Here is a 72,089-nt window from a genome sequence, read left to right as displayed (position 1 = left end):
ACAACAACTTGTCCTTTCAACAAGTTCCCATATGCACCACTTCCATTCTGCCTTTATTACAAACATATCCCATCATATTCCATGGATGCAATATGCCTGAGATAGCCACAAATGTAAAAAATGTACACAGTATAGTAAGGACTGGCCTCATCAGGACAACATGGACTCCATAATGTACATGTTACTCACAACCTGCCAAAGAAGGGAAGCATGTTATAAGTGTTTATCCTATTTAGATATAGATTCATAACCCTCTCTTTCACAGATAGGTTTCTTATCACTAGAGTCGAGAAACCAAAATGGACTAGAGTCTTAGGGCCTCATGTACAAGAAACTGATGCATTGTCATCGATGCATCAGTTTCCTTGCGCCAGATGTCCTTGTGACACCATGGATGTGCTGTATTTACAATACAGGGTTCCATTGCACAAGGATTAACAGATGCAACAGAAATTCTGATACATCTGTTAGTTTAAAACTGATGCAACTCCAGCAATGCGTCAGCACACATAGGCGAGTCCCATTGTAAAAGTCCTGCATCATTCCTTACGTCTGGTCTGAGCAGGCGTAAGGATTTTGATGCAGTAAAGTCACAGAGTGACGCAGTGAAATGTTGCAAATCTCACTGCTAAGTTCTACTTGTCTTTTTTGCGTGGGAATGCCTACCCTGTATACATTATACCTGGCGCAGGTGTAATGTGACGCAGGGCACAACAAACTGATGTATTTGACCCAAATGCTTCAGTTAGTAGATATGGTGCAGTGTGGTGCACTGTTCGCGCTGCTGCTGCTTCAAAAAGAAGTGATGCAGCAGCGGCACAAAGAGCTGGTAAATGTGGCCTTTGATTTCCAAAAACCAGTTTTGGCAATATCGCCCACACTATGAAAAGAACGACCATAACTATGCCAGATCTAGCAAGGATGATGTGCATAATCCAAAGGATGATCTCATTATACCAAAGCATAACCACAATATAGCCTAAATTACAATTATTATCTCAAAGCCAACATTATTCTACAGGTGGCAGTCAACGGGCCATGGAAACTCTCAATATTCCCAAAACTGCTGACATTATTTTAAAACTAGCACTATTGTAGGAGTGGACACAATCATGCTATGGACATCTACAATAACTAGCAAATTATTTCTGGGTGAGCATTATGCTAGGGATGGGCACTAGAATACCAAGGTTTCCTCTAATATGTGAAGTACTGCCACCAGATGCCGTGGCTCATTATAATACGTATAACCACAACATATCCTGAATTACCACTATCATGGCAGAACCAACATTATGCTAGGAGTGGGGACCATCAGGTCAAGGACACCATCAAAACATGAAAACTACTGACATTGTTTCAAGGCCTACTGGTGACCCTAGATGTGGAGGCGTTGTTTATGAACATCCTGCAGCGCTCCACCTTGGAGGCCATTGAATTCAGCCTCCTGAACGAGAACTGGACGTCACCAACACCGATCCCGTTTATCATGAACTGTGACACTTTAGCACTCACTGAGAATTTCTTCGAATATAACACACTTCTATTCCATCAGACCCAGGGTACTTCCATGGGGAGTACCTTCACCCCAAGTGTGGCCTGTCTGTACATGGCGACCTTTGAGAAAGAGGTAATCATGAACCCCAACAATCCATACAGAGAAAACCTCACATTGTGGAGGCGATATATAACAATATCCTTGTATTGTGGAAAGGGGACACATTGACCTGTGAGGCCTTTTGCAATTCGATTATTGCACAGAACGTATTTTTTAAATTTACCAGCACCATATCCAGCAGTGACATTCCCTTTCTGGATTTAAGGGTTTGGCTTACAGACACAGGTCTCCACACTACCCTATACAAAAAGGCGACTGACAGGAATAGCCTCCTCCTTTACGACAGTCATCACCCCAAGTCACTCAGAAGAAACTGCTCCTCAATGGCTGATTATAGATCAGAGGCCCAGCACTTGCAACACAACCTACGAGACAGGGGGTACCCAGCCCTACAGATCAGGCAATCTTACAAAAGGGCTATGAACAAACCGAGAGGGGCGCTGCTACAAGGCAGAGTCAAAAAAGTCACTGACACGCTCACCTGTGTCATCTCTTTCACACGTAACTCGGCACTCATTAAGAAAACGATAAACAAACAATGGGTTATAGTGAACATGGGGGACCTTAACATCCCCAAAACCAGGTTTTCTTTCAAACGTACGTCCAACCTCAAGGACACACAAGTACATACCAGACCTAGGGCCAAGGAACCAAGTGTCCAGAGGACTTTCTTGGACTTACCGCTGGTCATCTGCCACTACTCGAGCGAGGGGTTGCTCAGTCTGTAACCAGACCAGTATCTGCAAGGAGGTCCAACTCTCTGACACTTTCACCTGGCACCTCAAGAGGCACACGAACTGCAACACAGCAAGATGCATCTACCTCCTTACTTGTCCTTGTGATAAAAAGTATATAGGGATGACAATGACACAGGTCAAACTACGGATCATTGAACATTAGAGTAATGTTAGATGCATGAAGACCACCACCAAATTATATATACACATTGCAAAGAGCTCCAACATAAAGCAGATAGCCTCAAGTGGATGGTGCTTGAGGCACACCTGAGCATCACACAGCGAGCACTGTTCAGAATTGAGCAGAGATGGCTGGTGGAAAATGCAAATGCAATACAAGTGACAAAAGATGGCAAGAAATGTCTCACTTGACTAGCTGGAAGCGCTTGCTTTAGCGGTCTCCCCGGAAAAGGACACCTCAATTCGGGTGTCCTGGAGTGGGGGAGAGAGGAAAAAGTGGGGGGAAAGAGGGGCAAAAGAAGTAATAGAGCCCACTATGTGTAAGGGGCTGTAGTGCCCATTGCCGCCGCGTCTGGGTCTGTGGAGGCCCTACTAAAGGAGGCAGCATGTGGGTGGGCGACGTCGCCCTGGTGCCCGCACTGTTCCTGCCGTATGGTGCTGTGGGTGTGAGAGCCCTAGGGAAAGGTGTGTGTAGATGTATGTGACATCTACACACGGCAGGAACAGAAGATCTCTGCTAAAGAGCCCCTTTATGGGTGTCCGTCAGGTATTGCACCGCCGGCCCGACGAGGATCGAGCCGATATGATGAAGCATGACACCTAGCTTGCTGGGTGTGTGAGGACTCTAGTTCCAACAAGGGGGATTTCCCTCCACTCTGCCTTCACTCACTTTGGTTCATCTGTCCTTTTTACTTTGGGGAACTGCGATCTCTCTTTTTGGTCTATTATTTCAAGGCCAACATTGTGATAAGCATGAACACAATCATGCTATGGACACCTACCATATGCCAATAGCTAGTGACATTATTTCAGGGTCCTCATTATGCAAGGAATGGCCACCAGCAGAACAAGGTTTTCATCAATATGCAAAGTAGTATGTTGTGGCTGACTGTCATTAAACCAGAGATATCCTACCTTCATGCGGTGACCAGATCGCGTGGGTGGAGCAATGTTTTAGATGCTAGTGATCAGGTTGCCCTTTTGAAGGGACACTACCATGCTTTAAGATACTATAAACACGTTTTGTGCTAACCCATTTTCTCCCTTCTGCTCTGGTTCCCATATTTGGCCTGTATTATGATTCTATTATTTGGCCCCTGATGGCTGTATGGCAGTATGCACCCCATGCATAGCGTAAATTACAGTAGTGGGCCTGCGACATAGCCAGTCACCAAAAAGCACCAGGACCAACTGCTTGATGCCGGGCCTTCCTTGCAGGGTCAGTGCTGTCAAACACGCTGTGTGTGCATTTCACAGTCATTGGTTGCTTGCTCCCTCAAGGGTTCAATGCAAAGGTCTAAGACCAGCTCTGCTGTAGTTAAGACCCAGTGGAGCCACTTGCAGCTACCACTAGCTTTGAGGGCTAAATGTGGCCAACAGGCCTCCCTACTAAAGGGGCTTCACTTGGCTTGCCAATGGGCAGACGGACTCGCACATGGTGATGCTGCCACCATCGCAGAGAAGGAGCATGGAACTGGGACTAAACAGTAGAGGTTCCAAGTGCAACATGAGAGAGCAGAACAGCAAGTAGAGACACAACAGGTAGATAACAGAGCCAGGAGAAAATATGGCCAAATGGAGAAAATACAGCTCTGAACCATGAATGCCATTTAGGGGTTGGCAAGCTGTGATCCCTGACTTGCCCCTGGCCTCAGAGGTGGCAAAATCAGTGTGTGGAACACAGGAGCAACTCACCTTAATGGACGTTGCTTGAGCTTCATTTTCAAAGTTTTCTGTCAAATTTATATTAAACAAATAGTGAATAATATTGTTCACGTTTAGTGCAAAAGAAATGGAATATAATTAGCTGGAATATGACGCTAACTGTCAGCTAAGGTAAGTAAAAAATGCTTTTAAATGTATGTTGTATGCATGCTTGTAGGTGAGTGTGTTTATCTGAGAGGAGGGCCGGACTGTCTTTAGTGGGCACCGGGCGTTTACCCGGTGGCCCGCCAGGGTGGGGGCTGCTTTTAGGCCCCTAGGGTCCATTTTTGTTGCTAGGGCTGGCAATACCGGCCCCCTGTAACAAAATTGGCCGATACCGGCCCTAGCAAACAGCTCAGCTGCAGCCCCCTTGCCCCACAAGGGAGGGGGTCAGCGGATGAGCAGTTTGCCAAGGCCAGTTTCGGTTCCCAGTCAGGCCCTGTATGAGAGTGTGTGAATGTGTGTGTATGTTTAAACATGTTTGTGTGTAACTCAAAGCAAAGGTCAAATGGTGTGAGATGTCACTTTTGAACTCCTGGAATTTTGGCGAATTGACGCCCATGCTGTGCACGGCCTAAAATCAACTCTTTCTTCTTGTTTCTTAATTAATAGTTGTCTTTGTAGTAGTGGAGAAAATGGACTTTAACCTAAAAGCTGTTTACTGGTTGCTGGTGAGGTATCTTTTATCCGATTTTCACTGGGTAGGACATTGGTGGAAATTTTGATTAAAAGAAGGATTACAAAATTAGAAATATTTGTTACCCATTCCTCAATTGTTTATTCAAGATTTACTTTATAATTACATTCATGCGAGAGAATCTTCATCTCAGATTTTTGGAATAGATACCAGAATACCAGAAATCTTTTGGTAGTTATACCAAATATCAAACATCACAGAAGCAGATCGTTGTCTGGGGTACTTCATTTAGAAGTAACAACAATTGCCTTTATTTTTATTTTCTATGAAATATTGGGGTGCAATATGGTTCCAAAATCAAGCTCTGTAACTTTTACTGCTCACAAATTAAAAAACCGACAGCAGCTTTAACCGCCAAAAAATTTAAAAATACAGTTGGTAAAAGTCCGTTTATCTGATACATCCGCTACTGTTGACACAAAACAGTTTTTGTTATACAGGTCGTATTTGTGTTGTGTAGTCCTGTTTATAGATTTTGGATGTTTGGTTGGAAAAGGGCTGGAAGGAGTAAGTCTATGGTGGGAGATGATAGTTCATTGTCGGGCGACCCATTGGGCCTCATTTACAAGGCCCTTAGCAGCACACTTGCGCTGCCAAAGCGGCACTTTTTGACGCTCCGGTAGCGCAGTGTGCCACAGCATATATACAATGCCATGCACAGCCACTTTGTGCAGCTTTTCATGGCCTTGTCAATATGTGCTCCTTTTACGCATAGCACTGCCTGAAAGGGGGGTTCCATGGGTATTGCTGTGGGTGTTGCCACACAACAACCATGTAACCTGAAGCATTCCTAGATTTATGGGGAATCGTAAACCTGGTAATGCATCATATTTTAACGCCACCCCAGGGTGTTAGGGTGGAGCAACAAGGAGAAATATCCTTATTTCTGCTCGTTCTTTCCTCTTCCTGTGTGTAGAAAGAGGAAAACACCTCTTGTGATTGTTTTTGTGCAGGAAGGTGTCCCTTCCTCAGTGGCGCAGCAAAGCGGGGGTGCGTCTGCACCGGGCAGCATGAGTTTTGGGGGCAATGGCTTCCTACCGCTCTTACCTGCCGGGTTGGGGCGACAATTGCCAGCAACCCCCTGCTCTACAAAGCTCCTGTAGCAGGGCGGCAATCGTCGGAATCTCGCCAGCTTCCCCCCACAGGTGGCTAGAGGGCTAGCTACGCCACTGCCCTTCCTGCACAAAAAGAATCACCCCTACAACACAAGCAACCTTGCACCATGGCGCAAGGGTCGTTTCCTGTGCACAGATATAGTATCCCAAAGATAAAGTGGTTCCTCAAGATTCACACCAGTACAAATTGCCTCTCCGGAATGAAATTAAATAAGTATGATAGCGGTCGTGGAAGTCTGCAGCTTCGTCGGTAGTGTTGCTTCCACACTACTGACAAAGCCGCCAGGACGCCTGAATTCTTTTCTCACAAATATACCCGATAGACACATACTCGTGTCTTTTGGACGCCGACTTTCACAATCGCTATCATACTTATTTAATTTCATTTCGGGGGGCAATTTGTACTGGTGTGAATCTTGAGGAACCACTTTATCCAAGAGGTCCCCAGCTCCTACAAATTCAGTGGGACCGAGCACAGTGGTGCTGTTTTGGTATTATCACCGGCCCCACGATTACCCCATATAATTCCTTCACCGGACAGTCCTCACTTACAGTCTCCGTACAGCACCACCACCATGAATCAACGTTGTTGAGTGCACCTTACCGGTTTGGAATTTTCACCGGTTAAGTGCCCTGAAGAGTCAGGAAACTACCTGTTTCCCTGATGAAACATGTGTCGGCTGGCTGCACTGTACAAACTGTATTAAAGAACAAAAGACACCATCCAAGAATTCTGTGCTATATTGCTTTAATTAATATTTTGTTACAACTCTTTGGGATACTATATGTGTGCACGGGAAACGAGAAAATGTATATGTTGTACTTTTGTGACTACACAAATTAAGGGGTTAAAAGGTTTCCCCTTCCCAGTTAGCATCATAGCCTAATCATACACTCATAGGCACCTACGATAACTAGCTGAGCGCCATACTTCCTATATACTAAAACCTTGTTCACACAGCATCAACCCATGGCGCAAGGGTGCCTGTGTTGTTTCAGGTCAGCCTATTGTGTGCCAGGGTAGGGGAAAAGGACAGGCATGCATCTTATCTCATAGATACAGGACATCCCTGGCCTTTTCTTTTGACGCAGGGCAGTGTAGCAAGATTCGTTGCATCACTGCCCTGCGCCAAAACTGCGTAAATGAGACCCACCGTGTGGCAAGCAGTTCAGTGTTTTAGCATGCAGGCCAGTAGCGGCTCCTTGAGGGAGTTCTGAGGGCCAGTGGGGCAGGGCGGGGGAGGGCAGGGTGGGGGTAGTAAACTGCGAAATGCCGCTGAACGGAGTTGAGTAAAGAAATAAATAAATAAAACAAATTACAATGCGCTCTGCATAGGCGATTTGGCGTTGCAGTTCTTTACTCAACTCTGATGGGCGGCATTCTGGAGTTTACTACCCCCCACCCTGCCCCTCCCCACCCCGCCTCACCAACCTGCAGCACTCCCTCAGGGAGCCGCTACTGATGCAGGATTAAATGTACTAAAGCATTACACCGGCACACATTAGTATTTACTATCCATTGCAAAAGGTATTTTGTGATGTGAAGGGCCCTTGTTCTCATCACTGAACATACTTTGAGCTCTTTGTGTCGTGTTGCTTCAAAGGGACATTGCTGGGGGGAATCAGTGCAAACACTCATAGGTTTTGACGATAGCCAGACTGCGCTTTGCATTACCAATATATGCTTATTTGAAGCAGCCATTAACAAGAGGAAATGCATTCATTTTTCCCAATTAAATCTAGATAGTTAATGCGTGCTGTAGTGGACAGCACACATCCAATATGTGGGATCATTCGGAGTATGTGTGCAAATATGTGCTTCCATTATAATTCCTAAGCTTGACAATGTACACTCACCTCCACACCATCCAACATGCTATGTTTGAGTGCCAGCGCAGGCAATGGCGCCAGCAGTCTTTGTAGATATGGCCCTGTGTTGTGCAGTGCAACAACTTTTTTTGCTATGCTTCCTTGGATTACAAATTAGTCAATATGGACAGTAGTCTTGTGGAGGGTGTGAAAACAGATGTAGAAGTGCAAACTACCTATATAAGTAGTAGGTGTGTGGTTATAGTGGACATAAAGCAAGACGTTATTTTTAAAACACAAAAATTAATATTGTTTTATTAAATATTTTTCAATGCCATTTTTTTTTCTCACAAATCCATCATCTTTTTGTGGCACCTCATGTTGTGGCTGCTGTGCCCAGTCCCTGTCTCGACTTGTTCTTATTAGGCCTGGGTGAAATTTGTGTTAATCTCATTCACTTTCAGTAATGTCATGTTACTGTTGTTAAGGAAAATGTCCAAAATTCAGCTATTATGCCACATCGCATAATTACAAGCCATTCACAGCAAAAAGAATGAGTGTAAGCGGCCACAACAGCACAACGACCAGAATATGAGCGGCTACTGTTTGAGGCACTTGTGTTCTTTAAGGTTTTTTTTTGCCACAAACTGTGTCATCGAGTCCAAAAAGGGACGCAAGGATGTATTTCATGCTAAAATATAGTGCCAAATGCCATTTCCCCATTTTGTTACTTGCGCGTAATTTTGCGTAATTTTTCTGTCATTTCATGTAATTATGCAAAAGAATATTACGCGAACTTTGCTCAACTCTATTTGTCACCCTACAAGAAGCAGGCCTGCAGGAAGCGAGCCTGGAAATGGTGCAAGGAGCCCGGCACATGCTCTGCTTCTGCCGCAATACGAGTTATATTATATAATACTCCCTCCACATGAACATTGCCAGCCTGCAGCAGTCTATGTCAATCACACAGCGAAATGCATCTTGATCAAAGGTTACTTTCCTCACCCCACCTCAGAATAAAATTCAATTATTTCAGAAAAGTTTTCGTCTTCACCCATGCAACACACGTCAGATCTTAAGTTGGGTTGATAAAAGAGAACAAAGGCTCCAGTATTCACAAGCACATGTGTACACAGTATGTCAGACACTACAGCGAGTATCCGAAAACGTGAATGAGCTTTTTCAGGAAAAGATTTCTTCCAAAAGCTGCCTGACTGCTGCCTCCTGCTATGCCCTTGCCTCAAACCCTGCTTGATTTAGTGCTATGGTCTCAGAGAGAATATTTATGTCTGTTTTCATTTCTAATGCCAACACAATCGTTGTAATAAAACACTCCCAAGACTGGGCGGTGTTGTTACACTCTTCCTGCCAGATTTTTGGAATGAGTTTTGTCAGACAATTCTTTTTATTTCATTGAAACTGAAACTGTTGTGATTCTGAAAATTGAACAGCTGGCCAAATTTTGAAGTTTCCAGCATCACCCTCACTCAGCCGTGAGCATGACGAGCTGAAAATGATATTATTTGTGTCTCAAGTTGGGGTCTCAAGTTGCTGAGATATGCACCATGTCCAAGTAGGGACCCTTCTTTCTAGTCACGGTAAGGGGATTACACACTTTGATAACCCTTCCTCACCCCCTTGAAAGCTTGGCACAAGCCGAAAGGCTTATCTCAGAGGCAATGTGTAAAGTAGTTGTACCCAACCACACAGCAACATAGTGAAAACAATTCAAATGGACACCACACCAGTTTAGAAAAATAAAGTATCTTTAGCTAAACCAAATAAGACCGAAACAACAAAAATCCACAATACATATGTCAAGATATCACTTTTAGAATGATTATTGCAAAAATAACACTCGTAGAAACAAATAGCTCCAACTGGGAATGTTACAACATCGTAACAGGCATAAATCAAATGTACAGTGCTGACTGCGAGGTGTGTGGGCTGGACCGGAGTCACACGAAATCCCAAGTAACAATACTTTAGAAACTATGCCAAAAGACGTGATGACGGCACAGAGGTGAGGCACCTATGGGCCAAGGAAAGGCAGGCTCCTTACTGCCACAGGGAAGGCTAAGCATTGAAATGGTGAGGCGTCGAGGTCTCGAGTCTAGGCTGGCAGGGGAGGTGAGGCGGCATTAGCAGTGAGGTATCAGTTCTGTCCAGCAGTGCGGTGTCAATAAGTACAGGAAGCCCCCACGTTGGTTATCTGCTCCACGATGAAGAGATGCAGGCACTATTGGCGACAGGCGTTGTGTGAGCGCTGGCATCAGAGAGGTTGATAATTTGCAGGTGTTGGCAAATGTTATGCACTTCACATGCTGTGCCCACGGCCTCAATGAAGGTCGCGGCGTCACTTTCGGCATCACTGGTGACATCGATGTTGCTTTTCTTAGGTTGCAACACCAACCACACAGTTCCAAGGGCCCAGGAACTGGAATTGGGCCCCTTTTGCAAACATGAGTCCAGCAGAGGCGTCCAGGTGCTGTTTAGCAAGTTGCAGGTGAAGTCTTTGTGTACCTGAGACTTCAGTTCAGGAGCCGAGCTCTACTTCAAGCCCTTGCAGAATCTTCTTAAGAGGATACCATAGCAAGGGAAAAGTCCTGTCCTTTCCACTGCCCACAGACAGAAGCATCAACTGCAGGCCAACCTAGCAAAGCAAGCAACACAGACTAAATGGGTAGTACTTATCATGATAGCTCTTCAGCTCTTCTTCTTAGTGGGGTCCTCTTAGTCCAGAAGTAATTTAAAGTTCTGGGGTTTAAGGTCTACTACTTATACCCCATTTTCTCTTTGTAGTCTTTGTTTCAAGAATCTTTGAGGTCAGAAGAAACTAGTTCGAGTGAAATCTCCTCCCATCACAATGCAGAAAGGTTTATTCAGCCTTGCTCTGAGTCATCCAGGAAAGGCAGGACACACCTCAACCACCCTTGTGACTGTCTAGAGTGAATGCATATCCCCATCTCTCATCACTCCAAAACCAGATGGCCAATACACAAACAGGCAGAGGCACACAGGATGGTTTAGTAAGGAAATGCCCACTTTCTAAAAGTGACATTTTCAAACACAAAATTAAAAAAACACTTTCACTAAAAGGTGTGTTATTAAATTCTGGGTTTTGAGAGCCTAAACTCCAAATCTCCAGCTGTTCTTAATTGAAAGTTACACATGTAAAATGTTACAGCGCAGCTTTAATGATAGCCAAAGGGAGAACTAGTCCTAGCAAAGGTGAAAAGTGAAATGCCCAGTATTTCAATATCAGGACATGTACCACACACCAGAACATATTCTACCTTTCACATACACTACACCCTGCCCTTGGAGGTACCTTGGGTGACTTAAATGTAAGAACTGGGAATGTTAGGGCCTGGTAAATGGGTGCACTCGCGAGGTCGACAAGTCAGTTATAACTGCACTCAGACATTGCAGTGGCACATCTGAGATACATTTGAAAGGCTACACGTGTGGGTGGCACAATCAGTTGTGCTGGTCCACTAGCAGCATTTGATTTACAGGCCCTGGGCACATACAGTACACTTTACGAGGGATTTACTAGTAAATCAAATATGCCAATCATGGATAACCAATCATAATCACAATTTACGCAGAGAGCCTATGCACTATAGCATTGATCAGCTGTGTCATTTGAGATGTCATCAGTAATGTCATCAATGATGTCACTGACCAAGTCAGGAGTGAAGTAATATGTGATGTCATCAGCAGTGCATTTCAGGGGCGCAAGTTATAGTTAGCCGAGCTAACTATAACAGCTATAACAGCTAAATTTCTCTGGTTTTGTACGAGTGAAATGTCAGCCTAACTATAACGTTCCTGTAACCTGTGGGTTTTTTCAGTGAATCAGTGAATATCTAAGGTTTTTTAAAAGCTAATTTCTACTATAATGTCCCTGAAACCTGTGTTTCTTTCAATGAACTTCTAAGGTTTTTTAAATGGTAATTGCTAACTATAACATCCCTGAAACCTGGGTTTTTTTCAGTGAATTTCTTCGTTTTTTTTAATGCTAACTGCTAACTATAACGTCCCTGAAACCTGTTTTTTTGTGAATATATATATATATATATATATATATATATATATATATATATATATATATATATATATAGAAAGACACCATTCCACCCAGGGCCAGCCGAACTCACGGCGGGTGCAACCGAAAAGCGGAGGTGGAACCGCTTTAAAGATCAACAAACACATGGCAACTTCGGTACACACACGGGGCATTAGCGGGCTTAGTCGTATCCGCAGACGCGTTTCTGGCTTCTGCCTTCATCAGTGCGGAAAAGCCATCGATGATTGGCCACAGTCTTTTAAACAGTCCTGCCATTTGATAGGTGTATCCTTGGCCAATGAACGGCCAGCAATGGGGCGTCTTCATTCCCGTTGTTTCTTGCCAATCGCAATGTTCATGGCGCACCCATCGTCGAAATCAAATGACAGCTGCATTTGCTGTGGTCCTGTGTCCCCTCGCCTGCCGCTCCACACCTGTGAGTGCCCCACGTATTAGAGAGACACTCCTGCTTTGTATAAGCAACGACCTCACTCGGTCGACAGTATCTGTTAGCGGCGTTTCTGGCAGCCCAAATTAATAGAAAGACACCATTCCACTCAGGGCCAGCCGAACTCACGGCGGGTGCAACCGAAAAGCGGAGGTGGAACCGCTTTAAAGATCAACAAACACATGGCAACTTCGGTACACACACGGGGCATTAGTGGGCTTAGTCGTATCCGCAGACGCGTTTCTGGCTTCTGCCTTCATCAGTGCGGAAAAGCCATCGATGATTGGCCACAGTCTTTTAAACAGTCCTGCCATTTGATAGGTGTATCCGTGGCCAATGAACGGCCAGCAATGGGGCGTCTTCATTCCCGTTGTTTCTTGCCAATCGCAATGTTCATGGCGCACCCATCGTCGAAATCAAATGATAGCTGCATTTGCTGTGGTCCTGTGTCCCCTCGCCTGCCGCTCCACACCTGTGAGTGCCCCACGTATTAGAGAGACACTCCTGCTTTGTATAAGCAACAACCTCACTCGGTCGACAGTATCTGTTAGCGGCGTTTCTGGCAGCCCAAATTAATAGAAAGACACCATTCCACCCATGGCCAGCCGAACTCACGGCGGGTGCAACCGAAAAGCGGAGGTGGAACCGCTTTAAAGATCAACAAACACATGGCAACTTCGGTACACACACGGGGCATTAGTGGGCTTAGTCGTATCCGCAGACGCGTTTCTGGCTTCTGCCTTCATCAGTGCGGAAAAGCCATCGATGATTGGCCACAGTCTTTTAAACAGTCCTGCCATTTGATAGGTGTATCCTTGGCCAATGAACGGCCAGCAATGGGGCGTCTTCATTCCCGTTGTTTCTTGCCAATCGCAATGTTCATGGCGCACCCATCGTCGAAATCAAATGACACCTGCATTTGCTGTGGTCCTGTGTCCCCTCGCCTGCCGCTCCACACCTGTGAGTGCCCCACGTATTAGAGAGACACTCCTGCTTTATATAAGCAACGACCTCACTCGGTCGACAGTATCTGTTAGCGGCGTTTCTGGCAGCCCAAATTAATAGAAAGACACCATTCCACCCAGGGCCAGCCGAACTCACGGCGGGTGCAACCGAAAAGCGGAGGTGGAACCGCTTTAAAGATCAACAAACACATGGCAACTTCGGTACACACACAGGGCATTAGTGGGCTTAGTCGTATCCGCAGACGCGTTTCTGGCTTCTGCCTTCATCAGTGCGGAAAAGCCATCGATGATTGGCCACAGTCTTTTAAACAGTCCTGCCATTTGATAGGTGTATCCTTGGCCAATGAACGGCCAGCAATGGGGCGTCTTCATTCCCGTTGTTTCTTGCCAATCGCAATGTTCATGGCGCACCCATCGTCGAAATCAAATGACAGCTGCATTTGCTGTGGTCCTGTGTCCCCTCGCCTGCCGCTCCACACCTGTGAGTGCCCCACGTATTAGAGAGACACTCCTGCTTTGTATAAGCAACGACCTCACTCGGTCGACAGTATCTGTTAGCGGCGTTTCTGGCAGCCCAAATTAATAGAAAGACACCATTCCACCCAGGGCCAGCCGAACTCACGGCGGGTGCAACCGAAAAGCGGAGGTGGAACCGCTTTAAAGATCAACAAACACATGGCAACTTCGGTACACACACGGGGCGTTAGTGGGCTTAGTCGTATCCGCAGACGCGTTTCTGGCTTCTGCCTTCATCAGTGCGGAAAAGCCATCGATGATTGGCCACAGTCTTTTAAACAGTCCTGCCATTTGATAGGTGTATCCTTGGCCAATGAACGGCCAGCAATGGGGCGTCTTCATTCCCGTTGTTTCTTGCCAATCGCAATGTTCATGGCGCACCCATCGTCGAAATCAAATGACAGCTGCATTTGCTGTGGTCCTGTGTCCCCTCGCCTGCCGCTCCACACCTGTGAGTGCCCCACGTATTAGAGAGACACTCCTGCTTTGTATAAGCAACGACCTCACTCGGTCGACAGTATCTGTTAGCGGCGTTTCTGGCAGCCCAAATTAATAGAAAGACACCATTCCACCCAGGGCCAGCCGAACTCACGGCGGGTGCAACCGAAAAGCGGAGGTGGAACCGCTTTAAAGATCAACAAACACATGGCAACTTCGGTACACACACGGGGCATTAGTGGGCTTAGTCGTATCCGCAGACGCGTTTCTGGCTTCTGCCTTCATCAGTGCGGAAAAGCCATCGATGATTGGCCACAGTCTTTTAAACAGTCCTGCCATTTGATAGGTGTATCCGTGGCCAATGAACGGCCAGCAATGGGGCGTCTTCATTCCCGTTGTTTCTTGCCAATCGCAATGTTCATGGCGCACCCATCGTCGAAATCAAATGACAGCTGCATTTGCTGTGGTCCTGTGTCCTCTCGCCTGCCGCTCCACACCTGTGAGTGCCCCACGTATTAGAGAGACACTCCTGCTTTGTATAAGCAACGACCTCACTCGGTCGACAGTATCTGTTAGCGGCGTTTCTGGCAGCCCAAATTAATAGAAAGACACCATTCCACCCAGGGCCAGCCGAACTCACGGCGGGTGCAACCGAAAAGCGGAGGTGGAACCGCTTTAAAGATCAACAAACACATGGCAACTTCGGTACACACACGGGGCATTAGTGGGCTTAGTCGTATCCGCAGACGCGTTTCTGGCTTCTGCCTTCATCAGTGCGGAAAAGCCATCGATGATTGGCCACAGTCTTTTAAACAGTCCTGCCATTTGATAGGTGTATCCTTGGCCAATGAACGGCCAGCAATGGGGCGTCTTCATTCCCGTTGTTTCTTGCCAATCGCAATGTTCATGGCGCACCCATCGTCGAAATCAAATGACAGCTGCATTTGCTGTGGTCCTGTGTCCCCTCGCCTGCCGCTCCACACCTGTGAGTGCCCCACGTATTAGAGAGACACTCCTGCTTTATATAAGCAACGACCTCACTCGGTCGACAGTATCTGTTAGCGGCGTTTCTGGCAGCCCAAATTAATAGAAAGACACCATTCCACCCAGGGCCAGCCGAACTCACGGCGGGTGCAACCGAAAAGCGGAGGTGGAACCGCTTTAAAGATCAACAAACACATGGCAACTTCGGTACACACACGGGGCATTAGTGGGCTTAGTCGTATCCGCAGACGCGTTTCTGGCTTCTGCCTTCATCAGTGCGGAAAAGCCATCGATGATTGGCCACAGTCTTTTAAACAGTCCTGCCATTTGATAGGTGTATCCTTGGCCAATGAACGGCCAGCAATGGGGCGTCTTCATTCCCGTTGTTTCTTGCCAATCGCAATGTTCATGGCGCACCCATCGTCGAAATCAAATGACAGCTGCATTTGCTGTGGTCCTGTGTCCCCTCGCCTGCCGCTCCACACCTGTGAGTGCCCCACGTATTAGAGAGACACTCCTGCTTTGTATAAGCAACGACCTCACTCGGTCGACAGTATCTGTTAGCGGCGTTTCTGGCAGCCCAAATTAATAGAAAGACACCATTCCACCCAGGGCCAGCCGAACTCACGGCGGGTGCAACCGAAAAGCGGAGGTGGAACCGCTTTAAAGATCAACAAACACATGGCAACTTCGGTACACACACGGGGCATTAGTGGGCTTAGTCGTATCCGCAGACGCGTTTCTGGCTTCTGCCTTCATCAGTGCGGAAAAGCCATCGATGATTGGCCACAGTCTTTTAAACAGTCCTGCCATTTGATAGGTGTATCCTTGGCCAATGAACGGCCAGCAATGGGGCGTCTTTATTCCCGTTGTTTCTTGCCAATCGCAATGTTCATGGCGCACCCATCGTCGAAATCAAATGACAGCTGCATTTGCTGTGGTCCTGTGTCCCCTCGCCTGCCGCTCCACACCTGTGAGTGCCCCACGTATTAGAGAGACACTCCTGCTTTGTATAAGCAACGACCTCACTCGGTCGACAGTATCTGTTAGCGGCGTTTCTGGCAGCCCAAATTAATAGAAAGACACCATTCCACCCAGGGCCAGCCGAACTCACGGCGGGTGCAACCGAAAAGCGGAGGTGGAACCGCTTTAAAGATCAACAAACACATGGCAACTTCGGTACACACACGGGGCATTAGTGGGCTTAGTCGTATCCGCAGACGCGTTTCTGGCTTCTGCCTTCATCAGTGCGGAAAAGCCATTGATGATTGGCCACAGTCTTTTAAACAGTCCTGCCATTTGATAGGTGTATCCTTGGCCAATGAACGGCCAGCAATGGGGCGTCTTCATTCCCGTTGTTTCTTGCCAATCGCAATGTTCATGGCGCACCCATCGTCGAAATCAAATGACAGCTGCATTTGCTGTGGTCCTGTGTCCCCTCGCCTGCCGCTCCACACCTGTGAGTGCCCCACGTATTAGAGAGACACTCCTGCTTTGTATAAGCAACGACCTCACTCGGTCGACAGTATCTGTTAGCGGCGTTTCTGGCAGCCCAAATTAATAGAAAGACACCATTCCACCCAGGGCCAGCCGAACTCACGGCGGGTGCAACCGAAAAGCGGAGGTGGAACCGCTTTAAAGATCAACAAACACATGGCAACTTCGGTACACACACGGGGCATTAGTGGGCTTAGTCGTATCCGCAGACGCGTTTCTGGCTTCTGCCTTCATCAGTGCGGAAAAGCCATCGATGATTGGCCACAGTCTTTTAAACAGTCCTGCCATTTGATAGGTGTATCCTTGGCCAATGAACGGCCAGCAATGGGGCGTCTTCATTCCCGTTGTTTCTTGCCAATCGCAATGTTCATGGCGCACCCATCGTCAAAATCAAATGACAGCTGCATTTGCTGTGGTCCTGTGTCCCCTCGCCTGCCGCTCCACACCTGTGAGTGCCCCACGTATTAGAGAGACACTCCTGCTTTGTATAAGCAACGACCTCACTCGGTCGACAGTATCTGTTAGCGGCGTTTCTGGCAGCCCAAATTAATAGAAAGACACCATTCCACCCAGGGCCAGCCGAACTCACGGCGGGTGCAACCGAAAAGCGGAGGTGGAACCGCTTTAAAGATCAACAAACACATGGCAACTTCGGTACACACACGGGGCATTAGTGGGCTTAGTCGTATCCGCAGATTTTAAAAATACATTTTAATGTTTGTCTGGAATAGTAGTGCCTGGTTGATTGGATGACTGCACAACTAGTGCGTGTGTGATTGCATGAGTGCATGCGTAGCGCCTGGTTGATTGGATGAGTCCATGGGTAGTGACTCAGTAAATGCATGAGTGCAAAGGTAGTACCTGGGTGATTGAATGAGTGCATGGGTAGTGGTTGAGGGAATGGATAAGTGCAAGGGTAGTGCCTGGGTCATTGCATAAGTGCAGTGGAGTTGCCTGAGAGAATGGATGAGTGCATGGTTAGTACCTCAGCGAATGGTGGAGTACAAGGATAGTGCCTGAGTAATTGGGTGAGTGCATGGGTAGTGACTGAATGATTGGATGAGTGCATAGGTAGGGCCTGAATGATTGAATGAGTGCATGGGTAGTGCCTGAGTGATTTGATGAGTGCATTGGAAGTGCCCAGGTGACTGGATAAGTGCATGAGTAGTACCTGGGAGAATGCAGGAGAATATGCCTGAGTGAATGGATGAGTGCAAGGATGGTGCATGAGTGATTGGATAAGTGCATGAGTAGTACTTAAGTGAATGACTGAGTGCAAGAGTAACGCCTGAGTGATTGGATGAGTGTAATAGCAGAGCCTCTTCTCTAGCAGCTTCACGATTCACTAACTGCTCAGAATGTTGGGCCTAGTCAAATATAAACAGCAACCCTTCCCATGTCATTGTTGTAAGTCTCAAAAAAAGTTTGATATCCCTGTGCACTCTATTTATTCCAATTTCTACAATTTCAAGAATGTATTGAACACGTTCCTGTTTGTGCTGCAAAATCTGTTCCACTGTGTCAATCAGTGGCCTTGCTTAACGTGATTGAGTGTGGTCAGAAAATCCAAACACTGAGATTTGCTCACTTTTTTAACTGAAACCAAAATTGTTTCTTCTCAACTTTTATACCAGGTTCGGTAAATAAAGTTCAATCATTCTTTACATAAGTTGCTTCACTTTGTTTATTTTTTGAGAAAGGGTCGTATGTTGATGACCCGAAATGAATTGGGTGCAGTTATGAATATGAAATGAATTGAATTATGGTTTAATAGAAGAATGGATTACATTTCATCAGTGATCAAATGACTATGGAAATAAACAAAGTGAAGCAACTTATGTAAAGAATGATTAAACTTTATTTTCCGAACCTGGTATAAAAGTTGTGAAGAAACTATTTTAGTTTCAGTTAAAAAAGTGCGCAAATCTCAGTGTTTGGATTTTCCGACCACACTCAATCACATTGTTGTAAGTCTCACCATGTTTCTGAAGGCTTCAATGCGTGTCTGTGCCTTTTCCTAGTGACATGATACATAAAAAGAAATCTAGAAATAGAAGAATACTTGTGTTTCAGACTGCATGCTTTCTAGGTTTCTGTAGACTAAGGTGTGTTTTCTTTTCTGCTCATAATATAGGGCATGTGTGAATTCAACAGTCTATTTAAGGGGTTCTGTGACACCTACATAGGTTTGACAGGTCTCTCTCTAGGACCGAATGATGGAGCGCAACTGAGAGGATTTGTGCACCTGTAGAAGTAGCTATCAGTTTTTAGGCTAGCATCTTCAGATGCACAGCACTTGTCAGAATACATGTACATGTAAATACATACCTGAGTCACGTGAGCATGCAGACCTTTAAACTTGACAGAGTGCACCTCCCATTGCAAGCAGACACCTACATTTATATGGCCTACTTCAAGTGTACCTTTCCAGAGACTCATACAATGTAGCCCAATCCCTAATCCCTCTGCCCACATGTCTTAAACCTAACTTTTCTCTGGCAGCTTTACTATTCACCGACTGCTCAGAATGTTGGACCTAGCCAATATAAAACAAAAACCCTTCCCATGTCACTGTTGTAAGTTTTGCCATGTTTCTGTACCTCTCTTGCTTCTTTTTGCACCTCTCGTGCTTCTTTCTGTACACCTTTTGCTTCTTTCTGTACCTTTCTTCTTCCTCTTTCTGAACCTTTCTTCCTCTTTCAGCACATTTTCTCCTCTTTCTGTACTTATCTTGCTTCTTTCTGCACTTCTCTTGCTTCTTTCTGCACCTATCGTGCCTCTCTCTGTACCTATCTTGCCTCTTTCTGCACTTCTCTTGCCTCTTTCTGCACCTCTCTTTCTCAGAAAAAGGAAGGAAGGTGCCGAAAGAGGAAGAAAGATGCAGAAGGAGGAAGAAAGGTGCAGAAAGAAGCAAGAGAAGCACAGAAGGAAGAGGGTGAGATGCAAGTGAAGAAGCAAGTGAAGTGCAGAAAGAGGCATAAAAGCTGCAGAAAGAAGAAGGAGAAGTGCAGAAAGAGGAAGAATGGTACAGACGAAAGCAAGAGAAGTACAAAAAGAAGCAATAGAAGTACAGAAAGAGGTAAGAAAAGTGCAGATAAACGCAAGGGACAGGCAGAAAGAGGAAGAAAGATGCAGAAAGAAGCACGAGAAGTGCAGAAAGAAGCAAGAGAAGTGATAAAAGAGGCAAGAGAGGTGCAGAAAGAAGCAAGGGAGGTACAGAAAAAGGTAAGAGAAGTACAGAAAAAAGCAACAGAAATGCAGAAAGATGCAAGAAAAGGGCAGAAAGAGGAAGAAAGGTGCGGAAAGAAGCAAGAGAAGTACAGAAAGAAGCAAGAGAGGTGGATAAAGAAGCAAGAGAAGTGTTATTAGAGGCAAGAGAGGTACAGAAAGAGGCAAGGGAAGTGCAGCAAGAGGTAAGACAGGTGGAGACAGAGGCAAGAGAAGTGGAAAAAAGAGAACTGCAGAAAGAGGAAGAAAGGCGTAGAAAGAGGTAAGAGAAGTACACAAAGACGCAAGAGAGGTGCAGAAAGAATCAAGAGAGGTGCAGAAAGAAAAGTGTGAGGTGCAGAAAGAGGCAAGAGAGGTGCATAAAGAGGAAAAAGAGGTACAGTGAAAGGCATGAGAAATGCAGGAAGAAGAAGAAAGGTACAGAAAGAAGGAAGGGAAGTGTAGAAAGAAGCATGAGAGGTGCAGAAAGAAACAAGAGAGGTGCAGAAAGATGCAAGAGAAGTGGACGAAGGAAGCAAGAAAGAAGTGTAGAAAGAAGAGAGTGAGGTGCAAAAAGATGCATGCAAGGTGCAGAAAAAAGCAACAGAAATGGAGAAAGAGGCAAGAGGAGTGCAGAAAGAGAAAGAAAGTTACAGAAAGAAGCAAGAGAGGTGCACCGTCGGATTTTACATTCCACTATAAAAAGTACGGACATACTTTCCATGTTAATTTCTTCCTGATTGACTTAAGATTGCTGTAATGTAAATCATCAATTAGGCACGACCAGGAACACCTCTCAGACCAGTCTGCTTTATTAGCACTCTCCTCCTAATTGCACAGTTGAAGGAAGAAACACAAACTTTCTTCGACATTAATTTAAACTCTGCCTCATTTTAAATTATTTGGGATGCATATAAAGAGTTTATTAGAGTGTGGCCGCCAGGAAACATAAGCAGACTAAGAAGATTGTACAGGGGTTGGCGGAAGATATTTTTAGAGCGAGATCTGAGTGTGAATCCCGCCAGAAAGGGCGATTAGATGGGGAAGAAGGTAGAGAGTTAACTGCTAAGAAGCAGTTATTAACAGACCACCTGGATGATATAATTAGGAAAAAATGGGAGGCCTGTAAACTAGCTAATCATGATTGTGGTGAGGGATGCGGGAAACTCCTCACCTGGAAGTCCAGGATAAATAAAAAAAATAATCTAATTAAAGAAATAACTCTATACTCAGGAGAGACCTCCTCAAATACAGGCATTTGAGTTTTTTTCCAGGACTTGTATACAGAAGACCTAGTAGTGTTAGAGGTGCACATTAAGAACTATATTGAGAATATACTGCTCCCTTGCCTCATAGTAAGCCAAACTAGTCTGTTGAATTGAAATATTGATTTAACAGAATTGAAGATCATGCTGAAATATTTAAAGAAGGGTAGTGCGGCAGGAATAGACGCCGTCCCGAATGAGCTTAATATGGCGTTGGCTGAAGAGATTGCTCCAGTACTTGTGACTCTGTTCGATACGATTGTTTCTGAAAACAACTCCATGCCAAAGTCAATGGATGAGGCTGCGGTTCCTTTGATTCTTAAACCAAATAAAAACCCAAAGAACTGTGAATCATATAGACCTATCTCCCTGCTAAACTGTGATCATAAAATCTTTGCACAAATCCTAGCAGGGAGGCTGAATTTGGCAGTGAGTTACTTGGTCCATTTGGCCCACAAGGGATTCATTTGGGATCATCAGTTTCACGAACTATTGCATGAGTTAATATGGGCGATTGATATAGCCACTGCCCATAATCAGCCCCTCTCGATATTTGCTTTCGATGCGGCAAAGGCTTTTGACCAAGTGAACTGGCCCTTTTTAACCTATATGATCCGACAGTTTGAGTTGGGCGATCATTTTGTTAGAGCCATTAAAAACATCTATAAAACGTCCACTGCCAGACTTATCATCAATGGCAATCTTTCTAAATCAATTAAAAAGCTAGAATGGGGGACAAGACAGGGATGCCCGCTATCCCCTTTATCATTCAATCTATATATAGAACCCCTGGCTTGTAGCATTAGGGCTAGTAATATATTTACGCCTTTTAGATGGGAGGGTTGGGTTAAAAAAGTTGCTGTGTATGCAGACGACTTGATGATTTTCTCTAGTGATCCCCCTGCTAGCTTGCCCTGTCTGTAGAAACTACTGACTAATTTTGGAAGGTTTTCAGGGTACTTAATCAATCCTCAAAAGTCAGACATTATGACTTGGAATATACCTGCAACTACAGTTACAACAAAGTAACAAATCCGCTATCTAGTCATTCAAATCACCCATGATATCACTAAGACGGCCTTGGTAAATTTGACTTTGAACGGAATGAAATGGTTTTGTTATTAAATTCTTGGAACAGTCTTGCATTATCCATTTTAGGGCGTTCTAATCTGAATAAGATGTCAATCTTGCCTAAATTCACCTTTATTTTTAACATGATCCCTTTATCCTTTGACCAGCCTGCTTTGAAAGAAGTACAAGGGTTAATAAATAGTTTTCTTTGGGCTAATAAGGGTGTTAGGATTGCCTGGCAGAGAGCTGAGATGTTCAAAGGTTGAGGGAGGCATTGCAAGTTCGGATCTCCACTTTTATTTTTTTGCCTTTCAACCAAAGAATGTAAGACCTCTCCTATTCAATTCTTCCTGTTTTCCTCCTCTGTTGCTAGCCATGTCTTAAAACACCCCACAAGGGAGCGATGGTTGTCTTTTTAAGTTTTGACACCTAAAATTCTTTAAAAAAATTAAACTCAAGGTTCTAAGTTAGGCCTGTGAAGTTTGGTTTCAAATCAGGAAGATCCTGAAGATTTCTTAATATAGTGCAGGGGGCCACATTTGGAATTCCCCAGGTACGCCAGTCTGCTTAAAAGATAGTCTAGCCTCCGCATTTTAGTTGGGGACAACTACTTCAAGGAAATAAACTCCTCCTGTGGGCCGAGCTGTACAATTCTATGCACCAAAAACTTGATTTAAGTTTTATCAGTTATCTAGCTGGGCCTCACATTTGGACAAAGAACAAGTTAATGTAGAACATGAACTTTCTCCTTGCGGAGGTTTCTAAATGATATTGGCTTCTGATCAAGAGTGAATCCCCCTTTGTTCACACTCCACAGGGGGTATTGGACCCTGAAGAAGTTGGCTAAACTGGGAGGTGTTCATCGAAAGGTATGTCCAAAGTGAGACTCTGATGATGCGAATGATTTGCATATGTTCTGGCAGTGTCCTTCTATCCAGGGCTTCTGTCAAGACATAGGTAAGACTGTCTCTGAGGTTCTGGGGCGAGAGGTCAAGGTAAGCCTAAGTCTAGTTATATTTGGGGTCCTACCAGAGGAGTGTGTTAGTTATAATTTGTCTGATTGACAGGCTTCTCTTTTATTTGTGTTGGTCCATCTTTCTACGGCGGAAAATTTGCCTAAAATGGATCACACCACAATCACCAGTAGTACTAGATTGGGATGCCTCTGTAGACGTATTATTAATTTAGATTTGGCTAGTTCAGCAATCAAATGATGTAAAATATGGAGGAATTGGGTCGATTGGGAGAATTTGGTTTGATATTTCATTTATTTTGCTATTTGACATCACATACACAAAAGTCCAATGATTACTAAATACGTGAGTGCGGAGTTAGGGCTTGAATGCTGTGGTGGTGAAAGGTATCCACCCCGACACCTATCTCTATTAGAATCTTAGCAACTGGTTTTGTTGGATCCCCGGCGGGCCTACCAACTTGAAGGTATCATCATAAATATACAGGGATCCTTGAATAACCTTTGGTGTACTTAAAGACTTCTCACTTATTTATGTTAAATGAGGACATTAAGAAATAAAAAAGAAGTGCAGAAGGATGGAAGAGAAGTGGAGAAAGAAGCAAGAGAAGTGCAGAAAAAATAGAGTGAGGTGCAAAAGGAAGCATGAGAGGTGCAGAAAGAGAGAAGAGAAATACAGAAAGAGGCAAGAGAAGTGCAGAAAGAAGAAGAAAGGTACAGAAAGAAGCAACAGAAATGGAGAAAGAGGCAAGAGGAGGGCAGAAAAAGGAAGAAAGGTACAGAAAGAAGAGAGGTGATGAAAGAGATAAGAGAGGTACAGAAAGAAGTAAGGGTGGTGTAGTAAGAAGAGAGTGAAGGGCAAAAAGAAGCAAGAGAAGTGCAGAAAGAGGAGGAATGGTGCAGACAGAAGCAAGAGAAGTGCATAAAGAAGCAGTAGAAGTGCAGAAAGAGGCAAGAAAAGTGCAGAAAGAGGCAAGAATGATGCAGAAAGAAGCAAGAGAGGTGCAGAAAGACAGAAGAAAAGTGGAGAAAGAAGCAAGGGAAGTGCAGAAAGATGGAAGAGAAGAGCAGAAAGAGGCATGAGAAGTGCATAATGAGGGAAGAGAAGTGCAGTAAGAAGCAAGAGAGGTGCAGAAAGAAGAAGAAAGGCGCAGAAAGAAGAAAGGTACAGAAAGAAGGGAGAATAGTACATAAAGAAGAGAGTGAGGTGCAGAAAAAAGCAAGAGAAGTGCATGAAGAAGCAATAGAAGTGCAGAAAGAGGCAAGGGAAGTGCAGGAAGAGGCAAGAATGATGCAGAAAGAAGCAAGATAGGTACAGAAAGAAGCAGGAGAGGTGCAGAAAGATGGAAGAGAAGTAGAAAAAGAAGCAAGATAAGTGCAGAAAGAGGGAAGAAATGGGCAGAAAGAGGCAGGAGAAGTGAAGAAAGAGGCAAGAGATGTGCAGGAAGAGGATAGAGAGGTACACAAAGAGGCAAGAGAGGTACAGAAAGCAGATAGTGAAGTGCAGAAAGAGGCCAGTAAGGTGTAGCAAGAGAGATGCGGAAAGCAAGTGAGGTACAGAAAGAGAGAATATAAGTACAGACAGAGACAAGAGAAGTGCAGAAAGAAGAGAGTGAGGTACAACAAGAAGCATGAGAGGTGCAGAAAGAGAGAAAAGAAGTACAGAAAGAGGCAAGAGAAGTGCAAAAAGAGGAAGATGTACAGAAAGAGGCAAGAGAGCTACAGAAAGAGGAAGAAAGTTGCAGAAAGAAGCAACTGAAATGGACTGCAAAAATAGAAAGAAAGGTGCAGAAAGAAGGAGGAGAAGTGCATAAAGAAGCAAGAGAGGTGGTGAAAGAGGCAAGAGAGGTACAGAAAGAAGCAAGCACGGTGCAGAAAGAAGAGAGTGGGGGTACAGAAAGAAGCAAGAGAAGTGCAAAAAGAGGAAGAATGGTGCAGAAAGAAGCAAGAGAAGTGCAGAAAGAGGCAAGAGAAGTGCAGAAAGAGGCAGGAATGATGCAGAAAGAAGCAAGAGAGTTGCAGAAAGATGGAAAAGAAGTGGAGAAAGAAGCAAGAGAAGTGCATAAAGACAGAAGAGAAGAGCAGAAAGAGGCAAGAGAGGTGCATAAAGAAGAAAAGAGAAGAAAGGTACAGGTAGAAGCGAGAGAAGTGCATAAATAAGAGAGTGAGATGGGGAAAGAAGCAAGAAAGGTACAGAAAGAGGAAGAATGGTGCAGAAAGAAACAAGAGAAGTACATAAAGAAGCAATAGAAGTGCAGAAAGAGTCAAGAATGATGCAGAAAGAAGCAAAAGAGGTGCAGAAAGAGCAAGAGAGGTGCAGAAAGAGGCAAGAGAAGTGCAGAAAGAGGCAAGAGAGGTGCCAAAAGAGGCCAGAGAGATGCATAAAGAAGCAAGAGAGGTGCAGAAAGAGAGAAGAGAAGTGGAGAAAGAAACAGGAGAAGTGCATAAAGAGGGAAGAGAAGGGCAGAAAGAGGCAAGAGAAGTGCAAAAAGAGGCAAGAGAGGTGCAGAAAGAGGCCGAGAGGTGCAGAAAGAGGCAAGAGACGTGCAGAAAGGAGAGAGTGAAGTGCAGATATAGGCAAGTGAGGTGCAGCAAGACAGATGCAGAAGGAAGAGAGTGAGGTGCACAAAGAGGCAAGTAAGGTACAAAAAGAGGCAAGAGAGCTACAGAAACAGGAAGAAAGGTACAGAAAGAAGCAACAGAAATGGGCAGAGACGCAAGAGGAAGACAGTTGCAGAAAGGAGAAGTACAGAAAGAAGCAAGAGAAGTGATGAAAGAGACAAGAGAGGTAAAGCAAGAAGCAAGAGAGGTGCAGAAAGAGACAAGAATAATGAAGAAAGAAGCAAGAGAGGTGCAGAAAGATGGAAGAGAAAAAGAAAATAAGCAGAAAGGCGCAGAAAGATACAATAGAAGTTTAGAAAGAAGCAAGAGAGGTACAGAGGAAAGCAAGAGAGTTGCAGAAAGAAGAGAGTGAGGTGCAGAAAGAGGCAAGAGAGGTGCAGAAAGAAGCAAGAGAAGTGACGAAAGAGGAACAATGGTGCAAAAGAAGCATGAGAAGTGCAGAAAGAGGCAGTAGAAGTGTAGAAAGAGGCAAGAGAAGTACAGAAAGAGGCAAGAGAGGATCAGAAAGAAGCAGGAGAGGTGCAAAAAGAGGTAAGAGAGATACAGAAAGAAGCAAGGGATCACTGACATAATATCGAGGGACAGAATATCGACCATCAATAATATCGTTGAAAAAATATCGACAGACAGAATATCGAGTTTCTATCTACAAACAGGTAAGTACTAAAATATCGAGTTAAAAATATCGTTTACTAAAATATAGTTTTTAAAAATATCGACTTTACTAAAAAAAATGTTACATTAAATTAATATTAAAAATTAATTACTAAAATATACTTAAAAATACTTAAATTAACTTATAATAATGAAATAATTAATGAAAGTTATAAAAAAAAAATTCATTCATATTTGATAAAACATATATATATATAGTAACAAAATATAATGAAATAATATCCAATATTGTTAAAGTACAATAACAAAAGTGTAAAAATTACTATTCCCACTCCAAAGAGTGCAACAGTAGGGAAAGCGTTGGATAGCGTAAGGGTACAAAATTACTATTCCCACTCCAAAGAGTGCAACAGTAGGGAAAGGGTTGGATAGCGTAGGGGTTAAAATTACTATTCCCACTCCAGTGGGTGCAACAGTAGGGAAAGCGTTGGATAGCGTAGAGGTAAAATTTACTATTCTCACTTGAGTGGGTGCAACAGAAGGGAAAACATTGGATAGCGTAGAGGTAAAATTTACTATTCCCACTCCAGTGGGTGCAACAGTAGGGAAAGCGTTGGATAGCGTAGGGGTAAAAATTACTATTCCCACACCAGTGAGTGCAACAGTAGGGAAAGCGTTGGATAGCGTAGGGGTAAAAATTACTATTCCCACTCCAAAGAGTGCAACAGTAGGGAAAGCGTTGGATAGCGTAGGGGTTAAAATTACTATTCCCACTCCAGTGGGTGCAACAGTAGGGAAAGTGTTGGATAGCGTAAGGGTTAAAATTACTATTCCCACTCCAAAGAGTGCAACAGTAGGGAAAGCGTTGGATAGCGTAGGGGTTAAAATTACTATTCCCACTCTAGTGGGTGTAACAGTATGGAAAGTGTTGGATAGCGTAAGGGTAAAAATTACTATTCCCACTCCAAAGAGTGCAACAGTAGGGAAAGGGTTGGATAGCGTAGGGGTTAAAATTACTTTTCCCACTCCAGTGGGTGCAACAGTAGGGAAAGTGTTGGATAGCGTAGAGGTAAAAATTACTATTCCCACTCCAGTGGGTGCAACAGTAGGGAAAGGGTTGGATAGCGTAGGGGTCAAAAGTACTATTCCCACTCCAAAGAGTGCAACAGCAGGGAAAGCTTTGGATAGCGTAAGGGTTAAAATTACTATTCCCACTCCAGAGAATACAACATTAGGGAAAGTAAATACTTCATATATTATTGAAAAAATTACAAAATATTATCTATAAAAAATATTTAAAAATTATTAACAATTTAATATAATATAATAATTAATATATTAAATTTACTAATTAACAATAATTATTTCAATTAGTTACCTATTAATACAAATTAATTATAAATTAACAATTAAGTATTTAATAATTAAAAATTTATTAACAATTATTTCGAATTAAATACAATTAAATACATTTTATTATTTCATTAATTAATAATAAATTACTTCCCTCCCTATTTCCCTATAAACCCACAACCCACTACAGAAAATAAATTATTAAAATTAACATAATTAGCAATTACTCAATTAAATTAAATGAATTTGCAAATAAATGTTTAATAATTACCCATAAAAACGTAATTAATAATTAATTCTAAATAAAGACCAATAAATAATTTTACATATTTAATTAATTATAATTTAATTACTTCCCATCCAATTCCCCTATAAACCCACAACCCGCTACAGAAAATGAATTAGTAAAATTTGCATAATTACCAATCAATCAATTAATTAAAATTAATTACCAATTAAAATGTAATTTAATAACAAATATAAATTAATTAACAATTAATTAAAAATTACTACCAATAAATAAATGTACATATTTAATTAATTATAATTAAATTACTTCCCACCCTATTCCCCTATAAACCCACAACCCGCAACAGAATGAAATTACGCAATAATTCTAAAAACAAAATTCATTAATTAAAATTAATTATAACATAAAAAGATACTTTTCACACATATTATAACATAAAAAACACTATAAAAAATTATATATTATTAAAAAAACAATATTTTTTACTGTCTATATTATATACTTCGATATTTTAACTTTCTATATTTTTAACAGTCGATATTACATCACTTACCTTAAAAACTATATTTTGGATATCTATATTCTGTCCTGTCGATATTTTGTCCAATCTATATTTACAACTCGATATTATGTCCAATCGATATTTTGGACTCAATATTATGTCTGTGCTCCAGAAGGAAGATAGGTGCAGAAAGAAGGAAGAGAGGTGCATAAAAAAACAAGAGAGGTGCAGAACGAAGGAAGAGAGGTGCAGAAAGAGGAAAAAAGGCACATAAAGAGGAAGAAAGGTACAGAAAGAAGTGAGAGAAGTGCATAAAGATGAGAGTGAGGTGCAGAAAGAACCCCTAACACAACCAGTATAGCCAACAAGCTAGTGGAATACCTTTCCCAGGTGGGGTTACCCTGACAGATCCTTACAGACTAGGGCACTACCTGTGTCTCCAAACTCATGTCTCAGGACGCTCAACCTAACCCACATAAGAACCTCGGTATATCACCCTCAAACCGATGGGTTGGTCGAATGCTATAACAAGACCCTTAAACTGACTTTGAAGAAAATACTGCGGGAGAAAGAAAGAGCTGGGATCAGCTCCTTCCCCTTGCCTTATTTGTCATCTGCAGACAGTTGCAGAGAAGCCCAGGATGCTCCTCCTTCCTTTAAGTTGTTATGTGGAAGACAACCCCATACTTTGTTTGAGATGATAAAGGAGGTGTGGAAAAAGGGGGAGGATGATGCTAGCGACCTTCCTAGAGTACACCAAAAGACTGAAGTTTAGAATAGAGAAGCAGAGGGACCTGGCTCATTCCAACCTAGAGAAGAACCCAAAACGACAACAGTCCTTTCATAATAGGGGGAAGAAGTGGAGAACCCTAGAAATAAACGACTGGGTCCTCGTTCTTCAGCCCTCTTCCCTTCAAAAAGTGAAGTCCGAATGGAAAGGACCACATCAAGTAGTGGCCAAACTAAGACAAACCACTTATAGGATTCAAATCTCTCCCAGAGTTATCATATCAATCTGCTGAAGAAATGGCTGGGCCCTGTTCCAAAGACCAATCACCTAGCCCTATCAACCCCAGAGGACCCATGTACGCTGGACCAATTGGTGTTAAATGAGAACCTGACCCCTGAACAACGTGACAGGTTGTTTGGCACTCTTAGCCACTTCTCTGGTATGTTTTCTGACTTATCTGACAAATGCCCCTTGGTTGAGCACACAATAGAGACCCCTCCGGGACATGTGGTGAAGCAAAAAATCATATTGAATACCAGCTGCCCGGAGAAAGCCATTTCCTCTAAAGTTGATAAGATGCTGCAAATGGGAGTAATAAGGCCATCCAAGAGCAACTGCTCATCACCTATCATCCTGGTTCCAAAACCGAATGGGTTGGTCTGTTTTTGTGTAGACTTCAGGGCTGTAAATGCCATCTCAAAATGTGACGCCTATCTGTTACCCAGAATAGACGACTCATAGAAAGGCTCGGGATGCAGTCTATATTTCCACTCTTGACCTAACCAAGGGCTACTGGCAGGTCCCCTTAAGGAACAGAGATCAGGAGAAGGCAGCCTTCTCTACTCCAGACGGGTTGTCTGAATTCACCATTCTACCCTTTGGCCTGCATGGAGCCCCTGCGACTTTCCAGCGGCTAATGAACACCGTGCTGCTCAACCATCAAGCGTATCCCTCAGCCTATCTGGACGACATTGTTATATTCAGCCCGTTCTGGGAATCACACCTTGAGCACTGTCACCAGATATTCTGAGAATTGGAGAATGCGGGTCTCCATGTCAGTGCATGGAAATCAAGGGTGGGGTTTTGAAAGGTACAGTACCTGGGATATCTTCTGGGGAACTGGGCCATCTAAATCTAAGCAAAAAAGATTAAAGCAATCATGAATACCCCTTTTCCCCAAACAAAAAAAGAGGTGAGGGCCTTCTCAGGATATTATCAGAGGTTCATCTTCCGATATTCAGAGATAGCCACTCCCCTTATGGACCTCCTGAAGAAAGACGCTTTCAAAAACTAACTCGAACATCCTTCTGATGAAGTCCAAAAGGCTTCCCTAAACCTCAAATGGGCCATCACCAATTCTAACGTCTCCTGACTTCAGTAAGCCCTTTCTGGTACAGACCAACGCCTCTGGCATCGGTGCAGTTCTATCACAGGAAACCAAGAATGGCCTAGAGCGCCCAGTCTTGTTCATCAGCCGAAAGCTGTTTCGCATGGTAACCCGGTGTCTTGTGATAGAAAAAGAGTGCTTTGTGATTGAGTGGGCAGTGGAAAAACTTTGTTACTATCTAGAGGGTAAGCCATTCATCCTTTATACCACGGGTACTCATAGTACGGCCCGCGGGCCGCCAGTGGCCCGGCAAGCCTTCCGTGGCGGCCCAGGGACCTTGCAGACCTCGCACCCGTGTTTAAAAAAAACATTTAAAGAGTGTCTGCAAACACTGTGCGCGACTCTGAGAGACTCTGCTGCTCTGTGGGGGCCCGGCATTCCAGAGATAGGCAGAGTGGAGCTGCAGGGGCATAAGAGGTGAAATAGCCTCATTAACATACAAATGGTTTTTTAAAGACCTGTGGTACGGCTGTGTGTGTATGCCCGGGAAGCTGTCTCATCCGGGGCACACACAGGCAGGGTGAAATGTCAGAGGGAGGTAGAGGGAGGGAGGGAAAGGGAGGGAGACAGAGGCAGACAGAGGGAGAGGGAGGGAGGGAAAGGGAGGGAGACAGAGAGAGATGGAGGGAGGGAAAGGGAGGGAGACAGAGGGAGACGGAGGAAGGGAAAGGGAGGGAGACAGAGGGAGGGAGTGGGAGGTAGGGAAAGGGAGGGAGACAGAGGCAGACAGAGGGAGAGGGAGGGAGGGAGACAGAGTGAGAGGGGTGGAGGGAGATGGAGGGAGGGAGGGAAAGGAAGGTAGAGGGAGACAGAGAAAGGGAGAGGGTGGGAGACAAAGGGAGGAAGACAGATGGTGACAGACAGACGGAGACAGACAGACAGAGGGAGGGAGACAGACAGAGGGAGAGAGACAGAGGGAGGGAGACAGACAGAAGAAGACAGAGGGAGGATGGAGACAGAGGGAGGAGGGAGACAGAGGGAGAAGGGCGACAGAGGGTGGGAGACAGAGGGTGTGAGACAGAGGGTGGGAGGCAGAGGGAGGGAGACCGAGGAAGGGAGACAGAGAAAGGGAGACAGAGGGAGGGCGACTGAGTGAGGGAGACTGAGTGAGGGAGCCTGAGTGAGGGTGAGGGAAGGAGAGAGAGGAAGACAGTGAGGGAGAGGGAAGGAAAGAGAGGGAGACAGGGAGAGAAAGAGAGGGAGACAGAGATAGAGCGAGGGAGACAGAGAGGGAGAGAGGGAGTGAGACAGAGTGAGTGAGACAGAGGGAGACAGGGAGAGGGGGTGGAGAGAGAGGGAGAGAGAGAGATAGAAAGAGGGAGGTAGACAGAGAGAGAGAGAGAGAGAAAGAGAGAGAGAGAGATGTGTGTATGCCGGGTCTGGTGGCTCAGTGGACGAATGCGTCAGCTGCAGGGACCTGTGTTCAAACTCATGATCACAGTTTTTTTTGGTTTTCTAACCCCGCCCCCCCCCCCCCACTGACCTCAGTGAGTCTGGGAGTGAAGGAGCCACCCCCTGTTGGGAGACCAGCAAGTAAAGACGACCCAGAGAACCAGAGAGTGTGTCGGCGTTAGCGTGGGTATTCGAAGGAGGCAGACAGATGACCAGAGTAGCCGCGGAGCACCTCCAACCTCTAGGCAATGACAGGGAGGAGAAGACTCAACCGGAGGGCCCGACATATGAGCCGGGAGGCCAACGACCCCACAAGCTACCCAACTGCATTCCTGGAGGAGTGTGGCTTACCTAGGTGCATGCTCTGTTCTGGGGGCAGGGGCGGTGGGTAGGGGAGAGAACACAGTCCTTCCCAAACGATGAGGCTGTAAAATACTACCCAACGAGACCAACCTAGGTCTCCTTGTAGCGACGCTTGCCTGGTGATGGGTTTCTATTACACCACTCCGCATGACGAGTGCATGACTCCCCCTCACTCACTTCCCTGAAGCTGAGAAATAAGGCAACCAGACAGCTGATGCTTGTTTTTGTTTTCTTTTTTTTCTATTTTCCTCTCCTTCCTTGTGGAGCCCACCCCGGACCCGAACTGATCAGAGATCAGTGGTAGTGCTTACTGAGCCTTAAAGAAGACAGCTAATTCCCCAATAGACCCACCGAGCAGATTGATTTGGCTTTCCAGTGACTTTGCAATAAGCAGCTGTGTAACATAAAAAGGCAATAAAAGCATTTGGACCCGCTTATCTGACCCTTCTTTTGTGTGCTCTCTGACACACCCACATTTAGTAAAGCCCGTTGGGGAGCTAGAAGCTTTACTCTGGGCACAGTGAAACTATGGAACTCTCTCCTGATAGACATCAAAAACAGCCAAACATTACTCCCAACATTACTCTCCTTCAGAAAATCACCAAAAACTTCGCTATTTTCCAACTAAAGTCACCTGTTTCTGTAATTTCCGGCAAACCTTTCTGCACAGTGCCTGATGCCCTCGGGCGTTCGTGCGCTATATACATTTTAAAATCAAAATCAAATCAATCAATCAAAATCATATGCATGCATATATATATATATATATATATGTATATATACATACACACATTTAGATAGATAGCTAGATAGATAGATAGATAGATTTTTTACTGAAACCAAAATATAGGCTAAAGTGATGTTTTAGTTAGGTAAAATCCTATTAATTAACTGACTTTGTCAACTAACTACACCCTAAGTTTAACCCCTGCTGGCCTCATTATGTATATAACTGACTTGCTGACCTCCTACATATTTGTTTGCTCTGCAACATCTTGAGGCGTATGGATGGTGGCTTACTAAGGAAAGGTTCCATCTATTTGGAAGGATGAAAAATTGACGACGTCCATGAGGGGCCTTCCGCTGTATTTCGTCAATGTAAATAATGTAATGCATGTTGATCAGGTCGTACACTATGAATAACCATGTCAAGTAAGAATATTAGGGATGAGGCACTAGCCAGTGGCATTGAGCTTTAGAAGTGTAATTTATGTTCATTTTGAAGCTAAGTGGATTTCAGCTGTAGTTCTCCCCCAAGTGGATGTCGGCAACTCCACAATAGCCATAATCCTTGACTTAGCCATAGAAGAGTGTCCTACATGCTGGTATAGTTCTTATCAAAGGGTGAAATAAATAAAGTCACAGGACCCCACCATGGAGAAATTTCAATGATGGCCCCATACAAGCCCACATGATCTTTAGGTCATGCAGATTAACCAAAAGACTGTCGACACATGCCACCTTGTACCTTGGAGCAGGACACGTAAAACAAAAAGCCAATACATTGTCAGGCTAAAACTCAAGATGTATAAAAAAAATATATATACGCCTTGTCAAGCTATGTCCCAGGCTTTGGAATAGCAACATGCTACATACCTAGGTCGCCCTGTTACCCTATCCCAATTCAGAATATAATTGAAACTTCAGCTCATCAAGCACCACTTCACCATCCACCAATACGTTATCCACCACCTCATGGCAACAGGCCTACACCAACACATTCTTTCCCCATCCAATGATCTTTGCCCTTCCCATTTCTAATTGTACAATCTTCTGAACCAATATATCAATTCTTATAGAGTGCATTGTGGCTTCTAACTAGGCTGACACTTTATAAATGCTGATACATACATACGCCCAGATCTAATGTTATGTGTGCTTAGCCAATTTTCCTGCTAAGTTTTGGGGCTTAGGTAGCATAAATATGCAATTGTAGATGAATGCAATTTTTGCATGCTAGGCAATTTTTAGGTATCTTGCAAAGATGTTGTCTTTGTAGAGCTCCATAATGGCACTGGGAATCCCAGGAAAATATTTGTACATAAGTGTAAGAATCCCAAGGCATCTAAGAGAGGATTGGCCCAGGTATTTGGAGCCAGTGATTTTTATCGAACATCCATATTAGTCTGATGAGAGTGTCTGGAGCATTTGCTGAGAGCGCAAACATGGAGAGATTTACATGTAAGTCTATCTCTTTTATTCATAGTTTGCATATAAGTGTTTTTGTATCCCACTGAAATGCAGAGATACACTAGGCAGTGTATATTCGGAATAGCATAGTTGTACGACTTGACATACCTCAAGGTGTTTTAGGGTAACTGCAGTAAACTCCAGAGTGGAGGCATTTATACAACTTTCACAGATATTGTGACTCTGAATCTTATCTCTTAGGCCTGAATGATTACAAGGAACTTACATGGTCTATTGTGCCATATAGAATGGGATATACATTGGAGTCTCCTGTAGAATCAAGTTATACCAGATTACAGTTCGGGTACTATGTCACATATTTATGCCCCGGAGCACCCTTAACTGGATGTACCCAGCTCAGACTGGGACAGTGTACCTTATCACAAAAATGTGTTATTCGGAGTGCAGGCATGAACTCTTTTTTTGTGTTGCTATAATCGCCCTAATTGGCAAGGGTATGCCCAGACGTGGGTCCCATATTTGCTATTTCACTAGATTCAAGCTAACCTGGCTGATGAGAGGTGATATCCTGAAATCGGTCCCAGGATGCTCGTTTTCTGGTCCAGGGAGGACCTGGCTTGGCAGTTCTGGCTGGCAATTCATAGGGAGCATGGTCGAGACTGATTTGCATATGGCTGGTTCCAAATTGGCGTGACATGGTGAGCAAAGAAATAATAGATTTAACCTAGATCTGTGACAGATCTGTGTTTGGTGAATGTTTGTCAAAGTTCAGCATTCCGTCCATCATCTTTTTGTGCTACTATGCCACTGATTTAAGCTAGCGTGGCTGATGTGGGGTGATATACTGAATCCAGTCCCAGGGTGCTTTTTTTCCGGTCCATGGACGACCTGGCCTTGCAGTTCAGGCTGGACTGTTCACAGGGGACCCCCGAGTCAAGACTAGTTTGCATATGGCTGGGTCCAAACTGGGATGAAAGAACTGTGACTTGGGGTGAATATTTGACAATGTTCATGATGAATTCCATCCATCATGTTCTAGTGTTATTATGTAGATTGCAGGTATGAACTCTTGCTTACCGTGTAAACAGCACATTAGTGAAAGGCAAATTGTTGTTTAAAACTGCCTGCCTGCATTTCAGTGCAGATGGTGAACTGTCCTCACCCTGAAGGGCAACCAGTGTGTAATGGCACCTGCTTGCAGGAGGGTACCTGGGGGTGTGGCTAAGAGGCAGCAAGGAACCACCATTCTCATGTTTGATGAGGGTGTTAATTCCTTGCTGCCTCTTTCCTCTGAGGCTGAAGGGCACCCCATCTGGCACAAGTTTTGCTGTATGTCATTTGTTTTCTGGGAAAGACCATTGTTGTTTCACAGTTTACATACCCAGGTTCCTCTCAATTCTTGAAAGGGGGATGGGAGCACATCCCAGCACAGTTCGCCACTTTGCATCCTGGTGAATGCAGTACAAAATTAGTGCTTACTTGAACTTTAGCTATAGTTGTTCACCAAAGTTGGTGCAGACATTGCTGTATATCTCTACACACGTGTTTCTGGGTTCAGCTCTTCATCAGTAGAGAGCAGCAGTTGTAGAAAGCAAAGGGAAAGTCATCTGGGGTTGCTGGAAATGCTGCCAAAATCTTCTCAGGTCACAGTACCTACCACGCAGAGGCACCCAGGTGCATCTCCAGAGCTGGTCAGCTTGCTGGCTCAAGGGAGCCTTTGAAACAGAAAGGGGGTTGGTTTACTCTATCTTTGATAGATATTTACAGGCTTGTTATACGGTGAAGGCATAAAGGCAAAGGGTTCCCTCATTTGTTCATGTGATCAAGCTGATGCAAGATGCGTGCTGGTGCAGTACATTTTATAGAAGTGTCACCAACTCCTTCCTTACTAGCATAGTGCTCAGGTGGAAAAAAGCAGGCACAAAAGCTTGTTGCGTCCCTGCACCTCTATGTATAACAGAGCTTCGGTTAGGTTTAGAAATGGTTCAGGGGCAGCCAGTCAAGATGGGGTTTCAGACTAATCATTCATTATGTAAGTAATTGCTATGTAGATTAATTGACTATTTATCTAAACCCGGCTAGATGTGGCTGTCGTGGCCCAGTGTAGACCCCCTGAGTTACATTATTACACCAGGGACTACAAACAATATTACATCAGTGGCATATGTAAATGGAGATGGAGAACTCTTCAGCCACAAATGAGAAAGACTCTGATCTCCATATACTATCATTCTAGTGTAACACAGTGGGACAGACCAGGTAAAGGATTTATCTTGTTCTGGATGCTTTGGATGCCTACGCGTTTATGTGATTTCTCCTGAGGCTCAGCCGGGAGTAGATGCTTTCTGCTGCCATAGTGATTTTCTGCCACTTGTTGCTCTAACTGCGATATTTGCACACCTCCTTATTTATATTTAAAAACGAAATTTACGCTGCTAAATCTTTTTTAAATTGTGATTTTATTGTTGTATCACCTCACCTTACCTTATTCCTTGCAAACCCCGAACTCCGGCACTGGTTAGCCGGCATTGGGAACGCGGGGGCCGCCATTTTGAGTAGGTCGGCAGGTTAGCAGGCTATGCTTTCTCGTCCCTGACTTGATTTAAACACAGGATGCTGCGAGTGTGCAGCGGACGCGCGCAGCGGGCACGCCGGCTGCGTGTCGAAGGCACGCCAAAGACAAGCCCGTCTGCGCCCGTCCGCGATCGTACTGCGCTCAGCGCCAGCCGCTATATCTTTGGAGGCCCAGGTAACCGGCTTAAATTATACTATGATGGTTCTACATTAAAAGATTTTAACGTTAAATCCAAAAATCATGCATTCCTTTGCATTAATCCAATGATGCAGCCCCAGGGGCCTTTTGATGCCTGTTCAGGGTGTGGGGTCACAATTCCAAAGCTACGATTTGATACCATAGAGAGGTCCAGATCTCATGCACTAAAGACAGAGAGAGATACGGTTTGGAATTTGTTCTTGATGAATGTTAGGTCATTGGTCAAACACAGCTTAGAATGTGCCTTATTCATGGAAGCTGAAAATATTAAAAAAGCTTTCATTACAGAATTCTGGACGGATAATGCCACTGGCCCAGACCTGGCCAAGGCGACGCCTCCGAATTTTGTTTGTCATACTCTGAATAGGTTTAAGGTAAGAGGTGGTGGTCTAGCGGTTATTTACCATTCCTCCCTTATTTCATCTTTTAGCCCTGGAGAGGTGGAAGACTGCGAGGCATTAGACTTCTCCTTCCACCTATCTCCCCACTATACTTTTCAAGGCTCACTTGTCTACAGACCACCAGGCCTAGAGGCCGGTTCATTGAGCAGGTGGGCAAACTCATTGAATCCGTTATTCTGGCTAATTCCTACATCATTTTAGACGATTTTAATTTCCATTTGGAAGCTTTTTTACATCCTGACTCAGCTAAACTACTAGATGTAATGAAATGTAGCAACTGGTGATGGAGGCGACTCACCAGGCAGGACACACTCTTGATGGTATTTTTTCTAATAACTCGTAGTTATTAGTCACCAAGATTACTGCACTTCCGTGGTCAGACCACAAAGCTGTGTTATTTAATCTCTCTGTTCCAGAGCATCTCTCGCAGAAGCCAGTTGCAGAAAAGACTGGTGAAAAGAGCGTGGAATAAAGTGGTGGCTGAGGATCTGTGTGATACCCTAAATAAGACCATAGGCGTGCCCCCCCCGAATTTAGAAGATGCAACACTCTTCTTCTCTAGCTGGTTAGAAACAGCAGGGAATGTGTTGGCCCCTAAAAAAATATTCTATCCCACCAGACCTCTGCCATCCGCCCCATGGTATTCACAGGTACTCTGTGAACAAAAATTGATATGTAAACATCTGGAGAGAAAGTGGAGAATAGACTATAAGGATACCGACAAGAAGAAGTATAAATGCGCTCTTTCCATTTATAATCAGCAGGTTCACCAGGCCAAACTTCTATTTTTCTCCATGAGGATTAATAGAGCAATAAACTCAGCGAGGGAACTGTTTAATACAGTCACTAGGGCGTGGCTTCGGAGCCTTCGGAGATGGCCACTGTTCTTGGGAGCTCCGCCGAGACGTGAGGGTCTGGAATGGCTCCAGGACTTATTTCTTCGGTCCGGACCAGAATTTTCTCCTTCCCGGACGTCGGAACCTGAGCTGCTTCTAATGCAGCGAAAATCTGCTCTCATGGTGAATTTAGCGACCTTATTTTCTTCCTTTTATTATTTCACCTTTGCGTAACGTCGCGGCCGCCATTTTGTTTTCGGCGTTACCGCGGATTTTCGCTTCTTTCTGTGTGCAGATTGAGCAGTTAGAAAACCGTAATAGACGCAACAACCTGCGTATTTATGGTCTGGTTGAAGGTCTTGAAGGTCCGAACCCAATATCCTTTTTTCGGTCCTTTTTGCCAACTCTTTTGGGTCTTCCTGATACTCCTCCGTTGAATATTCAACGTGCTCACCGTCTTGGCTCACCTTCTTCATCAGCTTCGGCTTCATCGAAACCCAGAGGTGTTATTCTTTATTTTTTGGAATACACGGAGTTACTCAAAGTATTACATGCTGCGAAACAACGTGGAAAACTGACTTGGAAGGGTTCTACTCTCTTTTTTGCCCAAGACTACGCTAAAGTTACTGCGGATCGTCGAAAGAAGTTTTTGGAGATGAGGCCTGCTCTGCGCAGTTTGAATGCTAGATATGGCTTGTTCCATCCTTGCCTCTTCAGAGTGACTTATAATAATAAGACGACCACTTACGAAGGCCCTGCTCTTCTTCAGAGATTTTTGGACACTTGCAATGGAGAATCCATGGAAGTTCCTCGACCATGAAGACTTATTTTTTCTTCACTAATAATTTTCGTCGTGTTTTACCACTGTTTCTTTCCCTTTGTTGTATTGTGTGGTGATTTTCATACTGTATATTGTTGATTTTTCTTGTTTGTCTCTACAGTACGTGTTTAATATTTAACTTGTTCTTTTTTTTTCCTCATATCTTTCTTTCATAGGTACGATGTATTGTGGTCCCTCCTCATTTTCTACCGCACTTGTTCCTCCTGGCAGTTATCCGTTTCCTCATGATCCCGTTTTGGAGTCTCCAGTTCAGCGTTCCGTTTCCCTTATGTGGTTCCACCACCCCTGTTCTCTCTGTTTTCTTTTGGTATGTCTTTTGTTACATCATTTATTCTTCACGTATGTTCTATTCTCTTTTTCTGTATTTTCTTCTCTTTCGTCTGTCCTTCTGTATTCTTTCCTTATCTCCATTCTCTCTCTCTCTCCTCTTTGCTTTGTTTTTCCTCTCCTCTCACTTTTCTTCCTTTGCAGTCTTTTCTCATTTTTCTCCTCAGTTTTTTCTCTCCTTCATGTTTACCATTCCTCCTTTTTCCCTTTGCTTATATTTTCTTCATTTATTATGGTTAAAATGTTTTCATATGCTTATGTTTTTACTTCATTGTTCATGTATCTTAGATACGTTTCAAATCCTATTTTAAATGACGACTATTATAGTTACATGGAACGTTAGAGGTTTGGGGTCTCCTATTAAGAGACAACTTGTTTTGTCCCATTTAGCTCATTTGAAAGCAGATATAGCTTTGCTACAAGAAATTCATGTTAAAGATGTTGAAGTCTCTAAATTGCGTCACAACTGGGTGGGCCATGTTTTTGCTTCCCCTGGTTCGGGTAAGCGTAATGGGGTTGCAGTTTTATGCCATAAACGTTTGAATGGTCAACTGATTTCTCAAAATTCAGATGATGAAGGTCGGTGGGTAGTTGTATCTTTATTGGTTGATAAAATACCCCTCACCATTTTCAATATTTATGCTCCCACTGCCCTTGATAAGTTGTTTTGGCCCCAAATTCTTTCCTCCTCCATGCAATATACGGATGATTATTTTATTTTTGGAGGGGATTGCAACATGGTTATGGATCAGGTTCTTGACAGAAAATCTTCCTCACGTTTTTCTTCCTCTCAGGCACATACTCAATTTACAAACACTATTTCCCAACGAGCTCTAGTTGATTCATTGAGGCTTAGTAATCCAACTTTACAAGAATACACTTTTTTCTCTCCCGTGCACTCATCCCAATCTAGAATTGACTACCTTTTTATTTCTAAAGCTTTGACCCAACATATTACTCATTCAGACATTGGTTCAATTTCAAATTTCTGACCATGCTCCTGTCTCCCTAGGCCTTGATTTACTCCCTCCTGTTACAGGTACACAAAGATGGAGATTTAATAATTCTCTTCTTCTGGACCCTTCTTTCACTGCTGCTTTCCCAGAGTTTGCTTCCCGCTTTTTTATTGAAAATGAGTCTCCTCACACTTCTCCTCATTTGATTTGGGACACCTTTAAGGCTGCCTCTACGGACTTCATTATTTCATACGTTGCCAAGAAGCGTCGTCTGGTTTCCAAATCTTTTTCCTCTTTGACATCTCCAATTAAACATCTTGAACATTCTTATTTTGCATCCAAATCCCCCTCTGCTGTGACACAACTCATTTCCGCCAAACTTTCCTTTAATAAACTTTCTACCAACTCTGCCAATTTGGTGTTACTTAAATCTAGTGCCAAATTTTATTCTTCACAAAATAAAGCAGGTAATGTTCTTGCTAATTACCTTAAAGTTAAGAAAGAGCGTACGAAAATTGATTCAATGATGTCTTCTTCTAATGTTTCTTTACATAAGGATGAAGATATTTTGGAAGAATTTTCAAAGTTTTACCAAAACCTTTATACTCCTGAATCTCCTTCCACTCCTACCCTTATTGACTCTTACCTTTCTTCCATTCCTCCCCCCTCAGTGTCGGGTATTGATTTTTCCCCCCTAGATAAAGATATTCTCCCTACAGACATTTTGGAGGTAATTCGAGTTCTTAAGAGAGGCAAAGCTCCTGGTCCGGACGGATTTTCGATAGAATTTTATTCTCATTTCTCTTCTTTCCTAATACCTAAATTACATCAGTTATTTTCTTCTTTTATTTCCTCCCAAAGGTCTGAGGGCACGTTTCAAGAAGCATTAATTTGTCTCCTTCCCAAGGAAAATAAGGATCCCACTCTTTGCAAAAACTACCGGCCTATTTCTTTAATTAATTTAGACTATAACATTTTTGCAAAAATCTTAGCTTTACGGCTAGACAAAATCCTTCCTTATCTCATTGGTCGAGAGCAATCTGGTTTCATAAAAGGGTGTCATCTCTCGGACAACACCCGCCTTTTCTTTAATGTTCTCAGTAAATCCCCTTCCTTTCCTCGCTCCTTGGCTGCTATCGCATTGGATGCTGAGAAAGCTTTCGATAGAGTCAACTGGTCTTTTATGCTATCTACTTTATCTTGGTTTGGTTTTGGTCCTAAATTCATTTCTTATATATCGTTATTGTATTCCTTCCCTAGATCTTTTATTTTTGTAAATGTTCTGGTTTCTTCTTCTTTCCCTCTCCTTCGCGGTGTTCGGCAGGGTTGTCCTCTTTCACCTCTCCTTTTTATTTTAGCATTAGAACCCTTTTTATCCCGGATTAGATTAAATAAAGACATTTCTGGGTTCCCATACGGAGAAAATCAATTGAAGCTCTCTGCTTATGCGGATGATATCCTTTTATTTATTTCCCACCCTCAAACTTCTATTCCTGCCTTTTTATCTGAAGTATCGTCTTATGCAAATGTTTCAGGTTATAAACCCAACGTACACAAATGTGAAATTCTCCCACTCAATACATTTTGTTTTCAAGCTGATTTTTCATCCTCGTCTTTTCATTGGAACTCCTCTAAAATAAAATACTTGGGTCTTTGGTTCACTCCCTCTATTAAAGACACCGTTGCCTTAAATATTAAAAATTTGTTGACTACTTTGACTGACTCCACTAATAAATGGCACCCTTTGTTTCTTTCTTGGTGGGGTAGGTTAGATTCTATTAAAATGATGTTGGTCCCGATAATTTTATTTTTTCTCTCTAATCTTCCATTTAATTTCCCTAAAACTTGCTATAAATCTATTTACTCTATTCTGTCCAAATTCTTACGGCAAAATAAAAAAGCTAGGATGTCCTTTGCCAAACTCAAACGACCTAAATGTTTAGGTGGAGTTAATTTCCCAGATTTCTCGTCTTATCATACTTCCTTTTTTCTTTCTCATTCTGTTTCTTTTATATTACCTTCTTCCGCTGATGTTTCCTCTTTCCCTTCATGGGTTTCAGTTGAATCTTCTTTCTTTCATCCCTTCACTTTTAAAGAATTTGTCTCTTTAAGTCATATTCCACCGAAATTGTCTCTTCCTATTCTTAAAAACTCTAGGAAAATCTTTCTTCCTCTTTTTCTTCATGGTCTTGATGTCTGTGATCGTTTTTTACATTCCTCCGTCTGGTATAATCCTTTGATCAAAATAAAAAATAAGAATTTTTTTGGAGTGATTGGCATTCTCTTGGTCTCTTTTGGGTTCATCAATTCTTTCAGGATGGCTCATGTCTTCCTTTTTCCTCTCTCCAGTCTCGCTTTTCTCTTCCTGATTCTTTCCTTTCAAAATATAACCTATTGTGTGTGGCTCTCCAATCTGGTTACGACTCCTTCTCTGCTTCTCCTCCTCCTCTTTCATTATCTTCTTCTCTTACTATTCCCTTTCTCGTATCTTCTTCTTCTGCTTCTCAGATTCATACAAATCTACAGAGTGTTTCTCCTCTTCGTGATAAATCCAACACTGAACTTGCTTGGGAATCTGATTTGGGCGATTCTTTTGATATCCCTTTATGGCACGATCTATGGAATACATTTCGGAAGTCCTCTAGAGCAGCCAATACCACTCAAACATTGTTTTTGGTTTATAATCGACTTCTTATTACTCCCTCCAAATTACATGCTATTGATTCCTCTATCTCCTCAACCTGTTGGTCCTGCCCTCATACTTCTGCTGATCTTAAACATATGCTTTTCACATGCCCTTTGATTCATATTTTTTGGTCCAAAGTTTGGCAACAAATCAATTCAATTTTTTCCACTCAATTTCCGTTTTCCCTCTCCCACATTTTTCTGGGTAGTTTAGCTGATATATGGTCCTCCCAATCTTCCAATGTTTCCATCATTGATCTTCTTTTAGCGGTTGCTTTTCAACAGATCACCAAGTCATGGAAGAATGCTGCAAATGTCTCTTTTCAGGCTTGGTGGTATGGTATTTGCTACAACCATAGACTTGACAGAGCTTATGTATATCCTGTTCAACTTGCCATCAGACGAGACTTATTATGGTTACCTGTTACTGAATTTTTGAATTCCTCTGCTAAATCTCATCCATTACATACCCCCTCTCGTGAAGAAGTTTTAAAACCCCCATGATATGTTTTTATGTTTATATTCTCAATTTCATATACTACATGATTATTTCTCTTTATTATGGAATAGCCTTTGTCGAATTTCTTACTGCATTTTTTCTTAGAATATTGTTCTGTGATTTCCCCTTCTCCCTTCTCTTTTTTCCTTTTCCTATTTCCCCTCTTTCTTTTCCCTTTGCCTTTTTCCTTTTTTCTCCTCTTTTCTTTTCTCCCTTTATAAAGTAGTTTCATTCCTATGTACCATGATTATTATGCTTTTGTATTAAGAGTATTATGATTTTATGTATTACCATTTTCTTTTTCAATAAACTCCTTTTGAAACTTAAAAAATACAGTCACTAGCCTTGCCAATCCAGTGACAATTACAGCAATGCCTAGTCATGAGTTATGTGAAAAACTGGCTAGCTTCTTTTTTGAGAAAGAGGATGCTATCTTTTCCACTTTTTCTAATTCTACAGCTAAGAACATGGCAAACCAAACTGTCGGTCGACAGAGAGAGATAAAGGCGGTATTGGACAAATTTGTTCCACCATCAGCCATAGAAACTGGTAGACTTCTCAGTCAGGTGAAATCTGGATCACCTTCGGACCCTTGTCCAAATGCTTTATAAAAGCTAGCAGCCGAGCCAGTATCTCAAGTTCTGACTCCCATTTTCAATTTAATGTACTCAGAGGGATACTTCCTGTTAGATTGGAAAAAACCTTCTATTATGCCCCTCCTGAAGAAACCTAATCTTGATTCAAAAGACCCAAACAATTATAGACCTATTTCTAGACTCATGGTTCCTGCTAAAATTATTGAAAAAAACATAAACATGCAGCTTAGCCAATTCCTGGAGTCTACTCAAGCCCTGGGCCATACACAATATGGCTTTCGAGGGGGCCACAGTACTGAAGCTGCCCTCTTGAAATCGACAGAAGAGATAAGGACTATTCTAGATCTTGGCGGCAAGGCGGCCTTGATCCTGTTAGATCTCTCAGCAGCATTCGATACGGTCCATCACGCTTTGTTGATGGACCGGCTGCAGGAGAACGGGGTAAAGGGCTCGGCCTGGAAACTCCTAAGATCATTTTTATCTAACCAGACTCAGCAGGTGGCGTTGGGGGAATTTGTATCTAAACCTTTTTCATTACCATGTCGGGTCCTTCAGGGGTCCTCACTGAGTCCGACACTATTCAATATTTATGTGTTTTCCCTCGCACCCCTTATTCAGTCCTTTGGGTTTAGTCTGACTAGTTATGCAGATGACACCCAAATAGTGGTGTCTCTTCTTCCAGCTGAACAAAAAAGTACAGCAGTCCGTTTTAAAGATTGCATGAATGCAGTGGGGACATGGATGGCCCAAAACTGCCTTAAGTTAAACTCCAATAAGACGGAGGTGGTATGTTTTGGGAATGATCCCAATTTCTGGACGCCAGAATGGTCGCCAGATACCCTGGGTCCTCTTTCCGCACCTAATAGGAAGGTTACAATTCTTGGGGTGTGGATTGATCAGAAGCTGAATTTCAAAGACCAAGTTAACTCAGTGGCTTCTGCCACGTCTTTCGAGCTGAGGTCCTGCAAAAAAATTCTGCCTTTGCTACCAACTGAATGTCGTAAAACAGTGATCACAGCTCTCACTATGTCGAGGCTGGATTACTGTAATAGTTTGTACTTTAATATCCAGGAAGCCTCATTGCAGAAGCTGCAACTCTTACAGAATGCAGCTGCTAGACTGCTGCTGGGCATTCCTAAATATGCTCCAATAGCGGAAGAGATTTGAAAACTACACTGGCTGCCACTCAGGAAGCGTACTATGTTCAAGGCGATGTGTCTGGTCCATAAGGCTCTTTATGGAGTAGGGTCGGCCTACTTAAAAGAACGTCTTTATTGGTACACGCCAAGCAGATTACTACGTTCATCAGATGCCATATTGGTTTAAGTGCCATTTGTTAGAAAGGCCACCTGGGGGTGGAAAAGCTTTGTGGCAAATGCAGCCAAAGCATGAAACAAGCTTCCCCATTGGCTTAGAGCTATACCGAAACTCTTTACCTTTCGAAAAGCTCTAAAAACTTGGCTGTTTACGCAATAGTTTACTAAGCATCATGATACCGGCTGGACCCTCTGGAAAGATTTCACATAGTGCCAGGACACCCATGGGTAACAGTGCGCTCTATAAATGCTATAAATAAATAAAATAAATAAATTAAACATGGTGCTGCGATGAAAAAAGGACAGCTCTTTGAGGCCAATTCCTATGTGAATTCTAAGCCCATGTACCAAAATTGGGACTGCTTTCTTTTGCTGGTCTACAACCAGACTCTCTATCAGCTGCTGAGGTATTTCCTTATTAAACATGTGCACAAAAATCAGTACCAAGTCCAGCAAAATGCATAATTTCCGGTTGTAAATGCAACTCAGGGGCAATTTGTGGTGGCTACACAATTCTGCATAGTTTAATTTGTGCTCCGGCAACTTGGGAATTGCTTTAGAATTTACTCAGTTATGTGGCATCAGTAGTCATCCATGCATAGATGATATTTATTAGCATATTTTCCACATCCAGGCTGGGTAATAATGGGGACAAATTGCACCTACTGTAGAAAGATGGGGAATCACCATATCCTTATCAAAGTTTTAATTTCAATATTGCATTATATAGTCAAGTTAAGTAACTGATTTATTCACAAAGCAGAAGCTAATTTTATGCACTTGGCCTGGGAATGTCCTGCTGTCAGTGGCTTCTGGTTGGAGGTAGTGGAGCTAATAAGGGGCAAGTTGAATAGCAGAGTTCAATTAACACCAAAAATTTGCCTTCCAGGATTGACTCTGAAAAGCAAAACAAAGGGGCATATTTACAAGGGCTTTATCTCCGCTTACAAAGCCAAAAAAGCGGAGATAAAATCAGCGCCCTATTTACAAGAGGGTGCTAACATGCATAATCGCATGTTAGCACCCTTTTTCCCAATGCCTCCCTTTGCATCTCCAATGAGATGCAAAGTGGGCGTTAGTGGGCGTACCTCAGATGGAATACCTTGTAAATATCGCTGATGTTTACATCGTAATATTTACTAGGCAGCCCACATGATTTTAGCACACATTAGATTTTGGCGAAAACTGCAGTTTTTGCCAAAATCTAAGGTCTGCTAAAATCCTGACTTATCCATCCCTAACAAAAGAGGGGTGGATTATGCTGATACGACCCTTTTGCAGGGAACATCACTGGTTTTCCAGTAATGTTCCCTGCAAAAGGGTGATGACCTCCGTATCTCTGGATTTTTTTTTGGCCTGGAGTAACGAGTTCTTAATTACGCGCTACCAGGGCGATAAATACCAGAGATGGATGGCGATAATAAAACTATCACTCAGCGCGGCCAGCGACGATTATCGCTGGCTGTGGTTAATATGCCCCAAAGTAAAATGGAGTATAGGCTAGAGCAACTACTGTTGGTGCTGGTGCTGGCAAGGCGTAGAATCACATTAATGTGGATGGGGGTGCGCGCACCTCAGTTTCCGGCATTGATGCGGGATGTGCGTGAGTGGACACTAGCCAAAGAGGTACACATGAAGAAATGTCATAGAGATGAGAAGCTAGAGGATGATGTAAGGCTCTGGAGGGTGTTATGCCACGACTTACTGGCTGATGGATCGCAAAAGGGTATGCAAAGAACCAACGTAGGGGAAAATTCTGTGTGCTCTGAAGGGGAGGAGGAAGAGGAGGAGGAGTAAATGCCTTAAATGCCCAGTTGTTGCTTTAGAAATGGGAGGGGGGAGTAGTAGCGGAGGGTCCGATGTCTTGAACCATTACCACTGTATTACATGGATATGTATTGCCTCTGCTCGCTGCTATGTGCACTCGCATGGTTATGCTTTTGAAAACTTTAAATAAAGTTTATAAATGTTATTTTTTTAAGTAACTGATTTATTTGAATAAATAAATCTATACCTACAAATACATGCTTAGCTTGGTATTTTAGTGACAATCAATACTGTGGAGTTAGAATATAAGTATTGTTTAAAAAAAAATGCAGGTATCTCAGAGGCAGTGCCTTGTGCTATTCAAGCATCAAGAAGGTTGTTAACTAGGAAAACGTATGATCACCACTGGGTCACCTTCCACAAATAGTGTAAGGATAAATTGTCTCTTCCCTGGGACTGTGATCCCATCGTTAATTTTGCAATCCTGAGAGATGGGTTCGATTTGGGGTTATCTTTACCTACCCTTAAAGTCCAATGATGGGCCTTTGAGATTTAGGGAACTATGGAGAAATCTGCAGACATTAGAGTTTCTGGTTTCATGATTTCTTATGGGTTTCCGGTTAGACTGCCCTCCTGCCTTGTTTTTTGCCCCTTGCATAATTGCATGACAGTCAGTGCTTTAAATGGGCCGGTACTCACCGGTACTGAGTACCGGCACTTCTACATTTGTGGCGCTTGAGTACCGGCACTTCTAATTGTCCAAAAGAGAGTACCGGTACTCATGGGGCCGTAAATCAAGTTCCGTGAAATTGGCATTAAACAAAAATGAGCGCCTCACAGCTGACAACGAGTGGGATCTTTTCCGTGAAGCACTCGGATCGAGCGCTAATCTCTCCTTGTAATGTGCTAATTGAGCGGCAGCCCGCGGTATTCATTCTGAGCTGGTAGGAAGTTTGGGAGGGGCCCGAGTCACACTGTGATTACAGACACGGTGTCCGCTCAGGCTCTGTTGAGACAATAGCCCAGTAGGTGCGTGGGCAGGGCCTGCTAACAGGCATATCTCCTGACTCTTGGAGGCGAAGGCTTCCTGCTGGCATAGCCGAGTGCAGCAGCAGGAAGGTGGTGACAGTGACGCTGCTAATGATGCCGAGATTCTTCTTCTGTTAACAGACAGGAAAGGTCTCATGCAAAAGTAATTATCTTTTTTCCTGAAACAAATATACGCTGATTGTTTGAGTAAGTGGAATGTTTTGGTATTAGAATGCATACAATACTATTTCACGTGTAGTGTGTATGCCCTAGGATGCTAAGGAATGCTGGCTATGTGTGCACATTGTGTATTTTTGGTGTTACGCCTACACAGAGTAAGATCATTCCCTCGTCTTACTGTGAAAGCTGTTTGATATTGAGGAGAGATGAAGGCTGGTCGCCGAGTTGCTGGCTGTGCGAACAGAATAACTCGATGTTCACCATTTAAGCTCATTGTGTGATTTTGGGCAACTTGCTTTAGCTAACTGTGCCCCAACTCTTAAGAGAAGCTAAATAATGGGCTAGGCATATGTACAAGCACTGTGCTTGAACACATCTTTACTTAGCGTTTGTGGTTAACTATTTGTGAGTTTCAGTAATTGCTGGGCCTTGTCACAATGGTTTGCAGGCTTCCAGATGTATTTCCCAGGCACTTTCAAGTTGTGCATGAGTTTATTGCATATGGCGGACCACAAATGGGTGTTCTTGTTGCACTATTGTGGTTTTTCATTCACTCCATAGGTGTATTTGTTGTTGTTCGTATACAGCTATGTTGCAAATGAAGTGTTAGTCATCCTGTCATACACTGCAGCTTAGCACTCCAAGTTATGGAAAGACGTGACTGCTCTTTCCTATGAGTGTTTTGCATGGGATTGCCTTCTGCATTATTCTCGCTACCCAATAGACTTTCATTTGTGTCTATAGTGACCTTTTAACAGCTCCTCCCATTGGAAGGTGAAGCGCGCGGCAATGGAGAATGAGCTGGAATGGGGTGACATTGTTTTTGTGCTGTTGGCTGCAGAATCAGGGCTGTCTAAAAGTCGTCCCAGGACAGGGGCTCACTTAACAGATATGGGAACACTGTATATAAACCAGCTTTGGCCACATCTGCAGATCTGGATTCAATGTACCAAGGCTTATAAACAACGACAGTTACAAATGCTATTTACATGCATTGTACACTTACACACTGCTTATGACATTACAGTTTGTCTTATGTGCTTTGCCAATGTTAGGAAAAAAGTAGCAACTAGCATTGGTAAACCAAATAGGTCCCACGGTAGTGACCTATTGGCTATGTCAAAGTTTTTTTTGCCACATAGTGCAGCATCCCAGATGCAGCACAAAGTGGCTAGAACTTTAATGGGGCACCTTGTATGATTTTGTAGAAGTGCCCGCCACAGCATGTGCTCGCCTACAAAATTATGCAGTCATTTTTTTTCTTTTTAGTTACTGATCCGGGTTGGATTGGTAACTAAAAATAAAAAAAAATGCAAAAGTGTTTTTTTCTTTTAAAGCAAGCAGGAGTGGGGGAGCATGGAAGCAACAAAGAGAAGGACAGTGGAACCGACAAAGCAACAGAGAGAGGGTGTGGCTTAATGGCTAGAGCGGCTAACTTTGAAGCAAAGGAACGAGGTTCGATTCTTGCCAGGACACTCAAGCATCCCATAATTCTGAAAAAAATCACTTAATCTCCCTGTGCTTAAAACTGAATGTGTCTGTAATGCAAGTGGTGCTCATGTAAAGCACTCTGTTACCTTCGGGTCGAGTTTGCGCTATATAAAACTGCAAAAATAAATAAATAATGTAAGTGCTTCTAAAACACATGTACTAAATGCCCTGGGTGTGTGCACAGATGTCCCTGTGCGTGTTCTTGCATGAGTGAGTGTTGTCTGCAGTGTCCAGCACTGCAGATATATAGTTTGAAACCAAACAAGCCCTGCATTACCACACCCTGCCCATGAAGCTCATGTGAAATGATGCGCTTGTAGCTAGTGCAAGGCCACTCTCTCTTCAGTGCAGATCTACTTTCTCAGCAGTGTCAACACAATTGTATCTTGTTTTTTACAGGTCGTTTTGGGTTAACGGAGGGGCTCTGGGAAGGGTAGAGGTGGGTGAACTAACAGATTAGCAAGGCTAGCCCAGTCAGAGTCGAACTAGGAAGTCTGGCTTGGCCTTAAAAACTCATACATAAGTTGAGCCCTGAAAACATTACTAGTGTATTTGTTTCATGTGGAAGCATTTCACCTTGGTGCATAAGCTTATATTACAGCATTGAGAGGAGTTTGTGCTCCCACTGATGCCATTAGTGATCTAGGAAACCAGTCCCTATTCAGGTCTAAATCGTATATGGTCTATTTGCATTTCATGAATAAAAGCGACATTATAGTGTATTAAATCTAACACAACATTTGATTTCACCGCACACATCTGTATCTATACTATCATAGGTGCTAACAAAGAAAATGGAGGCTTGGTGAGAAAAAATATTTTGTCTGCTATCTCACAATTTGGTCAGGTGGGGAAGCTGGGATTAATTCCAGAATTTCTGCTATCACATTGTGTAATTCAGCCTCTAGATGGCTTCATCTTTCTTTCTCTCCTGTATTGCAATTGAGGTCACTATTTTGTCTTAATTCTCTGCATATGAGATCAGAGTTTGGTTAGCAGGCACATGTACTATCACAGTTCAGTTTATTTTTGGCTTGAGGATGCAAGAGAGCCTGGAACAGAGCTAGACCCAGGCATCCTCGCCCGTGCTTTCAGCAGCTTGCCCAACTCCAGAAAGAGGGAATCAAACTTTACAGTAGGTAAGGAGCTTTGAGGCAAAGCTCTGCCGCATAGGAGGGGCTGGTGATGTCTGCTAAGTGGCAATGAAATAAGAGGCTTAACCATAGTTAAACTTTTCCCCAAAATGTTTTGAAAAATATCATGTGCAAGTCATATGTGATCTACGTGTTGCACCATGAGAAGCCCACTTTAATTTTAAATGTACCCTTTTGTACGTATAAAGGAAATGGAATTATCAAAATATACAAGAAATGCTTTCGTATCATTATGCACATCTGCACACCAATTAAATCTCAATCACATTAAATGTGTGCCCCTGGCCGGATCCCTTTGCGCCCCCAAAGCCCCGCCCCCAAAGCCCCGCCCCCAAAGCCCGCCCCCTTGTCCGCGTCACAATTTGGTGAGTACCTGCACTTATTTTTTTCCATTTAAAGCACTGCCATCTCCGTTTGTTGAACATTTGCAATAATTTTCAATTGAAATGTTCACTTTCAAAACAGTATTTTGCTGGTTATCATGCCTGCTACATGGTGGGTAAGCTGTGCGCCTTAGGCAGTTTCCATATTTGAGAAACTTCCAGTAGCGGCTCCACCGCGTGGGCGTCGGGGCATTGGCCCGCTGCTTTCTCGTAGTGTGAGAAGGCGAAACGTAAAATGGTAACCATTTTACGTTTCTGCTGCTCGCCCTGCGAGACAGCAGAAGGGTATGCCTGATTCCCTGGTTGTGGCGGGAGGGTGGGCGGTTAAGGGAGGAGTGGCTAGCTCAATGTTATGGGCACTGACTGTTTGGTCGACCCCAAACCAGTCATAGCACTCTCCGTTTTCTTAATGTAGGCTGCAGCGCCTCCCCAAAGATGCCTGTAAGGACGGCGGCCTATCCAATCATTGCAGCGTTGTGATGGGCTTAGGGGAAGGAGGGAGGCTGCCTGTTACTGCTTGCTGTTTTCAGCGAGCGGGAGGCGCAACACAGAAGTCCGGCCCGGAGGCAAGGTAAGTTTTTCTTATTTTTTTTTCATTTAAATGAAATTAAACCCCACCCCGCGGAACCCCCCCTCCTCCCGTGAACCCCTTCCGTAATGCTGACCGTGACAGTCGCGGGCACATGCTTGTCCCCGGTCAGGTCAGTGCAGTGCTAATTTCAGATAATGGGAGCCGGCTGTGGGGTCAGGGCCCGACGGAGGGGGTATGAGTAACTGCTTCAGATAATCCATAGTTTCCTAATCAGAGCAGAACCATCTCTGGAACACGTGAATCATTCAAGGGGCCCTCCGTCGGGCCCTGGTGCACATGTTGTCCAGTCCAGTACTAATCATTTATTCGAACGAAAGTACATTAATCTCACAGAAGAACTAAATATTATATTACACAAATCAATGGAATGTAACACAGGGTTATGAGATCTAAATTGTTTTTAGCCAGGATAGCTATACCTGCGCCACTCCTTCCGTCTCTCTCCCTGCTAGGGTCGGGATCCAGTATCTATAGTGCAATGGTTTAGGCATCATTTAGGGACAGATGCAGAAGCCTGGTGTGTGCGGCTGTGTAACTAAATTCAGTGCTGTGTGTCTGATGCTTCCCTGCCTCCGAGGGTCCATCAGCCCTGACCGGCACCCCCGGCCCGGATACCCTTGGCACCAGCATATGAAAAGATGTGCAACGGTGTCAATGTGTTGTTAATTACATTCGGTGTCTATGTGTTAATTACATTTTCTTGACTGATATTGTGCATGGGTCAAGGGGGTCGCTGGTACTTCTGCTGTTGGATCTATCTCGGGTTATTTCTTTAAACACTACAATGGAAAATACTGCTGATCTTATTCACTCTTCTGACATTATCAGATATGTAATGTTCAGAAGGTATAGGCAGAAATAATTTCATTATGTTGTATTATTATGTATGCTACGTCAACTTATTTAATGTCCAGTTCTTGTGTGCTATTATGCCAGTAAATTCTGACAAATACTAGGCTTTAGGGAGGCAGCGCCGAGATGCCCCATACAATTTTTAAGAGGTTTTCTTTTTTGTCAGCATGAACTGTAATTGCTCAACCTGTGTCCCAATTTAACCTGCTTGTAAAAGCTTAGCCGTTGTTGTTGTTCCACTGGCTGCAAAAAGCGAATTGAATTCACAAATAATACATTTGCCACTTATTGGAAACTTGCAAAGTTAATGTTGCCACACAACGAGCGGTGCCTTATGTGGTTCAAGTTGAGAGCATGTGTGGAGAACAGGTATTCAAACTAAGAGGCTTTTTCTGCTTATTTTTTAATAGGTAAAGTTTGTGGACTGTGGACATGATGTGCCCAGATACTAAAATATGATAGGGCACAATGCAAATGTTAAGATATTTTCAAATGCTTAGACTAATAATACCGATATTGTGTTTTTGGAAGTGCACAGATGTATATTTGAAATATCGGCACATTTTTCTTACTTTCTTTTCATCTTAGTTTCTCGGACAGCCCAGTGCGAGGCACCTTTTACTGTATGATTCAGAAAAGGGGGTGGTGATGAACAGAGTGTCTGAATTAAGCAGACCACTCTTACTCAGTCCAAAGATCAGGGCTTGATCCATCACCGTTTTTTAGCTCACTGCATCACCCCAGTTCAGAACCTGGCTATATGCAAATTAGTCTGACCCCGTGCCTCATGGGAACAGGGCAGACCTAACTACCAAGCCAATTCTTCACTGGAAAGGAGACAAGCTTCCGGGGACCGGTTTCTGGCATTTCAGCCGTCTTCGGCCCGGCTTGCTTGAATCCTGATGGTGCAGTGAGCAAGGGACTCATGTCTGAGTATACCCTTCCACGCTTATGGTGGACAAAAATGATTCAGAATAGGGGGTGGTGATGAACAGAGTGTCTGAATTAAGCAGACCACTCTTACCCAGTCCAAAGATCAGGGCTTGATCCATCACTGTTTTTTAGCTCACAGCATCACCCCAGTTCAGAACCTGGCTATATGCAAATTAGTCTGACCCCGTGCCTCATGGGAACAGGGCAGACCAAACTACCAAGCCAATTCTTCACTGGAAAGGAGACAAGCTTCCGGGGACCGGTTTCTGGCATTTCAGCCGTCTTCGGCCCGGCTTGCTTGAATCCTGATGGTGCAGTGAGCAAGGGACTCATGTCTGAGTATACCCTTCCACGCTTATGGTGGACAAAATGATTCAGAAAAGGGGGTGGTGATAAACAGAGTGTCTGAATTAAGCAGACCACTCTTACCCAGTCCAAAGATCAGGGCTTGATCCATCACCGTTTTTTAGCTCACTGCTTCACCCCAGTTCAGAACCTTGCTATATGCAAATTAGTCTGACCCCGTGCCTCATGGGAATAGGGCAGACCAAACTACCAAGCCAATTCTTCACTGGAAAGGAGACAAGCTTCCGGGGACCGGTTTCCGGCATTTAAGCCGTCTTCGGCCCGGCTTGCTTGAATCCTGATGGTGCAGTGAGCAAGGGACTCATGTCTGAGTATACCCTTCCACGCTTATGGTGGACAAAATGATTCAGAAAAGGGGGTGGTGATGAACAGAGTGTCTGAATTAAGCAGACCACTCTTACCCAGTCCAAAGATCAGGGCTTGATCCATCACCGTTTTTTAGCTCACTGCATCACCCCAGTTCAGAACCTGGTTATATGCAAATTAGTCTGACCCCATGCCTCATGGGAACAGGGCAGACCAAACTACCAAGCCAATTCTTCACCGGAAAGGAGACAAGCTTCCGGGGACCGGTTTCTGGCATTTCAGCTGACTTCGGCCCGGCTTGCTTGAATCCTGATGGTGCAGTGAGCAAGGGACTCATGTCTGAGTATACCCTTCCTCGCTTATGGTGGACAAAATGATTCAGAAAAGGGGGTGGTGATGAACAGAGTGTCTGAATTAAGCAGACTACTCTTACCCAGTCCAAAGATCAGGGCTTGATCCATCACCGTTTTTAGCTCACTGCACCATCCCAGCTCAGAACCTGGCTACATGCAAATTAGCCTGTCCCTGGCCCAGTGCATCATGGGAACAGGGCAGACCAAACTACCAAGCCAATTCTTCACTGGAAAGGAGATAAGCTTCCGGGGACTAAAAACGGTGATGGATCAAGCCCTGATCTTTGGACTGGGTAGGAGTGTTCTGCTTAATTCAGATACTCTGTCCATCACCACCCCCTTTTCTGAATCGTTTTGTCCACCATAAGCGTGGAAGAGTATACTCAGATGTGAGTCCCTTGCTCACTGCACCATCAGGATTCAAGCAAGCCGGGCCGAAGACGGCTGAAATGCCAGAAACCGGTCCCCGGAAGCTTGTTTCCTTCCCAGTATAAGAATTGGCTTGGTAGTTTGGTCTGCCCTGTTCCCATGATGCACTGGGCCAGGGACAGACTAATTTGCATGTAGCCAGGTTCTGAGCTGGGATGGTGCAGTGAGCTAAAAAACAGTGATGGATCAAGCCCTGATCTTTGGACTGGGTAGGAGTGTTCTGCTTAATTCAGATACTCTGTCCATCACCACCCCCTTTTCTGAATTGTTTTGTCCACCATAAGCGTGGAAGGGTATACTCAGATGTCAGTCCCTTGCTCACTGCACCATCAGGATTCAAGCAAACCGGGCCGAAGACGGCTGAAATGCCAGAAACCGGTCCCCGGAAGCTTGTTTCCTTCCCAGTATAAGAATTGGCTTGGTAGTTTGGTCTGCCCTGTTCCCATGATGCACTGGGCCAGGGACAGACTAATTTGCATGTAGCCAGGTTCAGAGCTGGGATGGTGCAGTGAGCTAAAAAACGGTGATTAATCAAGCCCTGATCTTTGGACTGGGTAGGAGTGTTCTGCTTAACCCCTTGCATGCTGATGACGAACCCCAGCCGTCATGCACTACGGTGCTCGTGTGCTGATGACGGCTGGGGTTCGTCATGGCCCGCCCCTGTTCATTTGTTTACCGCACAGCGGCGGAAACGGGCCAGCAGCGAAGGGGTTAATTCAGATACCCTGTCCATCACCACCCCCTTTTCTGAATCGTTTTGTCCACCATAAGCGTGGAAGGGTATACTCAGATGTGAGTCCCTTGCTCACTGCACCATCAGGATTCAAGCAAGCCGGGCCGAAGACGGCTTAAATGCCAGAAACCGGTCCCCGGAAGCTTGTTTCCTTCCCAGTATAAGAATTGGCTTGGTAGTTTGGTCTGCCCTGTTCGCATGATGCACTGGGCCAGGGACAGACTAATTTGCATGTAGCCAGGTTCTGAGCTGGGATGGTGCAGTGAGCTAAAAAACGGTGATGGATCAAGCCCTGATCTTTGGACTGGGTAGAAGTGTTCTGCTTAATTCAGATACTCTGTCCATCACCACCCCCTTTTCTGAATCGTTTTGTCCACCATAAGCGTGGAAGGGTATACTCAGATGTGAGTCCCTTGCTCACTGCACCATCAGGATTCAAGCAAGCTGGGCCGAAGATGGCTGAAATGCCAGAAACCGGTCCCACGGAAGCTTGTTTCCTTCCCAGTATAAGAATTGGCTTGGTAGTTTGGTCTGCCCTGTTCCCATGATGCACTGGGCCAGGGACAGACTAATTTGCATGTAGCCAGGTTCTGAGCTGGGATGGTGCAGTGAGCTAAAATAACGGTGATGGATCCAGCCCTGATCTTTGGACTGGGTAGGAGTGTTCTGCTTAATTCAGATACTCTGTCCATCACCACCCCCTTTTCTGAATCGTTTTGTCCACCATAAGCGTGGAAGGGTATACTCAGATGTGAGTCCCTTGCTCACTGCACCATCAGGATTCAAGCAAGCCGGGCCGAAGACGGCTGAAATGCCAGAAACCGGTCCCCGGAAGCTTGTTTCCTTCCCAGTATAAGAATTGGATTGGTAGTTTGGTCTGCCCTGTTCCCATGATGGAAATAGTGTCATCATATTGATGTACAGCACCGCACAGTCAATTAATGTAGTTATTGTATAGTTTAAAACATTACAAGTGTATCAGTGTGTTCAAAGAAATAAAATCGGCACTGATAACATGAGCATACACAAGGATTGTCCTCTATAGCTCATAAACCTTGGCAATTTCTTAAATGATAAATAGTTCAATCGTATTGCTTTATTAACCTTCCTGCTTCCTAAAGTTTGCTTGAAAAGGCACCATTTGTCCACTCTTATTTCAACATTTTCTCGGGGGTTGTTTAGGCTCGCTCACTGCGCTCACTCGCCGGAGTGCAGTATGTCAACAATTTTACGCCTCACCACTTTCAAATGTCACCAGCCACCACTGGAAACTTCTCTGACTGTATCAGCCTTAGGGCAGGTTCAGGGTTCCTTCTGATGTTAGTTAATACATTTTCAGATGGTCAAAGAGGAGGCTCTTTTAGTTTTTCACCCTAATCCTTTCCTTTTTTGGATGTGTGGAGAGCTATTTCAGCTTGTGTGTCTTTGTGGCAACCTGTTTGTGACTTTTGGCCCTGCGCATCAGGGATTAAACCTTCTTCAGGGACATTGAGCAGGTGGATCACATCTACCATTTCTGTGGCTTATTGTTAGACGGACCGGGAGGGTCGGCCGAGGATAAGGGGAGAGCTCTCCGGGGAGAGCCGTCTCCAGCGATCGTACAGACAAGTAACTTCCCCCCCACAGACGGACACCACACCAGGATAAGGTTCAACGATACTTTATCAGCAATTCTTTAGGTACGGTAAAATGATACAAGGAGGTCTGGACTCAGGGGTCCCCTCGGTTCTGGTCTCTGGATTGGGGAAAGGGTAGCGGGACAGTCTTGTTACCAAATAGATGAAAATAGCTCTCAATCCTCGAGCTCGGTGTTCTAGATGATCGGGCCGCGGCGGAGCCAGCAGGTCCCGAGATGGATGAAGGAAGCGACGGTCCGCGGCGGAGCCAGCAGGTCCCGATGAAGATGGTGGTTACAAACGGTCCGCGGCCACGCCAGCAGGTCCCGACGACGATGAAGGTTACGAAGGTTGCGGCAGCGCCAGCAGGCAGGACGATGGTTCGCAAGGCAGGGCTACGGCAGCGCCAGTAGTCCGTCAAGGATGAGTTCTTCACTGCGTCTCTCGACTCCAGGATACAACTGCCTTCCTGCTCTGGCGCTGCCCCAGTTATAGGGCTGGTGCCCTTTGATGTCCGGACCCTCGCACTTGGAGGTTGGGGGGTCCGGGATGAAGGGGTCCAGACACCCAGCAGGGGGGTGGAGCCAGCGCCCGGGGAGGTTGTGGGCGAGCGGCACCTGGCGGGGGAGAGCCATCGACACCTCTTTCTCCCATTGACCTGCCAAGTAGTCCGCTCACCTCCTGGGTGGATGGTGGTGCCGGGATGTCTGAGGCCTGGCCAGGCCCAGGGTTGGGGTTGATCGGGGGCCACGCGGCCTCGTGGCGGAGTGTCCAAGATGGCGCCCAGGCTGGGCGCGCGGGCCAGTAGTGGAGCGGGCCCACGAGGTCGATATGTTCAGAGGCAAGGGTCCCGGAGGGGACGGAAAACGTGAAGTGGTGGTGTGTGACACTTGAGGGACCGGGCTCGGGCCTGGTCGGGCAGAGGGGGAGCGGCCCTTCACGTGGCCTGTCCAACACTTATGATAAAGCTGGTCAAGAATTTCCAGAGACTAGTGAAGGACATTCCACAAAAGACATGCTGGCAGATGCATCAAAGTTAAGTTTTGCGAGTCCTTAATAGCGATTTTTAAGGAATCGCTATTAAAGACTCTCAAAACGGGATGCATGTAGGAATCGCAATGTTATTAGCGATTCCTACATATTCCTTATTAGCGATTCGGTAATAGCTAATCGCTAATAAGGAATGGCTTTCCCATTCATTCCTTATTAGCGATTAGCTATTACCGAATCGCTAATATTCTGCTATTTCAAGGGTGTCAGGGTGTCCAGAGGACACCCTGTTGCACCCCTGAAATGGACCTGTGCACAAATGTTACACACACACATGCCCTAAGGGCATGTGTGTGCGCAACATGTAACTTTGAAAAATGCACAAAAGTGCATTTTTCAAAGTTTTAGCAAATTACCACGAAGTTCAACTTCATGGTAATTTGCTCCCCCTATTAGCGAAATCGCTATTTTTTTGGGTTTCATGCATTGCATTTAAGGAATCTCATTTTGGGATTCCTTAAATGCAACAGCAATTTAAGGAATCTCTATTTAGAGATTCCTTAAATTGCGATTTCTGCTTTTGGGATGATGCATCCCAAATGCTAAAATACCGGGAGCAAACGGCCAGATTCTGAGAATCTGCCCGTTTGCTCCCGGTATTTTCTTTGATGCATCTGCCTGATGGCTGTTTTTGGACAGAGGTACAAGGTGTATACAATTAATGACATTTATGTGGTAGCCAATTGGACTGTTCCACTGAGTTTTTTTAATCACTACCATTTGAATTTAGGTTCAAAGAACAATTGCCGTGTGGTCCCAGTATATTTTCATCTGCATAGAAGTTGGGTTGAAAGATGTTTCAATTTATTAGAGTACATGGGGTGTTTTGGGCATCCCTTCTCAGTGCCAAATCGGCACTGAGAAGTCGGTAATACCGATTCTGTATTTTATAAAGCGCAATTAAGAAATTGCAAAATGGGATGCATCAAGTTTCCGCAAATACAGAACTAGCCAAAAATCACGTCAGGTGGTAAAAATTACACATAAGCAAAACAGGTGGAAATCATCAGCAAACTACTTTAACAGTCCCAGAATGCATCACAATGACCCACTATGGCAGCGCTCTACATAGTGGCGAGGAGGATGAGGCTGAGAGCAGCAGCACAGAGGAGAAGGAGGATCCAGGAGAGAATATTTAGAGTGCATATCACATTGCTAGGGCAGACAGAGGAGGAGATCTATGATGATATCAGGCTGAATGCTGCAGCTATCTTGTAGTGTAGTTCCTATTTTCCCTATAGGCCCTGCGCATTGGAATAACATAAACAGCAGTGTAGACGTAGGACTGCGGTCTTCTAGGTCTCTACTGACTATGTTAGACTTAATTTAGGTTTGCGCCAGCTAGCTCAGAGGTCACTGGAAACGTTCTTGACTGAATAGGAAGTGATCAGCTTCCCTGGCTCAGACAAGAAGGGATTCAGCTTACGACAACGGCATTAACATGACAACTTTGCTCCTCAGAATAAAGTCAATCTCTAGAGTCGTGTGAAACAATAGACAGCTATTTCACTCAGTCAGTTGTGCAGATTTACTTTCACCAGGATGCAGAGAATAGAGAGACGGGCGTTTTCAATAAAATATATTATTTATTGAGCAGTCTTCCTTCTCATGCAAGAGAAATGAATTGCCACAATTGCAAGACTTGTTATTATGAAAAGTGTGTACAGTAAAAGGAGTATTACGAAATGATACTGTAAAAGCATTGATATGGTTTCTTAGCCATAAGATAGTTAAAATGAATAAAATATATACATTCATATATACATTGGCTAACGACCTCATCTGGTGCTTCTAACTACGCCTACCCCAGTGTACCTGACCTAAGCCTAATACAAGGGAGGGAGTAAGTAGCATTTTAAGTTAAGTTGGTTTTGCCAAGAGTTTGCTTCAAGAATACTCTCTAAGGGTTTAGTCAGCACCGTACCTCTGGAATAGAATGCAGGAGGTCTGGTATCTCCTCTCAGGACCCGATATCCCAGTCACCCGCAAGGGTAGGCTAGAAACGCCGGAGCTGGATTTTCTTGGCAGGAGAAAAGACAGCGTCTTTCTCAGAGCGTCAAGGAGGAGGGGCAGCGTTCGTGGGCTTCTCGCATCTGCTGGGCTCTGCAAGGGGACAGCTGATCTGCTCCAGTATTCACCACCACCGTGTGTTTGCTTAAGGCAACGTTGGCATATTTATACCTGAAAGGTGCAGAGTTTGACGTAAGTTTTTGGACATACCTAAGAACTGGTCGTTCTTACAGTGCTCGCTGGAGGTCTATTACTAATCAAAACAAAGCAAGCGGGGCTATCCCAGGTTGCTGGGGGTTTGAGATGTCGAAAGAACTCGGTGTGCTATCTAGGAATCTAAGGAAGTGGCTTCTGCTGTGTCATGGACTGTCATGAACTGCAGAGACGAGTTACTGAAATATGGCTCTGATTGTTATGCCATTATAGGGATATGTATTGATTATAGCCGTATAGGGGCATGAGGTCACAATATTGATCAGGTCCTAGATAAAACACAACAATCTTAGATCTAATTGCTGAGTTAGACCCTGTACTGCAGCGGCAGACCCACAGGACACATGCCATACCCACCCATATGCAGGACCTATGTTCCCTGCATCTCATAGGTTCAAGGACCTTCCAGGGAGTAATTGCAGCAGCCGGAGGGGTTTCCCAAAGTGCCATATGGCGCTTTTTTAACCGTTTCCTAAATGCCATGTTGCAGAGGATATACCACCACATCAAGTTCCCCACGACACCACAGGAATTGATGCAAACCAAATTAGATTTTTATCAGGTTGCACAGTTCCCACATGTGATTGGTTGTATTGATGGGATGCATGTACCCATATGTGCCCCTGCAGTGAATGAGTATATCTACCGCAACCAGAAATCTTACCATTCACTCAACATACAGGTAACATGCAACTCCAAAACACCAATCACTGACATAGTCGCAGTTACCTTGGCAGTGCACATGACGCCAACATCTTCCAGCAGAGTGGTCTACACAGACTTCTACATGTGGGGGAGTTTGGAGAAGGATATCTTTTGGGTAAATCTATGTAATACTGTATTTCAAAACTGTTCGCCACGGTGACACACAGCAGTGACTAATGTATGTCTATCTTTCACATCCTGTAGGTGAAAGCGCATAGCCTGTGAGGTCTTACATACTCACCCCATACCTGAATCCTGCCTCACAAAGGGAGCGACGTTACAGTCATGTGCACATAGCGATGCGCAATGTGATAGAAAGGACATTTGGGGTACTAAAATCACAATTCCACATCCTACACAAGACCGATGGTGCATTACAGTATAGTCCGGAGAAAAGCTGTCAGATTGTGGCAACATTTGCTATGTTGTACAACATAACCACTAATAGAGACATACCCTTGGTGGACTCTGACAGCGAGCCAGAACAGGACATACAGCCGACACAACCACCCCATGCAACAGGCGGACCAAATGCAGCAGAGGGCAGACAAAGAAGAGCAGAAATCATGCAACATTACTTCTAAGGTGAGCAAGCACATGACGACACAGAATTTGCTTAAAGGTTTAATGTGACAGTTGTGTGGTTGTGTTAATGCATACAAACCATGTAAAGACAATTACTTTCTATTGCCTTGGGACTGCAGTGTGAATACGCAACACATAGCAGCTTACCTCACCAGATTGTTTGAATGTCCAAATGTCTAACTCTTCCTGTGACGCCCTCCTGTGGCCCTTGTAGTAGGCCCAGCTACATCTGACATGGTGCCTTCTGTGCCTGCCTGACTCCTGCTACTGCGCCTCCTGCTATGTGCCACAGGCTCCAGTAGGCTGCTATGGCTGGAGGTCTCCTCACGGTCCCCCTTCCATGCATGATGTTCCCACTGGCTGCTGCTGTCTGTAGCCCTTCTACATCAGTGGTGACATGGATTAGGCCCCTGGCCACATGCTCACAGCAGTGGGTCATCTCAACCTGCATGCAACCCTCTACCAAGCGCACTGTAGTCCAGGCACTGGTCATCTCTCACCTGGACTATGGCAACGTGCTTTACCTTGAAGGAACTCACGAGATCCAGAGGAAACTCCAGCTTGTTCAAAATTCTGCTGACCGTCTCTTATGCAAGGTCCCATGGAGATCCTCCATCTCTCCATATCTCAAAGACCTACAATGGCTCCGCGTTGAAAGCCGAGTCAAATTTAAGGCCATTTGCTTTATGTATAAGATTAAGCAGGGTCAGCACCGGCCTATATCCAGTCTCTCGTCCAGCAATATGTTCCTTCCCGTCCTCTCAGATCTTCATCTCAAGGGAATTATTTGATTCCACGTTTTAAATTGATGAGAATGGGCGGACGCTCCTTCTCCTGTCTGGCTCCAAAACTGTGGAATTCCCTTCCAGCTGCATTGAAATTTGAACCATCCTTGACGAAATTTCGCAGAGACCTGAAGACCTGGCTCTTCCCTCAATGATAACTTTGGACTCACTTTTGTGTTACCTCTTGCGGCGCCGGGATACCCCATTGTGGGTAGCTGTGAGCCTTATAAATGCAATTATAAAGAAAATAAATAAAAATGCCGACTGCACGCCTGTAAAGCTGAGCTGTTGTGGTTGTCATGAGTAGGATGTAGCGGGCCGCTGTCCGCATAATGCGTGGTATATTGCTTCCCTTTTCCGATGCAGAACTACACTACCCAGAAGGGATACCGGTTACGCAACGCTTCACCGCAAGACACGCCCTACCCGGAAATAAAACATCACGGCGGCTGCAGTCTGTGGCGATAATTTGTTCTGAATGTATAAGGAGGTTTGTTGACGAACTTGTGGACGGCGCAAATCGTGAGTAACGGCTCCCTTGGAGCATATTGGTGTTGGAGATACCCGGAAGGGTGACTGCGTGTCTACGTGTATCTTTTCCCCAACGGTAGAGAAGTGCGGCTGCATTCTCAAGCGGGGAAAAGAGTCTTGTGTATGAACATTTTCTATTGTGTGTATTGCTCAGGATTAGAGCTAGCGTTTGCAAAGTACTGTTGGTGTAAGAAACGCGCTCTCCTGATTGAAGTAGTTTTGGGCTCAAAACAATTACTAAGGGTGCATTCTGGACTCACGAAGGTGTACAAAGACTCTTCAAGTGTCATGAAAGTTAAAACCTCAATGTATGAGAAAAACATGAAACAAGGGTGAAGAAACCATTGTGTCATTTATATCATTTGTTTGCCGATCATGTTTTGCTTTGTTTTCGTTTCTTCAGTGCAGGAGAGAAACCACGGGGGTTTCTAATCAAGGGGATTAGAGCAACGCAAGACAGAACACTGAACTGAAGTGGTAGGTGAGGTCTAGAACTGTTGTGTAAACACCCTGTAAGGATACTAGCTTCATCTCATTCTATGTATTGTTTGTTTTAGTTGGTTGCCGCCCCGGATAGTACCCTTGCCACTCTCTCCTGTATTTATATATAAAGGCCTTCTGTTTTCCCTCACAGGTAGGAGAGTCACCTAGAAGAAGTCTTTGGTATAGCATCTATTATAGATAGGAGTCCAGTGGTTGTTAGGGAGGGGGTGTTATTCTAAATACTCTGTGTTTGTCGTTTCAGATCTCCTTCCCCGCTGTCCCCTTCCTTTCCCGTGCTCACGGGACTATTCTGTCTGGTCTGTGATAACCAATTCAGGCCACAGGGTTGTTGCGTGGGTGAGGGTATAGGTCTTTCAGCACAGCCCAAAGAGAATTGCGTTGGTGCCTGACAGAATTATCGGCCCAAGTAAAAAGGTCCTCCTCTTGGCTGTGTTGAAAGAGAATGGCCACTCTTGATGACGTACTGGCAGCCTTGGCTTTAGTGCAGACTGAACTGGCAGCCTCCAATAGAGAAGTGGCGGCTTCCAGGACAGAGAATGCGCAATTGCGAGCTCGCATGGATAGGTTGCAGAGGAATCCTTTTGATGCTGGGGCTAGTACTGCCCCTACCCCTTCTTTAGTGGTTGAAATGCCTATGCAAATACCCTTGGCCCCTCCTGAAAGGTTTTATGGGGATAATAAAAAGGTTCAGGTATTCATGACACAGGTACTTCTACACTTTATGTGCAAACCCAAAATGTTTTCCACAAATCAGGCCAGGGTGGCTTTTCTCATTTCATATCTTGGGGGGGAAGCAGCACAGTGGGCTGTCCCGGTGGTGAGAAGAGACGACCCTCTGCTCCATGACTGGGATGAGTTTAGGACGTAGTTCGAGAAAACGTTTGACCGTAGAGCTGAAACCTTTTCAGCAGATAGGGATTTGTTGGTCCTTAAACAGGGGAGTACAGATCTAGTGACATACCTAAATAGTTTCCGTCGCTTGATTGCGGAAACAGATTGGCCAGAGGCTAAACAATCGGCTTTATTCTATCAAGGCCTCAATGATGAAATGAAGGATGTGCTGGCACATATCGACCCACAACCTCGTACATGTACTGCTCTTATCGAACTCGCTCTACGCCTGGATCATCGGATAAGAGAGCGGACAGGAAATCTAAGAAAGAAAGAACCGATAGCGGTGGCTCCTGATCGAGGTGGCGAAAGAACAACCTCGACGCAGGACGCTATGGAGATAGGAGCAGTTAGAGCGGCCTTATCCTTCAGCGAAAATGAACATCGCAGAAAAAACGGCCTGTGTTTATACTGTGGGAAAAAGAGCATTATCTCCGTGAGTGTCCCACGAAGCCCAAGACTGGAAGATATCGAACGGGACAAACAGCTGCCGGAGCATCTGAGAAGACGACGGAAAACTCCAATGCTTGAGAGTGGAAGAAGGGGAACCCTCAAGCTTGATCATCATCCCTTCCATTACGCCTGGTTGTGACCAGGAAAAGAATCATGTGTTCTTGTCCTTGTCCTTGTTCGTGGAGTCCGGAGAAAAGGAAGTCAAGGCTATGGTGGATTCTGGGGCCACTGGTTGTTTCATAGACTATGCCGAAGCTGAACGATTGGGAATACAGCTTATCTTGAAGAAACAACCGGAATTGGTATATGCTGTAGACGGGAGTGAACTGATAGCAGGACCCATCAAATATCATACCCCGGAATACAATTGCATTTACAAAGGTATCCACCAGGAGATGATCTCGTTTAACGTGATACAAGCTCCTCAATATGGCATCATATTGGGCTTCCCTGGCTTCAGAAACATGAACCGTTCATTCACTGGACATCTAAAGCGATTCATTTTGTCTCAGAATATTGCAAGGAACATTGTTTGTTGAAAGAAGAATGCCCTTCTCGGGCCTTAGCGTTGCTACATAACATCGCCACTGCTGCAGAAAAAGAAGTGGCATTGCCTCCCTGTTATTCGGCGTTTTCAAAGGTGTTCAGTGAGGAACAAGCTGAGGCGCTTCCGCCTCATAGGACCTTCGATTGTCGTATTGACTTGGTTCCAGGGTCAGCAGTACCAAACGGTAGGCTTTATGCTCTTACCGTTCCTGAGAACGAGTACCTCAGGGCTTATCTGGACAAGTACTTGGCTATTGGGTACATCCGACCTTCGAGATCCCCGGTCTTCGTCGCCTTTATTTTTCATACCGAAGGCGAATGGGGAGAAGAGGTGCTGTATTGATTATCGCGCTCTGAATGCCATCACTATAAAGAATCAGTACCCGTTGCCCCTGATCCCGGTTTTATTGGAACAAGTCAGAACAGCCACAATCTATACAAAGCTTGACCTGCGAGGGGCATACCACCTGGTCCGTATAAGGAAGGGCGACGAGTGGAAGACGGCCTTTAAAACACGGTATGGGCTTTTTGAGTACCTTGTGATGCCCTTCGGGCTTTGTAACGCCCCAGCCGCATTCCAGTTCTTTTTGAACGAGGTACTCAGGGAGTTCCTGGATCGTTTCATAGTCGTTTACATCGACGACATCCTGGTGTTTTCCAATACGACGGAGGAACATCAAATACACGTGAGCAGGGTGTTGGAGGCTTTGATGTGTCATCATCTTTATTGCAAAATCACTAAATGTGAATTCCATGTGGACACCGTGGAGTTCCTGGGGGTGATGCTCACTCCCTCAGGTCAGGTGATGGCAGAAAGGAAAGTCAAAGCCATAAAGGAATGGCCTCGTCCATGTACAGTAAAAGACATTCAGTGTTTATTGGGGTTTGCCAACTTTTACAGAAGATTTATCAGTGGCTTTTCTGCCCTGGTGACCCCTTTAACCCGCCTCACTAGAAAGAATGTACCGTTCCATTGGGATAAAGACGCTCAACGGTCGTTCGAGGGATTGAAAGAGGCCTTCACTAAGGCTCCTGTTTTGACTCATGCCAATCTGGAATTGCCTTTCGTGGTAGAGGCAGATGCATCTGAGGGTGCTGTAGGGGCGGTTTTATCTTAGAGACACGAGAACACTGGAATTCTACACCCTATTGCCTTCATGTCGAGGAAACTCAGTCCTGCAGAAACCAATTACACCGTTGCCGAAAAAGAGCTGCTAGCAATAAGAGACGCGTTTCTAGAATGGAGCCATTGGTTGTTGGGAGCAGTTCATCAGGTTACGGTCTACACGGACCATCGTAACCTGCAATTTATAAGAGCTGCGCGTCATCTTACCCCCAGACAGATACGCTGGATGCTGTTTTTTGAGGAGTACCGATTTGTGGTCACGTATAGACCCGGAATCAACAACAAAAAGGCAGATGCTTTGACCCGGCAAGAAAGTCCTGTGATGCATGCCATAACCCCAAATAGATCCATCATAGATCCTGCTAAGGTGGTGTGTGTTGCACAAACGGAGACTTTTTGCAAGCAGTGCGGTCAGGGGTACAGTCCTGTACTTGGAGGACTTGGCTTCGCCACCATCCAGAGTGGAGAATGAAACAGGGAGTGGCTATGAAGGGAACACAAGTGCTTGTACCCACCAAGGCATTGCGAAGAACTGTGTTTCAATGGTGTCACGAAACGCCCAGTGCAGGCCATATGGAACAAGTGAAGACTCTGGAGAAGGCGTTGAGACAATTTTGGTGGCCTTCCATTCGTATGGATTTATGTAGGTGGGGAAGACAATGTGTACAGTGTGCCAGAATGAAATCAGACAGACAACAGCCCCAAGGGTATTTACAACCTTTACCCACTCCTGAGACACCATGGGAAAGCTTTTCCGTGGACTTCATTGTTGGCCTACCTAAGGATCAAGGCAAAACGGCCATCCTGGTCGTTGTGGATTATCTCACAAAGATGGGACATTTCATTGCTAGTGATCAAGTACCAACAGCGGGTCGATTAGCACACCTTCTATTGTTACACGTGGTGAGGTTGCATGGTCTCCCAAGGGTAATAGTGTCGGACAGAGGGGCCCAATTTACTGCTGGTTTCTGCAGGGTCTGGTGTTCGGCATTACACATATCCTCATCTCTCTCCACCAGTTTTCACCCCCAGTCTGATGGCCAAACGGAGAGACTAAATCAATCCTTGAAACAATATCTCCGTTGTTATGTACAGACAGAGACTGATTCCTGGGTGGATTGGTTGTGGGTGGCAGAGCTAGCGTACAATAGCACTCAACATTCCTCCACAGGTCATTCCCCTTTTTTCAGTTCATATGGTCACCATCCTAGGGTAAATCCCTTAGTGCTCCCAAATGAGGCTGTTCGGCTGCCAGACGTCAAGGCAAGATTGGGGCGCATTCGCAAGATACTTCTGGTGACGCGCAAGAATCTTGTTCAGGCCAAGGTTAGGTATAAAGCACAGGCGGATAAACATCGTAGGCCTAGTCCAGTATACAAAAAAGGGGATCTGGTGTGGCTGTCCACGAAACACATTAGATTTAGGAGATATAGTGTGTTTAATCCCCGGTTCATTGGTCCTTATCGGGTGGTTAAACGGGTGAACCCTGTGGCTGTGAAGTTAAGGTTGCCTGCTCATCTCAAGATACACCCTGTATTTCATGTGTCGCTCCTGAAGCCCTCTTGGCCCCCTGTGTGTCGGGCTCCTGTGCCTGTGTGGGTGCAGAACGATAAGGAGTACGAGGTTTTGCGAATCCTGGATTCCAGGAGGGTGAGAGGGAGACTCCAGTACCTGCTTTCCTGGAAGGGCTATGGCCCTGAGGAGAACTCTTGGGAACCGTCTGGGTCGGTGCACGCTCCAAGCCTTGTGTCCCGATTTCATAAACTGTATCCTGATCGGCCTGCGACTGGACAGCGTCCCTTGTGAGGGGGGGTGTACTGTCATGAGTAGGATGTAGCGGGCCGCTGTCTGCATAATGCGTGGTATATTGATTCTCTTTTCCGATGCAGAACTACACTACCCAGAAGGGATAGCGGTTACACGACGCTTCACAGCAAGACACGCCCTACCCGGAAATAAAACATCACGGCGGCTGCAGTCTGTGCCGATAATTCGTTCCGAATGTGTAAGGAGGTTTGTTGACAAACTTGTGGACGGCGCAAATCGTGAGTAACGGCTCCCTTGGAGCATATTGGTGTTGGAGATACCCGGAAGGGTGACTGCGTGTCTACATGTATCTTTTCCCCAACGGTAGAGAAGTGCGGCTGCATTCTCAAGCGGGGAAAAGAGTCTTGTGTATGAACATTTTCTATTGTGTGTATTGCTCAGGATTAGAGCTAGCGTTTGCAAAGTACTGTTGGTGTAAGAAACGCGCTCTCCTGATTGAAGTAGTTTTGGGCTCAAAACAATTACTAAGGGTGCATTCTGGACTCACGAAGGTGTACAAAGACTCTTCAAGTGTCATGAAAGTTAAAACCTCAATGTATGAGAAAAACATGAAACAAGGGTGAAGAAACCATTGTGTCATTTATATCCTTTGTTTGCCGCTCACGTTTTGCTTTGTTTTCGTTTCTTCAGTGCAGGCGAGAAACCACGGGGGGGTTTCTAATCAAGGGGATTAGAGCAACGCAAGACAGAACACTGAACTGAAGTGGTAGGTGAGGTCTAGAACTGTTGTGTAAACACCCTGTAAGGATACTAGCTTCATCTCATTCTATGTATTGTTTGTTTCAGTTGGTTGCCGCCCCGGATAGTACCCTTGCCACTCTCTCCTGTATTTATATATAAAGGCCTTCTGTTTTCCCTCACAGGTAGGAGAGTCACCTAGAAGAAGTCTTTGGTATAGCATCTATTATAGATAGGAGTCCAGTGGTTGTTAGGGAGGGGGTGTTATTCTAAATACTCTGTGTTTGTCGTTTCAGATCTCCTTCCCCGCTGTCCCCTTCCTTTCCCGCGCTCACGTGACTATTCTGTCTAGTCTGTGATAACCAATTCAGGCCGCAGGGTTGTTGCGTGGGTGAGGGTATAGGTCTTTCAGCACAGCCCCGAGGAGAATTGCGTTGGTGCCTGACAGTGGTACTCAGCCTGTTGATCGCCCTGGTGTATCTGCGCATGCCCCCCATAGAATACTGTTGCCTCTGGCATTAGAGACATGCTCAGCCTGGATGACCCTGCACATCTGTTCAATGGCTGTTGTTACACGGTCAAGTTTCTCACCGTGTGCCCTGAGCCACTCAACAACTGCAGTTGTCTGTTGCTTTATGCAGTAATTTATACCACCCATGTGTGTGACCATTGTTCTCAGTTGCTCCTGCATAATACGCATGTTCTTTTGTTGCAACCGCTGGACTCTCAGCATCTTGGACGCCAGCACACTGCAGGCAGCTTCAACATCATCCCCAGCAGACTTCAGCAATGCACTTGGCCTTCGCCTGCGTAACAGACTGTGACGTTGCGGGGTTGTTCCCTTTGGTGGAGGGGGTAGTATTGTATAGGCAGTGCCCTGTGGGTTTGCTCCTGTTTGGGTCTCCTCCTCACTATCCAAATCGGGCAGTGGTTGGACTCTTCTCCTGCAATGAGTGGAAACAGGTAGGGATGAGGATGTTTGCATCTCTTGTTCTTCATCTGGCTGTTCTGTATGTCCCTCAGAATAGTGGACTTCTGGCACGTCACTCTCCGGTGATGCATCTGTGAGAGAAACAGTGCAAAGTAATTTTTTTTAGACAAATGAATCTTTTTTGCACATGCTTGTGACATTGCGCTTACAGGGGTCTAATAAATTAACTTCTGTTATGTAGAAAGTTTACTGTTGTCACTGCCTTGCTGTACTCCCTCCATGCTTTGCCATTACATTTGTATGCATACAACTCCCATAATGCATTAGGGCAGAGGTCTTCAATCTGTGGGGCACGACCCCCAGGGGGGTCGTGGAGTCCTGGGAAGGGGGTCGCAGATTCTCTCAGAGCAGTTTCTTGAAACGCGTGGTTTGCCTTAGTGGCGTCGGGCTGATTGAGGGTGCTCGTGGCGGAGGCTTAATTCACACCGAGGTGTGAAAAACATCAACGCCTCATTAACAAATAAAAGGTCTTTTAAAGACCTCTGGAGTACTCAGGTGTGGCTTTATGTGTGTCCAAGCTATTTCAGCCAGGCTCACATACACAAGGGGGGAGCGGGGTGGGGTGGCTCTGGGAGGAGGCTGTAGCACAGTGGTTCCCAATCTGTGCGCCAGTGAAAGTAGCCAGGGGCGCCGCGAAAAGATGTGCACCAAGCACACAGTTTGGAAACTAATATGGACTGATGCACAATAATAAGGGAAATACCAGGGGGTGGAGGGCATCATGCTGCAGACAGGGATTTAAAATCAGAGGCAGCTTTATTCTTGCAGTTTAAAAGCTGGAGTTCCGGAGGCTGGAAAGTGCAAGCAGTGTAGCACATTTATTAGCAGTTCAGGCAGAGCCTTTCTGGGGAAGAGGATGGGGCCTACGGGGGAAATACAAGATAAGCAAGCAGGGAGACGGGACTGCCGGGATGTAGGTCAGTGTGCCTGGAATGAGACTCAGAAGTGAAACTGAATAAGGAGAACAAACATCCTGCAGTGATTAAAGTGAAAGTAAACAGCCTGATTTTACACACAACTGCCCTTGATAATGATTTATAGCGCCTGGGAGCCCCCTCCAGTTCAGCTGCTGGCACAAGTGGGCAAGTGAAAACTCATGGCTAATAGCCGCGTTCTCCA

Source organism: Lissotriton vulgaris, chromosome 4_1, assembly GCF_964263255.1.
Source record: "Lissotriton vulgaris chromosome 4_1, aLisVul1.2, whole genome shotgun sequence".
Classification (NCBI taxonomy): Eukaryota; Metazoa; Chordata; class Amphibia; order Caudata; family Salamandridae; genus Lissotriton; species Lissotriton vulgaris.
The sequence above is the reverse complement of the archived record's forward strand: the minus strand, read 5'-3'. Positions refer to the sequence as shown.